The 72,089-nt window shown below is 36.2% G+C and overlaps 3 protein-coding genes across 4 annotated transcripts in view; 1 reads left to right on the forward strand and 2 right to left on the reverse strand.

Annotated features, from left to right (window-relative positions):
- LOC127837987 (collagen alpha-1(I) chain-like) overlaps positions 1 to 6,164 on the forward strand; it is a 55,633-nt gene extending 49,469 nt beyond the window's left edge. The window contains exons 54-57 of the mRNA XM_052365453.1: positions 812 to 924; positions 2,496 to 2,564; positions 3,251 to 3,457; positions 4,198 to 6,164. Of these exons, the coding sequence (XP_052221413.1) occupies positions 812 to 924; positions 2,496 to 2,564; positions 3,251 to 3,457; positions 4,198 to 4,335 (527 nt within the window). The 3' untranslated portion in view covers positions 4,336 to 6,164. The remainder of the gene's footprint in view (positions 1 to 811; positions 925 to 2,495; positions 2,565 to 3,250; positions 3,458 to 4,197) is intronic.
- Positions 6,165 to 12,954: 6,790 nt separating this feature from the next.
- On the reverse strand, positions 12,955 to 16,947 carry LOC127838973 (uncharacterized). The gene is made up of 2 exons (XM_052367110.1): positions 16,705 to 16,947; positions 12,955 to 14,684 (listed from the first exon to the last, which is right to left on the reverse strand). Exons 1-2 carry the CDS (start codon positions 16,820 to 16,822, stop codon positions 13,504 to 13,506), a joined length of 1,299 nt encoding a protein of 432 aa, XP_052223070.1. The 5' UTR covers positions 16,823 to 16,947; the 3' UTR covers positions 12,955 to 13,503.
- A 5,629-nt stretch (positions 16,948 to 22,576) lies between these two features.
- LOC127838067 (putative protein-lysine deacylase ABHD14B) lies at positions 22,577 to 40,939 on the reverse strand. Of its 2 annotated transcripts, none has more exons than XM_052365631.1 (7): positions 40,804 to 40,939; positions 30,525 to 30,630; positions 29,550 to 29,713; positions 26,665 to 26,830; positions 24,407 to 24,550; positions 23,217 to 23,308; positions 22,577 to 22,924 (listed from the first exon to the last, which is right to left on the reverse strand). In XM_052365631.1, exons 2-7 carry the CDS (start codon positions 30,574 to 30,576, stop codon positions 22,739 to 22,741), a joined length of 804 nt encoding a protein of 267 aa, XP_052221591.1. In that variant the 5' UTR covers positions 30,577 to 30,630; positions 40,804 to 40,939; the 3' UTR covers positions 22,577 to 22,738. The 2 variants fall into 2 exon arrangements, with proteins under 2 accessions (XP_052221591.1, XP_052221590.1); XM_052365630.1 differs by having other exon boundaries at positions 24,407 to 24,553.
- Between the last annotated feature and the right edge of the window lie 31,150 nt (positions 40,940 to 72,089).

The following is a 72,089-nucleotide window of genomic DNA, read 5'->3' on the forward strand; positions in this document are numbered from 1 at the left end:
TCACACACTGACCGTAATTTTTTTACTTATATTTCCTTGTACAGAATTCTAGTTCTTCATTGACTAAGCCTGGTCATATTATGACCGTTTATTCTTCTTTATCTTACCTCGCACATAATACATTTTGTTCATTGACTAAGCTATTTCCCCTTGCATAATGCTCGTTTTTCTTGAGCTAAGCCAGGTCACATGATGAACTTGTATCTGTCCTTATATTACTCTCTTTTTGTTCCGTTAGGTTGACAAAAACTTACCTCGTTATTTTATAACATTAACCCTTTGCATGCTGGGAAATTTGTCGTCTGCTAAAATGTCGTCTGTTGAATTTCTAAAATTAGCATTTTCTTCGAATTTTTTTCAAAGAATACTATCAGAATAGCAAACAGTTTGGATCCAGATGAGACGCCACGTTCTGTGGCGTCTCATCTGGACCCAAACTGTTTGCAAAGGCCTTTAAAATTCAGCTCCAGCGCTTTAAAGGTTAAATGTATTCCTAATAGTAGATCAAACGAAGGCATAATTCAAAAAGCAATACAATGTATATTGAAATGTCGTGTTTCATTTGAATATAAAACTCTGCATTGAACAAACAATAACCCATTTCTACCATAGTTATTGTTCAATTTGGTAATGTCGTAAAGATAGCTTAAATATGTTGCACACAAAGCTGAATGACTAGAACATATATGCTTAGTGGACAAAAACTGCTAATGCAGCAACACATTTTTATTGAACTCATACTTTTTGTTTTACACCTTAACGTAGACAAGTACATGCTCTTGTCCAATTTATTTGCGTTCTTTGTCCACAGGCATGTACTGGGTTGACCCGAACCTCGGCGGAGTCGGCGACGCCTTTGAGGTGTTCTGTAACATGACCGGTGGCGGCCAGACGTGCCTGGAACCCATGTCCAACACACATGAGGTAACTACGTGATAATAGGATAATATATTTACGCCCAATTGGTGAAAAAGGCTTCCAGGTACCGTTGAAATAAGAAGGCATATGGTAGCTTTGTGCATGAACGGGGCGATAAACACAGCCAGAAATAAAATGAACCTCGCTCCGGGAAAACGGGACTTAAGTAAGGGCGTAAATTGTCGTGCCATATCAGCCTGGGCGGTCCGCACAGGCTAATCAGGGACGACACTTTTTGCTTTTATTAAGCTCCCCCAATTTTTTTTTTTTTGGGGGGGGGAGCTTATAGTCTCCGCTTCGTCTGTCCGTCCGTGTGTCCGTGTGTCCGTCCGTGCACAATTTTTGTCCGAGATATTTCTCAGCAACTAATGACTGGAATTCGATGAAACTTAATGGGAAACTTTACTACCAAGAGGAGATGTGCATATTATCAGCGGGTTCTGGTCGGATGATTTTTCACAGAGTTATGGCCCTTTGAAATTTTCCATTAACTGTACATATAGTGCAATTCTTGTCCGGGCTATTTCTCACCAACTAATGACCGAAATTCAATGAAACGTTATGGGAAGCTTCACTACCAAGAGGAGATGTGATCAGCGGGTTCCGGTCGGATGATTTTTCACAGAGTTATGGCCCTTTGAAATTTTCCAATAACTGTACATATAGTGCAATTCTTGCCCGGGCTATTTCTCAGCAACTTATGACCGGAATTCAATGAAACCTTATTGGGAAGCTTCACTACCAAGAGGAGATGTGCATATTATTAGCGGGTTCTGGCCGGATGATTTTTCACAGAGTAATGGCCCTTTGAAATTTTCGATAAAAATTATTGTCCTCCCAACTACTGTGCCCTCAAGACGTTTCCTTTTATCTGAATATGTAGTGCAATATTGTGACAAAAAACCTTTGGGGAGCATCATCCGTCTCCGACGGTTTCTGGTTTTTCGCTGAAAGGAAGTTTTTTTCTATAACGAAAATACAGTTTAGGCGGATAGTGTCGTATCTGATTAGAATGTGCGGACTGCACCGGCTAATATGGGATGACACTTTACGCACAGTCCCTTAGCCTTGTTTTCCGACAACGTGGTTCAAATGGATTTTAATTGCTGGTTCGCTTGTCCATATCCAGTGCAACTGTCGTAACAATATGCTTCACATGCACCAATAGACAATGAAAATGCTAAAAGGTCATAGTTTTTAATAGGTTTATGTAATGGAAGAAAAACCACCTGTATTTGAAAGACAATGAAATATATAATTTACTATAAATGACACATGGTACCGTTTTGCACCAATGATATGATAAGGAAATGTTCAGGATTTTGTTTGGAAAAATGCATTTTAAGATTGAGCATGAACACATGGTTGTAGATAGTAAAATGTAATACAGAATTCGTAGCAGTTTCATAGAATAAACATGCATTTATTGCACATTATCACACAGGAAACATGTTTTAACATATAATTTAAGATATAACTTAATGTAGTGAATTGTTAAGCAATTGATGCTTATACCATGCGTATTATTTGTAAATGATTATTTCAACTGTTTCTGCAAACGTATGTTTATTTTATAGAAACCTCTGCAATACTGGCCAAAGAATGGCGACGATGAATGGTTTAGTGATATGCAAGGCGGCTTTGAGGTATGAAACATTATCCTATTAATAATTGGATTTACGCAAATGAAAGGAGTTCGTTTCTGAAAATTGTAGTCCCTGTGACTGATACCTTTTGTTGCGTTGTATTTGAAAGTTAAGATGTATGAAATAGTTTGCTTTTATTTTTCTAATTCAATTTATTTCGCTTAAGGGAATACTTATCGAGTTTACATTTCAATATATTTAGATCTGATACAATTAGCAGATAATCTCTCTTGTTCCTCTAAATAAAATACCGTCATTAACGATTTGATTACCTCCCATGTTTCTCTTTGGTACTAGCATATACAGTGCTTGCAGATCCAGCACACCAACACTATTGCCGAGTGCCGGATTAACAATGTAGACCCATATGCATTGAAACTTATGCCACGCCACAGGCCCTAGACGGCCTCGTGCAAAATAGAATGCTAGTACCCAGTCGATTACACTCGTTTTAATTAGCTTACCAGTGCCAATGATGACAGCAATAATAAATTTGATATAAAATTATTGGCTTTGTCAAGGCCAAGTCTTATGATTTCGCTTAGTAAGTAAGTACATTTTTTTATTTCGTCACGGTCTCGTGTGTCCCTTATAGTCGTGGGACCCGTTGGCATTTTCATTCTCTGCCTTATGGATAATCCGGGACTGCTATTGCCGCAATCTACATGTTCACATCATTTTTTTAGATCCGCTACAATGAGCAGATTACCTCCCTCTCGATGAAGTCGGACACCGCTTCTCAGACCTTCGTGTTCGTCTGCGAAGGTGTGAGCGGCTGGTTCGACCAATCAACTCAAAGCATGGACAGCGCCATCTCTCTTCTCGGCCTCAACGAGCACCTGTTTGAGACCGACAATCTTGACGGGATCAGCGTTCTCCAAGATGGCTGCCAGGTGGGTTCCTCAGTTTTTTATCGTTATTTTAGCTAAAATAATTTGCATTCAGTGCAAACGTCTTCGAATAGAGAAATCGTGAAAATACTCTAAGGCGGTAATGCTAAATGACAACGCTGCTATTACATTGTGTAATTTACATTTTGGGGTTGTTAATATCTTATTTGTTTGTGCACGTATTTTTTCAATAAAAAATGTTTAAATATTCAAGCCACATTCATTCGTTTGCCAATGAAAATATCGATGAAGACGAACCTTCATCCTATCTATTATTACCATACATAAACTCGATTTTTCAAACGAACTGCCGAATCATCAACTGTTAAGTTTTTTTTGTCATATTAGGTTAAAAAAATACTTGCCTATGCTTTCGCGTTTAGGCGTAAATCTACTTGCACGTAAACTTTAGAAGGTACCGATATTTTCCGCTCAGTCAATCCTCTTAAAATGTGTATTCGTTACCACAGTCTATTTGAATATCATTATTATTAGATGATTTCATGTGAATAACGACGTAAAAGTCATCGTTTTTTATTGGATAAGGATGTAAATAACGTAGTTTTTCATTTGTTGTTTTAGTTACATGTTCTCGATTGCTTTAGTTATCGCAACCACGTTCCTGTTGTAAAATGGCTATTTTAGAAATTCGTGATTTCATATGTTTAAAAAATATATATAATAAATACAACATTTGTTGTAGCCTACATTGCTGCATACTTAATCTGTGTTTCGTGTTGCAGGACAAGACATCAGGCCATACAGTATTCCAGATCCGAACCAAGTCCTCACGCCTTCCCATTGTCGATTTCTTGCCCAAGGATTACGGCAAACCATCACAGAAATTCGGCTTCCGACTTGGCGCTGTTTGTTTCCTGTAAACTCTATAGCTTGCTTGTATTTTGCTCATGTGTTTCTATGGGTTTTTTTGTTTACAAAAAGGTTTTCTATTATTTGAAACATGTAGTCGTTCTTCAAGTCAATGTTCTATATATTTTTTTTAATTTGCAATTGAATTTTATTTAATATGAATATTATGCATTGACATTTTTTAATTTTAAATAAAAAAGCGCTTTAGTGGCCGATTTAAAAGTCCTTATAAGAAAATGTATATCCAGATCAAACTGTAGAACTATCCATATAATGTTTCGACATGCAATGTGAAGAAGAAAATCATAACGTTAAACTTTTCAATGTAAAAATAACTAAATGTCTTTCACAAACATACAATCAATCCGTCCACAGTTTCAAGTCTGTGTTAGATATGTGTTTGTATTCATACATACTTAAAACGTGTAACCACTAGTTCTGTCTTACATGTAATCCTTTAAACATTACAGTTACTGACAAGATTTATATGTTTGAGTTTATATGAGCCTCGTTCTGAGAAAACAGGGCTTAATTTTATGTGCTTTAAGTGTCGTCTCAGATCAGCCTGTGCTGTTCGCACAAGCATAATAAGAGATGAAACTTTACGCCTAAACTAGATTTAAAACGAAAAAATCCATATAAGCGAAAAATGTTGTCCCCAATAAGCCTGTGCGAACTGCATAGGCTAATCCCTGATGACGCTTAATGCACATGCAATAAGCCCAGTTTTCCCAGAACAAGGCTTATATGAATTGTTCATTGTTCTGTGCATTATTTACCGTGTATTGAAACAGCCACACAATGTGGTTGCAACAAATATAATCAATAAGTCTAATATGTTATGATATTTAAATCTAAACGATCCATTTATCATCTTCAAATCTGAATTAAGCAATAATGTACAAATCATAACTGAGCGCACACTTAAGTTATGCGACGTTTCACTCAGGGCTATTTGAATAAAATGTTGTAAACCAGGTGTCCGAATGATGTATGCAATTGAAATTCATCAGCATCCGTCTATATTAAATGAATTATAAACTTTTCATTTACCCATATACATGTTTTCAGGTGTCTAGCTTAGTCGTCTTGAATTTTTTTAAAGACGATTATATGTAAATACAGTACCTTATAAGATCGGTTTAAACAACAGAAAAATTAATATTTCCATATAATGCGTGTTTAAACTGGAGCCATCTGTTCGTAAATAATGTGTGTTATGTTTTTTTTGCATTCATTAGTTCAACTAACTCAAAGAGTAAAAAATCTGAGTTAGTTTGGCCGGGTTGTATGCAATCATGTACGAAAACTGGCTGCATAAGGTATAAACGTGATATATGGTACAACGTTGCACAATTGATGTCGGTTACAAATATTAAAGCAACGAAAAAAGTCTGTTACTGAAGATACCAAATTCGTTTTCAACTGATTGTGTTGTTGTCATTCTCCACTGAGAATATATTAGCCTCTTTCTCAGAAAACTAGGTTTAATGTACGTGCGTTAAGTGTCGCATATAAGCCTGTGTAGTCTGCACAGGCTACTGATGGACGACAAATTGTGCATGAACTGGATTTTCATTTTGAAGAGACTTCCTTTAAACGAAAACGGCCCTTAACGCGGACCGCACAGGCTAATATGGGACTGCACTTCACGCACATGCATTAGACGTCCTTTTCACAGAGCGAGGCTCATATTAACTATATCATGGATGTTTTGTTACTATAGCAACTGACTTCCCGGGGGTCTATCTATTTGCATGCAAATGTACTCTTATAGCTTTCTGTGTAGCACAACCGCTTTTGCCACGCTTGACGCATATGCAATAAAATATAAAATGATCTTCGTATTGTTTTATATTAGCCGTTTAAAAAATGAAAATCCGGACTCAATGCATGTAATTGTTTGGACAGAAATATGGCGGGGGGGGGGGGGGGTATTTAGGTTAAAATTACATCATTCGTGGTGAATATTTACATTATGACTGATTAGTATTATAAGTTGGTTTATGACAATTCCAATATGCTTGTTGACTATTCGTTTATACTTGATGATTGCTGCAACATTACATCATTCATGATATATATTTACATTATGCGTGATGTTTATTCTAAACATGCTTCATGACAGTTCCAACATGCTTGTTCTCTATCGGTAATACTTGATGATTGTTGCAACATGCTTGGTGACTATCCAATGTTTGTGTGTTCATTATTCCTGAAACCAGTCATAATCGGTTTTGCCACTAAGCGTCATTAACAACGGCAGTTAGCAACAGACAGTAAGCAGAAGGCAACTAAGCAGAATGCAAGTTACTAAATTATGACAACAGGTGGCGCGCGTTTATTTTCCGTATGTTGAATAAATAACTTTTCGGAAAAAAGCGAAAACATCCGAATCATTTTGACTAGTAAACTGAATAAGCTAAATTAGTTCCCTTTGTTATATAATCTCCATTAAACTAAATACGTTTATTATTGCCATGAAGACCAGTAGGTTTACACAATGAATTGACTGCCGTGAATGTTTTTGATATTTGTAAGATGCAATTGGCACTCAATAAATTATACATGAATTTTATTCAGGACATAACGGGGCTAATGTGTTGGAAGTGTGGTCCATCCCTAGTCCAAATAATTACAGTAGACGTAATCTACCGATGTGGATTGTATATCGACCTCATATTTATAAAGAAGCCCAAACCCCAATTGTCACAGACCTGTGCGTGAAATTTTCAGATTTCTCTAGTCTGTTTACCAGGCTATAATTACAATGTCTATAAACACATATTTATCATTTTATGACTATATAATGTCTGTGGTATAAAGTGAAACCTGAAAGTTACAAGTACTCGTGTCTAGTACTGTACAACTATTGTACTCCTCGTTGAGAAAACAACTATTTCTACTACATGTATTAAAATATCATAAACATAATTTTCAATCAAGTTGGAAAAAACAAATAAAAAAATGTCATATAAACAGGTCTGTCATGAACGTTGACGCCGCTCTTGGTTACCAGAAAAATACCCACGCACGGATTTCAACCGTCATTGTTTACAATCAATTAAGTGCATAAGTACTTGAATTTGTATATATATATATATATATAACAAGGTATCCAACTCGAAATCATACGAAAACGGCGTGCATCGTTTTAAACAGCCATTACTTCATCAATTTTGCAGCGATTTTCGCGATCTTGGTCTTATTCAACGCAGAAATAAATTTACTTTCTGGAAATGTTTATGTCTTGCAATATTTTTACAAATACTAGGTCAACTTTTAAGAAATAACATGATACACAACTCGCGTGACCCAGTTGTGATCGATCAGACCGTATTCATGACTGAAATCTTCACGGAGTAAAGGGCATTTTCCCTGCAAAGTTAACGAACCTCGATAACATAATTAAACACGATAAGTATTGATGCAAAGCATCAAAGGGCGTCAGGAATTTCAGTGTAAAAGGCACTCAATGAAGTTACATGGAACGATTTTTTTCTACTGTAAATATTAATATATTGTCCGATTATTTTAAACAAAATAGAAAAAGATACTGGTATAACCCCCAAATAACCATTATCTATGATTTTGTGTTGTAACTCTCAAATATTTCATAGTTCATTTTATTTACATTGGTTTCCTTTTTTTACTGGTATCCGTGTGCGGTTTTCATTAATGGAACAGAAATGTGTAGGTTTTTTAAAAATCTGCTTCATCTTGTAAGCGTAATTTCATATTTTTTCTCAACTTCAAGGGGAGATGATTCTGAACTTATTCTTACGTTGTTCATTTACGATAGGGGTTGAGTACTCATTGATATGAAAACACTGTAAAAGTTTGAAAGGAAAATGAATGAAAACTGTAAATTGTATAAAGAAGCTGCATTTCACAATACTTTGAAATTCAGTAAAAGATCATAATCGATTTATTGCTCCGATATTCATCATTTTCAATAGGGTTCGAGTAATACTGATATAAAAACACTTAACAAGTTTGGAAAGATTCAGACGAAAGATGTGAAATCTTTTAAACAAGTGAAAATTGTTTATTTTGTCAAATTTAATAGAAAAAAATCTGGACTTATTGTCCCGATGTTTCTCATTTTAAATGAGGTAAAAATGCTCATTGATATGAAGACACTGTAAGTTTGGAAAGAATCTGATGAAAAATGTTGACATAATCACCTAACCTAGCAGTTTTTCACTTTTATTTTTAAATTCAAAGAGACATAATTCTGGACTTATGGTCCGATATTGCTCAAGTAGAGTTTGGGTTGGGTCCTCTTTGAATAAAAAAACCTGTGAAAGTTTGGGAACAATCGGATAAAAATTTTGGACTTCGAACAACGATTTCAAAATTTCTCAAATTCTAAGGAAGACAACTATGGACGTAATGGTCGGATAATGCTTAAGGGCCCATACCACCTGGATAGTAATGCGTGTCGCGCTTCGCGCTCTATATGTGGTTCTGAAAAAAAACACTCCGAGGAGTGCTTGACTCTAGGGAAACGGGTTGCTGGGACACAGCTCCTCCTTGATAAGCGGCTGCCTCCCTTATCGCAACTCATTGTTACAAGCAATAATACGTGTCGCGCTTCGCGCTCTATATGTGGTAAGGATAGGCCTATGATAGACAACCATAAAAAATACATGGATAATAGAGGTGTTGTTTGCATTTATTTGTTAATATAAAAACACGTGTATTTTTATAAGCTATTTAAGTGATGTAAGAAATTTTAATTAACGTTGTCACCACATTGCATCCATTAATTTTAATAAAAATGTCCAATTGTAGTAAAATGGATTTTAAAATGTCTAAATAAAATAAAGCTTTATTATATCTATTAACCTGACTGAAAATATTATCAGCCGCCGAACTGAACCCGGATTTAGATGACTGTTGCGTAAACAACTTCAGTATAACGCTCTCCCAACTGAGCTATTCCGGCTGACATTCACTTATGTACTGCAATTTGGTGAAGTTGTGTAAATATAGCGATCGTTATTACATGCATACATGTATTAATAAACTAATACATTGTACGTTTTCGTACCACTACGCCTTCCAATAAACTTGCTTGCGCGATAGGTCGTCAAATATCGTACTACATTGATTCTCCACTAAATAAGCAAATTAGAAAAACCACCAAATAAATATATTTTGATTATGTTTTGTTTTTATACAAAACATCATTTGTTTTTATACAAAACCAGAAAGTTTCGCGTATTTGCCCAGTCCCTGTGATCTTTCCCCTGTGTTCAGTTGTGGATCAGTTATTAATTACAACAATTAGCTTTGCATTATTGGCAATAAATGTGATAATAAATGTAATAGGCACAAATGCAGTACTTATTTACATTAATTTACACAGAAAAATCACCACTATGGAAGATATTCTTAAAACAAAAATATATACACTGATCCGTAAAATAACTGCTGCTCCCAAAAGCGAAAAAAATGCATTACATACTAGTCGCCGCCCTCCAGGGCGATGCCAATAAAACGTATGAAAAAACATTCTTACCGTGCTTGTCGTTGCTTTATGCATCAACATTAACTGTCTGGCGCATTTTGACACCTTTGTTTACATACATTTCAACTAACTGACATTTTAAACACACGAGTGATTTCATTGATCCAATGCGGAGGTGTGTCTTTACAACTGGAGATTTCATTCATAAATACGGTCTGATCGATCACAACTGGGTCAAGCGAATTGTGTATAGCGTTATTTCTTAAAATTTGACCCAGCATGTGTAGAAATATAACAAAATATATACATTTCCTGAAAGGAAATTAATTTCTGCGTTGAATAAAACCGGGTTCATGAAAATCGCTGCAAAATTGATTTAGGAATGGCTGTTCAAAACGATGCACCCCGTTTTCGGATGATTTCGAGTTGGATACCTTGTTATTAATAAAACGATAGTGATTTTTTATATAGAAAAGTTGATTTTTCGTTATGATATGATTATATATTATTCAAAAAGATGTTTTCACTAATTATGATCATAGCCACACGTTAACCACATGTGTGTCCAGCGCGTGTGCCGGGAGAACAGGGCTTTATGTATTTTTTGTTAAGCTCTATAATATTAATATCCAATCTGTATAAAAAATGTCGGTGAACATTAATGCGGTGTTAATTTTTGAAAATATTGAGGAATTCATTAGTTATGGATCCAAAACGGAGCATTAATCCGCATTAAAAAACATTGGGCATATTGCATATTAGATCGGACACATAAAATTATTTCGAAAGAAAGCAATAAGAGTTGCAATTCTACATGAGTAAGTCACGCTGCGCACGATTACGCTCTTACTGCTCGTATATATTTGACTCTTATGAATCTTGGCAAATACCTAGTGTTTTATTTTGCTTAATCTAAATTGTCTCATGCATATATATGTACTTAAAGCAGCATGACCAACAGCTCTTTCATATGTGAAAGAGATTGACACGAAATACCTACCATCTGTAATAAAGTGTATTGATGTATGTGCACTTTAAAATTATAATTTTACAGAATTTTATGTGGTGCAATATAAAAGTACTCTAGTAAATTTGAAATTATGTAATGGATTTCCTCTCAACATACATGCAGAGTTCCAGATAACTTTTTCAGCAAAGTCTTGGTTTACACTCTATAAAAAATCCAGCCTTAAAGTCTAATATTAATTCCTTTTTTCAGGTAGTATAATTTTTGGCACATTTAGGTTTATAGTCTAAGAAGAGCTCATGACAATTGCCGGGTTAAAGCAGACTTTTTGCGATAAAAGGACATGATAATGGAAAACGTTTGGCTTTTCGACTGTTTAAAGATGGTCTGTTATTCATAATAACGTTAAAGTGCTGTTGATTTCATAATTGTAATGAGGGCCTAGACGAGTGGGAGCTCATTGATAAGATGTTTACATTATATGCATTGATATTGAGTTTTACGCATAATCACAAATTTTGAATTCTTATTTTATTTTTCCAATGTGTAACCGTATGCACAGAATTTTTTTACTAAATTTAATTCATTTTTTACGGCTTTAAGCGCCTCATCTGGAGCTCTGCATGCATGCATTAGTAGCATATATTGAAATATATCCATAGAATTTCTTTGGTTATTGAAGGTAAATAACTGTAAAAAAATTATGGTTAGTCAATTCATTTAACAAAAAAAAGTTACGTCTACAAACACGCGGTTAATTTCAGTTCAGTAGCAAATATCTTACAAAGGGGCGCAACTTCTCCTATAACATAAAATTTCCGTTATACGCCGTAAATTTCCCTAGTCGTCCGTAGCATTTCGGAACGACTGTAAAATGACATCATTGTATCATGCATGAATGATGATTGTATGTTGCTTTGTGCTTGGGTGAAACTCACATCTTGCCATCGCGTTAATTTATTCAACGCATCAATATATTTGATTCCATTATGTACTGCGCCTATTGCACAAGTCTCTCTGCACAAACCAACATACACATATGCAGCATGCAATTAACGAACAAGAATGTTGCATCTGTACACATGCATGATACCATTAATCAGAATGTAAATATGCATTGGACATCAGGCAAGATGAAAGTGTCATCAAGCATGAAAAGGTGTCTACATACAAATTGAAAGTACCGTCAAGAATCATGACACAGTCACAAAGAAGGATGTAATTTTTACCTAAATACCCTTCCATACAGAAACATGTACGTTCACAACATTCATGATATGGCTAAGCGACAACTAAGCGTTTACTGAGACCTTGACCTTGAAGTGACGGCCATGTTTTTTTCATATATTATTGACAGTATGGTTATATCCTTCCCTTAAAACAATCTTATTAAACATTAAAATAGTATTGACCGGACAAGAATGTGTATTGAATATAGCCATATTCGGAATATGCACAACCTATTAGTATAGACCGTGATGTTGACCAATATAGGAGCTACATGGTTGATGCACGCGTCACATGTCTTTGCTGATCATGGTAGACTGCAAATTCTAGACAGTGACGATACTTCGCGCCCATGTATTAACCCATTTATGCCTAGTGGACTCTCCCATCCTTCTAAATTGGATCAATTTATTTCCAAAATTAGGGATGTCTTGTATATTTATTTCTATATTTGGAATATTTCTTACAGAAATTACTTTAAGCAAACAGCGCAGACCCTGACGAGACGCCGCATCATTTCTTTTTTCTAGACGCTAGGCATAAATGGGTTAATAAAGCCAATAATCCCAGAACGATGCTGAAATATGCTAAACAGAGACACTCTAAAGGCATGAAACGCATTCAATTGAAAAAATACACGACGAAAATCAATTATTTCTTAGTTTCCATATAAAAGTAATGTATTAATGTATAATACATATATATTGTATTATAATTTATACAAAAAAATCTGCGATTTCACTATAATAATGTGTAACTTGGAGGGCCATGATCAATAAAGTTTGTTTAGCCCCTTACATTAGTTACACAACGTGAAACTGCAGCGTGTTTTCACCATTTTGGAAAGGGGGAGTGTCCTTACCGTCGTTTTGATTACAAATTGGAAAATATTTTATAGTATTTTTTATTTTGCCAACATATACTACAAAATTGAATAAAAATATAAAAAGGACATACGACTACTGTTCATCACAATGTTTATTTCAATAAAGTAGAGCACTGGAAAATTAAAACAGACAAAATTAGGAACAATGCTTACATAGAAGCTTATATTTTCTTAATTAATCCATCGTCGTTATTCTGTATTAGTTATCCTGGGTGAGAGCAATAAAGCAAGATCTCAATGTTCTAAAGTCAGCGTTGAACATACACGGTTAGGTCTGAGGTTGCATTCGTCGAGATACACAGGGTCGAACATTTCAAATCAAACAAATATGAAGCCCGTTAAAGAAGACATCCTTCATAGACGTCAGCGATGGAAAGCCACACCATTCGCAAGCCAGCTCCCAATACGACGAGGGAATTTTTCATCCGGAACACCCAATTAAAGGGGAAGAGATAGCGGTCTAGTACCACCTGGTGCCGAGAATTCGATGAAGATGCATTGCAGATAGGCAAACGTACAGAGAGCTAAAGAGACTCGCGCAGAACCGAGACGACTGGAGGAAGCTGGTCCGCGGTCTATCTCCCAGATTGGAATACAGACGATGATGATGGTGAGATGACCTTTCATCTCGGCGGTTCTGTGCTGTAACCAAACATCTCAAAATCCAGCTGAAACAATGTCCGAATCCTCTCCAGTACCGATTTTCGTACACTTCTGTAAGCATGCACGAGGTATTTGCGACGTTGGTTCATCCGTTCGTCCGCGGACAAGACGCGAACGGCGTTGCTCTCCAAATTGAAATTCCTGATGATCCTTTCGGGGGACTGCAAAATGGTTCCCCGCCCATGAAACAACTCGGGCATGAACTTCAGTTTCTCGTCTATGGTTCCCAGGTATTTCATACCTTCCCACAAGCGCCCCCAGACGGAGGCGTAGGTCGCCGAATTCACCTTGCACTGGTTTTGGATAAGCCGCGCTTTCCAAGCTTGCTGGTACGTCTGAACTAAATTTTCGATTCCGTTTCCCCCCACATAGTCTCTTAAACTAAGCTGAACATCGGTTTGGTTATCGACAGTTGTCTTTACATAGTTGTACAAAAATTTTACATCGTTTTTCAAGTTCTCCTGCTGGAAGATGTAATTCACCGGTTGCTTGCAAGGGTTACACATTAGAGACACCGGCGCTATGTGCGGATCCAGCGACTTCGTTTTCGTCACGTACATTAAGAAATGTTCAAATGACGCATGTCCGACATCGCAGAAATAGCCGTTCATCCGCGCATGCGCAACGAGCGAAGGTGCCGTACCGTTAATTTGAATGCTGCTTTTTGTAATATTTCTCACGAATAATGTGTCCAGCATGATGGCGAGAGAATCGAATTTCTCGAGGAAGACCTTGTCCACGTAAGCGGACCACAATCTCTGATACGGATCTCGAGAAATCAAGAACGAAAACGAGGTTTCATCGGAACACGTTAATCCTTCATCAAAGTTCGCCGCATGGATCATATTTCCGGGCATTGTTCGGAATTGTTTGGATTTTTTTGGATATTCAACGGAAAGCAATAATCGTTTTATGTTTGTGCTGGCCGCCTTCGGCACGATACAGGTGCAAATGCGGGTTACATTAAAATACATTCTCTTCACAATAGTGAATGGGGCCGTCTTGATGAAAGTCTGTACGTCCGTTCGAGCACAAACATCAGAAACACGACGCAACCTTGTGTCCATTGACTCGTTCTTGATTGCTGGAAGATGGTACGAAACCTCTGCCTCTATTGGGTCGAATTCCACACCAACTGTATCTGAAGTGATCAATATATTAGCGACGCTCTCGGAAAGCGGATCTTAATGTTTGTGCTTAAAGTGAATTAATGCATGTGCGTTAAGTGTCGTCACAGATAAGCCCGTGAAGTTAGCAGAAGCTTATCAGGGACGACACATTCTGAGTTTATGATATTTTTCGTTTGAAAAATGTCCCTTCCTAACAAAAATCCTGTTTTGACGGAAAGTGTCATCCCTGGTTAGCCTATGCGGAATCCAAAGGCTAATTGTGCACGAAAATTTTCGCTCATTATTTTTAAACCCCAGTTGGCAAGAGCGAGGCTTAATTAAAGTCTTTAAATTGAGTTCAAAAGAAACATAACTATACAACGTGAAAATAATGCTTCAGCATACCTTGGCAAATTTTCTTCTACCTCCCCCCCCCCCCCTCCTCGCTCCAACCGTGGTTGCATATCAAACACACGCTTATTGCTTATTTGTGGTAAACAAACTACAAGTCATTGCCAATATGCATTAATGGCGTTGTTATTAAGCTAATACAAAACATATTTGCAATAGAGTGAACAGCAACATTTTTTTTCCTATGTAATGGAAAAAAAAAAATTTGAATCTGTATACATTAATCTTTTAATCATAAATAATCGAAAATTAAACGTAATGCTTTACGGGAATGCATCCATATGTACATAAGATGTGAGGACAGAGATTGAGTCATCAACAAATTTAAAATTGTCACCAACACATGTTTAACAATGACCGTTGTTGTATCGAATATCGAGTCTGACAATAATGTCTTTATGATTACCAATAGGGCGTTCGTTTTCAATAAATGAATGACAGTCAATGACAGTACTAACGATTATGTTTGACGACTATGTCATCTTATTTTCGCGCTTGATGGGGTAATTGTGTCTTCATATGTAGTCACGTAAGCCCAAATGATTCTTATTTTAAATGTCCATTTATATGATTACGATTGTAAAAGACATAACAAAACAAATGAGGGCGTTGTGTTAGGAGATTTGTATTACACAAAATTTTTCCTGATAATTGCACTACAGTAACCATTTGCAAAACAATAACATATGCGTTTATTTTGCATTCAACTTGAACACAATGTGTCTTATTCAATAATCATTTGAAGTCATATTTGTTTGTTTATAATTAAAATTAACTTCCTTGTTAGAATGTTCTTTTTGTATGTGTAAAGTGCTTATTTAATGCAAATACTCATTTGTTTTGGCATGTCTTTTACAATCGTAATCATATAAATGGTAATTTAAAATAAGATTCATTTGGGCTTTAGTGACTATATATGAAGACACACATTTTTAAATGACATTACAAAAACCGAACATCCAACATTATTTTTTATCATGGATGATACGAATGTGCGAACTGTTCATGCTAATCTGGCACGACAATTTACGCTCATGCATTAAGCCCCATTTTCCCGATGTGTTGCCAGGTCGAAGCCCATACATTAACGCAACGCACATACCTTGAATATAGGCAGTAAATTTAGCGTACAACATACAGGAGGCCAGAGCGGCGCACATGCCTTGAATATAGGAAGTTAATGTCGCGTTCAACATACAGGAGGCCAGAGCCACGCACATACCTTGAATATAGGCAGTAAATGTCGCGTACAACATACAGGAGGCCAGAGCCGCGCACATACCTTGAATATAGGCAGTAAATGTCGCGTACAACATAAGGAGGCCAGAGCGGCGCACATACCTTGAATAGAGGCAGTTTATGTCGCGTACAACATACAGGAGACCAGAGCCGCGCACATACCTTGAATGTAGGCAGTAAATGTCGCGCACAACATACAGGAGGCCAGAGCCGCGCACATACCTTGAATATAGGCAGTAAATGTCGCGTACAACATACAGGAGGTCAGAGCCGCGCACATACCTTGAATATAGGCAGTAAATGTCGCGTACAACATACAGGAGGTTAGAGCGGCGCACATACCTTGAATATAGGCAGTAAATGTCGCGTACAACATACAGGAGGCCAGAGCGGCGCACATACCTTGAATATAGGCAGTAAATGTCGCGTACAACATACAGGAGGCCAAAGCGGCGCACATGCACAGGTGCCGGCACTGTACTTTGCAGACACGCCTGGCCCGGAAGAAGCGGGAACCCATCGTGTCACTTGGTTACATCAGGCATCCGGTTAAGCGCTGGTAGTATTGCTGCCATTCCTAAAATGTTATTTCGCGATGTTCGACGGAGTGACTGAGAAGTTTTAAACAGTGTTGTATTTCTTGAAATATTCCGCATTCCCTATCAAAACGTAAAGGTTAATAAACACAAGCTTATTATTGACTGTTTATGCCCTCTTAATACTAATTAAAGATAAATATTCCGCGTTTGAAAAACACAGTCTTTGTCCATGTTATGCAACAAGCCTCACGCAACCACACACACGGTTAATTGTATATCCGATATGTGAAAAACAAAAACTCGAAATTACCGATCCATACAATAAAGACAAGTCCGGTAAGTTAAGTTCATGTCATTTAAAAACCGGAAAGCTGCCAATGTTTGTTTTGATATTATACATGTGTAATTACGGTACGTTTTCTGACGTTAAAAACAAGGTGATACTATATATAATACTCAACTATTTTTCTTTTTAATAATTCAAGGTAAAATATTGAACTTTCCGTATTAGATCTAAAGAACACAACACATTTCTCAACTACTGATCTTATATCTAACTTACAGTAAGACGACAATCATTGAATCACAAAACAGCTGTATCCAATTACTCACCAATGTCACAGATACAATCGAGTCGCGTAGATTTGTGGCCGACCGAAAATTTCCCAATAGCCGAACAAAATATACTGTAATGCTAAATGATTGATTTTTTCTTCTTGTTGCGCTCTTACTTTAAAACAGAATTATGCATATTGACAACCAGTCATCAGAGCGTAACACAGAATTCACGCGCAATAAAATTATTCGTCAACAGTTCACTGTATCCGCAATTGCTTGAAATACTGATTCAAGAATTCACTCGTAGACCTTGATTTGCAGCTGTCTCGCTAGCGTACTGGACAACAATGCGGCAGTCATACAAAATATCAACAACTGAGTCGTGCTCTGACAAAACTGGGCATAATGCATGTGCGTTAAGTGTCGTCCCAGATTAGCCTGTGCAGTCCGCACAGGCTAATCAGGGACGACACTTTCCGCCTAAATTGGATTTTTGCTAAGATGATACTTCATTTAAACGCAAAATGTTATAAAAGCGGAAAGTGTAGTCCCTGAGTAGCCTGTGCGGACTGCAAGGTCAAATCTGGGACGACACTTTACGCACATGAATTATGCCAAGTTTTCCCAGAACACGACTCAATTGATCAACTATAATACATAAGGATTATCAGTCTAGGATTAATAAACGTAATTTGTTTATCAGCAATGCTCGTATAGCACGAAAATTGCGTTAAAATTATATGTAAGGTCAGTCTCCATTTACGGTGCATTTATGTATGAATTTTCTGCGGTTGTCTATATATAGTTTTGAATAATCCGAATATGCATTTATTTTGCTGTTCTGTATTTGAACGCAATTGACAGTTTTCAAAACGAATATATATTTTTATTAGTGTGTTTATGTGATATAAGTAACATATTATTAAAAATTGTGCATTGTTAATTGATTCAATAATAGTTGGTGTTCAATTTTTAACATATTAAATCTGATATATGTCACAAAATGTATGGTCCACGATAGAATTATATGTAAATATTGACATCGTGTTAAAGTATCAATAAAAACTTGTATTTAACTAATTCTTATTCCTTCTATACTAGTAACATGATTCTGGTTTAGAACATGCCCCTAGTTAAAATAGTGATGGTGGTGTAAATCCATGAAAATGCAGGGTCCATCATTCTGACATTGTGAAGTATTATAAAAACATCGCAAATATTCCAGAAAGAAGTGTACTTGGTGTTCCTTTGGGTATGGATTAGTTTCTTTGTAAATCGCTGTGTATTATGTGTACAAATACCGCTATATAGTGTGTGTGTGTGCTCCAGCTTCCTAGTTGAGGACAAACTCAAATTTAGCCCATTTATGCCCAGTGGGCTCTCCCATCCTTCTAAATTGGATCAATTTATTTCGAAAATTAGGGATGTCTAGTATACTTATTTCTATATTTAGAATAGTTTTTACTGAAAATCCTTTTAGCAAACAGCGCAGACCCAGATGAGACGCCGCATTATGCGGCGTCTCATCTGGGTCTACGCTGTTTGCAATGTCCTTTTTTTCAGGACGCTAGGCATAAATGGGTTAATTTACGCAACTCGTTGCTTATAATATGGATTTTCAAAAAAAAGTCATACAAAAATATCACAATAAACTATATGCTAACGCAACATAGCAAGTTCAAATTAATGTTTGTTATAAATAAACGTTATTTGCAAGCGCTAAAAAGAAAGCAAATTCCAACAAGAACAACAACAACATTATTTTGTATAAGACGACTGTTTCAATTAATATAAATCAAAGTACCGTGCACACTGTCTTACAACACCGTCCCATCACGAAAAATTATCAAATCGATTCGACAATCGATAATCATCGTCATGATAGCGTGAACACGTAAGGTTGAAAGACGTAAACTCGTGCTCGTGCACGCGTTCGGACAAATTATGACTCATTTTTTTCAGCGGCAATCACCAGAACAGTCGATTATATATTATAACATATAAAGGAAACGGCAAAGTGTTGCATATTTTAGCACAGTCAAAGGTTATCATGTTTAAATGCATTTATCTTTCCCCTAAGTGAATGATCAAGTAAGAAATTATTCAAATTAAGACATTCGACTTACAATAAGTACCATGATATTTGCTCGTGTCGCTATTGGAGCAATAAGCGCCTGTTATTTTCCATAGCATTTATCAAACCGTACATTAGAGACACATTACAGGCGTGATAATGACTGACTGAATGAATAATGTCCATGAAGGTGAATTGGTTCACGAGAATTATGTACTTGTTTGCTCCCTCCAACCCCTCATCATCCCGTTGACAGATTAAACAAGACTTACTAAACTCAGCAAAATGCTTTAACAATATTTCTTAACTTTTCTTTTCTTTCATTTTAATACAAATCCGACGATAATCGCACGGTTATCGCCCGACATCGGATTCGTTGTACGGTTATCATGACGAGCTCCTTCCGGCGGCCGTCAGTAATCATGCGGAGGCCCTCCGGCAATCAGACGTTCGCAGGCCGATGTATGTGTCCCTGGAAAATACCTTGATTTTTGCCGATACACGTTCAATGAATCCGATGTCAGGCGATCGACGGGCAAAAACCGGGCGTTGATCGACCGATATTTTGTTCGATCTCAAATCGATTCCTTACCAGTCCCGACGTTGGGTAACATTTGAAGTGCGAGTAAAAATTTTCATAACACATTAAGTATTAAGTTGAAACTGACAACCGCGATGAAATCTTAAAGTAAGAGCATGTTTTGGGTAAGCATGTCACATAAAACAAACAAGTTAAACGCATGAAAAGTGCGCGCTCACCTCAGAAGTGCACATCAACGGAGGTAGAATATTTTTGCTTCATTTTCTACGTAGATGTAACTAGTGCGGGCTGTTACTATGGACAAATATTCGTAGAATTGAAATGAACACTCAGATCGAATAAACTTAAACGCACAATTAAAATTTATTATTATTAAAAATCAAATGATGTTCTTCGTATAGGTAATGTAAGTGACCATTTATGTTTTCAATCGAGTAACTAGCATAACGAAGCCATTTTATTGGTATTTCCATGTTTTTAAAGAGTAATTTCAAATAAATGAGTAACATTACAAATACCAGCGTTTAATATATGCGCCGCGCACTTGGAAATACGTGCATGATTCATGCGAGTAGTGTCGTCCCAGATACGGCTAATCACTTAATCAGGGACGACACTTTCCGACTAGACTGGATTTTCATTATTAAGAAAAATTCATTTACACTAAGATTTTAAATAAAAACGGACAATGGCGTACCTGATTAGCCTGTGCGGACTGTACAGACTAATCTAGGACGACACTAGAGAGAACGCACATACATGTTTTTAAGCTGGAATATCCCAGAAGGACTCATACACATGTTTTTAGCAATCACGTACTGGTAACTCAGGACTAGTAAAGGCATTTGCCATGCACACTTCACAGTTCTGGCCTTCTATGAGACTTTGGACATTGTTATTGCATTTACTATATTATTAAAGCAATCCTTTTTGCAAAACACTGGCTTCCGTGGCTAGATAAAACGTATATATGTACAGGAATTCATAAAAGGCGCTGGAAATTGTTTATGCAAATAAATGGAGTCTTAAAATTCGTAGTCTGCGGCTTATGTTAGTTGTTTTGTATTAAAATGGTTAAACAAAATTTGGTTCTGGAAATTGTATTCACTGATTACTAGTAACTGCTACTTTAAGCTTTTAATAGAAAGATTTCAGAAACAAGTATGTTGCTTTTCCGGATGGAGAGAACCAGTAGGGGACTAAAAAATGTCTTCGTGGTGTAAAACAAACATTTCTATGTTATTTGAGTTTTATTCATACATAAAGATATATAGAACTATCACAAATAAATAACTGCCCAATTATAACACACAGCATAAGTTACAGACTCGTGCATTGAAGCTTTAAACAGCAGAACCCGGTAGGCGTATAATACATATCAATTTGCATACACAGAAGGTTGCCCAACTAAAGCTAAACAAGAGCACCGCATAACGGGTGCCACGCTCGGCTGCGGGTGCAGTTTTGAATAAATGAAAGATTGTCAGATTATTTTTTTAAGAGGTCACAGTGACCTTGACCTTTGACCCCAAAATGGGTGTGGGGTGTAGAACTCATCAAGATGCATCTACATGTGAAGTTTCAAAGTTGTAAGTGGAAGCACTCTGATTTTAGAGCCAATGTTAAGGTTTTAGCACGACGACGGCGGAAGACGAGCTGGCTATGACAATACCTCGGATTTTCTCCGAAAACAGCCGAACTAAAGAGGGTGCTCAGAATAAATCGTGTATTTGATGCGCAACAACTCTGGCGGACTGCACAGGCTAATCTGGGACGACACTTTATGCACATGCATTAAACTCCCTTTTCACACAGCAATTAACATTCATATTCGTTAGTTGATAAGTTCGTGATAAAAAAGACTTAAGTGGCCACTTAAATTTGGATTTCTTAATTTGAAAAAAAAAGATTTTTTGTGTGTGTTTATTTTTGGATCGGTCAACCAACGTTATTAAACAAAACATAAATCTCACACAAATACAAATGATTTTTACAATATCATTTGCTATTGATTCACTGAGAAGTGAGGAATAAGTTTGAAGAAAAAACTCTCGCTATGAAAAATTCTAATAGTATTTACGCTGAATCCTCCTTAGCAAAAAACATCATAAAACCTAATGACCTTTATATATGGACTTAAACCACATATGTTTTGGGTCCACATGTAACATGAATGTCCTTCTTGTTATTAAAGGCTGTCTCTTTTACAGTCTTTCGTTAAAAAAAAAGCGTCTGAAGGCCAATTCGTAAGTACCAAGTTATGAGACGGTTATATTTATACATGTATACAGAGTTGTCCAAATTTTCAAAACTAAAAACCAGGTAAAATAAAATATATTTTTTTAACTTTATACATGCACAAGCATCTATCAAAACTTCCTGAAAACGTTGCGTAAAAAAAAACGGAAAACGGAATGCTGGAAAGACTGACAGTGCGACTACTACATGCCACCCTAGAGGGGGCATCAAATCATAAGTATAAAAGTACAGAGTAAATATCAGTTATAGAACGGTGAACCTATCCCGTTAAGAAACAAATACACTATCCCATAAAGAAGCAAATACAACATATGCCTTTTTATTTATAAAAAAAACTAGTATATAACACATACTTTCGCTTTAATAAACCAGTACAGCACATATATTTCATTATGTACATTGAGTGATGGCCATCTAACCATATAATACAAATTGATGATCACAAATAAGAACATAAACATGACTTTATTTCAGACTTTGCAAAAAATCCACCAGTTTCTTATTAAACTCCAGGGAACTGTTCATGTAGCAAGCGTGGCCTGCCCCTTTCAATTCTTCTATGACCGTCACGTTGGGCAGATTCTTAAGGTTCTTGAGGCTTTCTTTTCCGAGTGTGGCGTCTGTCTCACCATAGATGATCATGGTAGGAATCTAAGGGCATACGAGTAAGCGAGATCACGATTTGATGTGGGCTCAGGTACAATTAAAAATTACCTCTGGTACTCTTAAGTATTCTACTAATTACCTCAGGTACAGAAGATACACTTAAAAGTACTTCAGAGTATGGTCAGAAGCCTTTAAGCGTATTTTCCGAACCCTGGGTATATTGTACTATACTTACCGGTAAGAGTCAATTTGAATAAATAACATACTTCTAGTACCTATAAATAAGTCACATACTTCTCATCAATAGGAATAAAAAGCATTAAGTGCATCTACTTACATGAGCACTTTTATATTGGTCCAAATACTTCTCTGTGTTTACAGGAGCTACAGGAACAAACCCCCTGGATTTCTCTTGCACTTTGGAAGGATCTCAAAATAGATAATAGATACACCAATGTGAAAATCCTGACATCACCCTGGTGAACAAATGCTTCCAAAAATCATTCTTTAAGCTCAGTATTCACCAGATTTTCTTCACAGCACTATTGAATTCTTTACCAAAATCATCAGCTCGGTCTTTTTCATTACCCAAATGAGTAGCAATAAAAGCACATTGAAAATGCTATGAACTTAATGGAGTGATGTTGTTTAAAGGGAGATTATACGATTTTTATGTGTTAAATTGTAATATATTGTTACAAATATGTTACAATAACACAAAATAGGCAAGAACATTTATACATTTAAGACGAATTTCATAAAATGCAGCAAAGACAAATGAGCCCCCCGAGCCGATTGTGACGAAGATATTTCAGACATATTACTACATATTCCTACAATATCCGAGGCATTCTTATTTTTATTAGGATCAGAGTTAGTGTTCGTGTGTCGTATGAATAGATATAGTTGCAGGAAATTAAAATGATCCGTAAAACTAAATTTAGATTCACATCCTACATGCATTATATACATGCTGGCGAATTTGGCTGTACAAACATTTTGGTTTTCAGAATTTTTTATCTGGCTTATTTCCTATTTTCCGACACATGTTCTTCTTAACTTTTATTTTAATTTATATTGAAATACATGTGTATATGTATAATAAGTTTTTTACACATTTTATATAAATTCATAAATATTAGACAAAATCTATATAATCTCCCTCTAACCACTTAGTAGGTATCAATTTACTTAGTGTTTATGTAGATGTAGTATCTCTATTTTGTTAAATTCTACCACAAATAACAAAAGGTGCACTATTGTTGCTATTTTTACATTTTATATAGCCAAGTCTGGCATGCAAATACAGATCTCAACTAGCCCCATATACAAAGAACAAGTCCAACGCGTCCAAATAATGGATTAGAGGGCAGACTGCATGTATAAGAATGTATTTTTAATGCATTAAAACTAATAATACTTTACGCACTCTAAATCAAACCTAAACAATAAAGCCACTTAAAAATTCTGGCACTTTCAATTTCCATTATGCTTCCTTTGAAAGCACACAATAAGAACGTTACAAACCTTTAAACAGGAAAGGCAGGGAAAAGCCTCCACTCATCGATGGACTCACGATGACAGGTTTTGTAAGTCCCAAGGACGTGATTGCCTTGGCAAGGAACACATCATTTTCCATTTTTTCCGGCTTTTTGCTTTTCCATTTATCACCTGAAATTAAAGCAAAAACAACATAACAGTAGGGTACATCTGTGACATATTAAGAAACAGTCATTTTCTCTTAAAATTATATTCATTTGAAATATTAGTTTAACCTTATTAATGATGCTTTCATTATATCCCTTATCTCCTAAAGAATTCTTAAGAATACCCTTAACCATAAAAAATCATGCTTATAACTTGCTGTCTTGACCTAAACATATTCATGCTTATATTTTCTGTTATGTGTGGCTTACACAAACCCTTACATTCAAAGATTTTATCTTTGATATCATCAACAAATTGATAAATGTTTTAGTTCTATCTAATCCCACTTTTCATGTTATCTTTCAAGAACAAAAAGGCCTTTGTAACAAAGACCTGCTTGTATATAATTAATTTTATAGGTGAAGATTGAGCAATTATGAACAGTTTTTAACATATCAAGGATGACTTTTGACCCACACTTTTATTCTGCTTTTTTAAGTGCAGAAATTGCACACACCAAGGCCAGTTACTGACAAGTGCACACACCAAAGCCAGTAACTGACAAGTGCACACACCATGGCCAGTTACTGACAAGTGCACACACCAAGGCCAGTTACTGACAAGTGCACACACCAAGGCCAGTAACTGACAAGTGCACACACAAAGGCTAGTTACTGACAAGTGCAAAAACCAAGGCCAGTAACTGACAAGTACACATACCAAGGCCAGTTACTGACAAGTGCACACACAAAGACCAGTAACTGACACATACATACACCAAGGCCAGTTACTGACAAGTGCACACACCAAGGCCAGTTACTGACAAGTACACACACCAAGGCCAGTTACTGACAAGTACACATACCAAGGCCAGTTACTGACAAGCACACACACCAAGGCCAGTTACTGACAAGTACACACATCAAGGCCAGTTACTGACAAGTGCACACACAAATGCCAGTTACTGACAAGTACACATACCAATGCCAGTAACTGACAAGTGCACACACCAAGGCTAGTTACTGACAAGTGCACACACCAAGGCCAGTTACTGACAAGTACTCACACCAATGCCAGTTACTGACAAGTGCACACACCAAGGCCAGTTACTGAAATGTGCACACTCCTAGGCCAGTTACTGACAAGTGCACACACCAAAGCCAGTAACTGACAAGTGCACACACCAAGGCCAGTTACTGACAAGTGCACACACCTAGGCCAGTTACTGACAAGTGCACACACCAAAGCCAGTAACTGACAAGTGCACACACCAAGGCCAGTTACTGACAAGCACACACACCAAGGCCAGTTTCTGACAAGTACACACACCAAGGTCAGTTACTGACAAGTGCACACACAAATGCCAGTTACTGACAAGTACACACACCAATGCCAGTTACTGACAAGTGCACACACCAAAGCTAGTTACTGACAAGTGCACACATCAAGGACAGTTACTGACAAGTGCACACACCAAGGCTAGTTACTGACAAGTGCACACACTAAGGCCAGTTACTGACAAGTATATACACCAAGGCCAGTTACTGACAAGTGCACACACTAAGGCCAGTTACTGACATGCACACTCACCAAGGCCAGTTACTGACAAGTGCACTAACCAAGGCCAGTTACTGACAAGTGCACACACCAAGGCCAGTTACTGACAAGTGCACACACCAAAGCCAGTTACTGACAAGTGCACACACACCAAGGCCAGTTACTGACAAGTGCACACACCAAGGCCAGTTACTGAAAAGTGCACACACAAAGGCCAGTTACTGACAAATACACACACCAAGGTCAGTTACTGACAAGTGCACACACCAAGGCCAGTGACTGACAAGTACACACACACCAAGGCCAGTTACTGACAAGTACACATACCAAGGCCGGTTACTGACAAGTGCACACACAAAGGCCAGTCACTGACAAGCACACATACCAAGGCCAGTTACTGCCAAGTACACACATCAAGGCCAGTTACTGACAAGTGCACACACAAATGCCAGTTACTGACAAGTACACACCAATGCCAGTAACTGACAAGTGCACACACCAAGGCTAGTTACTGACAAGTGCACACACCAAGGCCAGTTACTGACAAGTGCACACACAAAGAGGAAAATCACACCCCTGACCTGGTAAGTCCAAAGCCACGGCTCTGTATCCAACCTTGTTCAACAGCTGCAGCGTGAATACTGGCTCAGACACCCAGGTCTTGGCCTCAAATGCCTGCCCATGCAGGAACAGGACATCCAGCTTGGATCCCTCTGGCTTTACCTCTCTGTATACCAGAGATATGCCCTGAAAACAGAGTCTCAAGCTAGAGGCTTCATATCTTTGTACATGTACATCAGTACCCTAAAAACACTGGTCTTGTACCATGAGAATATTGAGTTCATATGAATTCTGACTCAACTTTGATTGTTTTCTCACTTTTTAGATGAGCGTGATTATCATGAATAACATGATGTTCAGCGATGTTTTGAGTAAGTCTCAGCTCTGAGCCTAACCCTTTACCACTTAGATACATATTTTGACAGATCTGAAGTCCCTTCAATAGTTAAATTTAATTAAAGACCTTTCTTACTAGATTTTAGTTTTTAAGGCTTCATTTTCAACCCTTAGATACTGATGAGCAGCAAACAGCATAAAACCTGAACAGACTGCGAGTTACTCACAGGCTGTTCTGGTTTTATGCTGTTAGCCCAGTGTTCTCCGGAAGCACCGGCAGCCGGCGATTTCACCGGTTACATTCTATCAAGATGCTTGCTACTTTCCCAAAAATATCATTTAAAATGGTGCAAATACACCAGTTTTATTGCTTAGTCGCCGGCTACTTTAAAAATATAACTGGCTTCTGAAATTTTTCTGGAGAACACTGAATTAGCTCTTTTCAATTTGCTTCTGAGTGGAAAAGGGTTAAACATGAATATAAAAGTCTGCCAATTGCTGAGATTTGAGACTGTTCATGATCTGACAACCATTCTCAGCTCTCAGCTGTATGGACACTCAATCTCATCTTCTGAGATGAGCTGAAAAGTTGAGAATATTCAAGATACTTGGCAATGGTCTGTAGCTTGTAAAAATTCAGTGTGTTGATAAATTGACAAGCAAGAAGAGTATTGACATGAAACCTTGAGATTTCTGGCTTGTCTACTCTTTACACTGAGAGTATGCCCTTAAAACATGTCTCTAGGTTGAACAATTAAGTATGTTTTGTACATGGAAATGCAAAGCCTCTTTTGGACTTAAACTTTATGATTTCTGTTTTTTATATATACTTATTTACACTACTACACACAAGCTCTTGATAGTAAAATGCAATCTATTAATAAACTCATTAGCTAGAACAGTTTTGGAATGAAGCTCTTTGACTTAAGGTTTCACGTCCTTGTTTATGAGTCATATGTCTTGAAAACGAGACTCTAATTTGACGAATTTAGACCAGCAAAAATAACTCTGAAATGAAACCATACAAAGTATTGTTTTGCTTCTTTGTGTTCAATAATTGCCCTGAAAACAAGTAACAAGGTGGAAAACTTCAGCCTGTTGCAGAACAGAAACGCAAAACAGGTTTTGGAATGAAATTTTCATGATTTCTGGTTTTGATTACTTGTTCATGACTGATAAGCCTTGAAAAAAAATTGTGAGTTTTTTTAGTTTAGTTAAAACCCATTTATTTTAGATTAATTGCATAGAAAGCCAATAGCTTATTTGAAATGCTCTTTAAGTCCGATTCCTGGGACTAGAACCAGTACTTTGTGTCTCTGGGGGAGATCTAAAGAATGATCTCACAGTGGGGATCAAACCATAGACCTCCCGGTTGCTAGGGGCACACCATATCCATTACACCAAGGCCACCCAAATTGTGAGTGTTTATTCCAATTATAAACTGACCAGGAAAAACAGTATTGAAATAAAGTCTCGTGATTTTTGGCTTTCCTTCTTTATACACTTCGGATTGCCCTGAAATCTGGTTAATGCACAACCTAGCAAGAACAGTTTGGAAATGGAACTTTTTTTTATTCCCATGAGAGGGCCAGATAAGATGCGTATCTGCGTAAAATACGCATGAAAAAAAGAAAAGAAAATACGCATGTAAAGTTTTGTTGAGTAAAAAAACTCCTGGCTAAATTCGGATTACGCATCATGTGCAATTTCAATGCGTATTAGCCGTTTATACATGCATATAAATACATGTAAACATGACTGGTTCCCGCCATTGTGCCCATATTGATAAAAACTTACAGGTAGTGACATACATAATATAGAATGTGGTTCCCGACCTAATTTACTACTCAGTCAGAGCGGTATCATTTCATTTTTGCCCACGATAAAGGCCATTGTTGACACAACAGGCTCCAGGCTGCATTGTTGAGAATCGATATACGCTTATGATGAAAACATTTGACATCACATTCGTTAAACCCAAATGAACAGTGGCTTGCCAAATCAAGACCGAAAAAGAGATTAATGGCTGCTTATAAGCCAAGGGCAAAAAAACAACAACAGAAAAACTGTTAAATAAAACAAAAGTGATTGCTTTATTGTGTACAAGACTGCTTGTTATAGCGAGTTAACACTACATGTACAATTAATTATTAATTCTGATCCTTTGAACATAAATACTCCTTAAAATTATCGGATTTTGATTTTTACTCATCAAATAAAAATGTCATGAGACAGAGTGAAATACCCCTTGGCTGAAAAAATTATCTGGAGCTCTGATTCCCATAACTGCTGCTTTCTACTGGCAATATTCATTAAAAAAGAGTCTTTTCTTCGTATAATTAAGTTTGTAAAGGAACAGATTTGAAATCGATCCTTCTTTATATATCTTACATCTGGTTTTGCTTTTGTGTAAAACAACTCTATAGCCTGTTATGTTAGGCCTCCTATGGATAAGCTTGGACAGACTAGGTAACATACCCACTTATAAATGCATGAACACTCTGCCATTGTGACAGCTATATCTAGTTCTACACAAGCAGGTTTAACAAACAATTAAGGCACAGCTTACTTCTCCTGCATCTTTTGTTTGTTCCTTTGGTACTGGCTCGTCCTTCATAATCTTCATCATTGCTTCTGTGACCGCCATGTTGCCTGACTCAGAAACTGTCTCTACTTGTTCTGTCGTAGACTTGCTTGTATAAGAGTACCAGAAGATCACTGTACTTATCAAGCCTGTGAAGAATAGAAGCAGTTTTTTTTTCCTTCTTTAGCAAGGGCCTTACCCAGGGCCCCTTCCCCCAAGAGAAAGGCCCTTTCCCCCGAGAAAATTTCTTTAAAATAATGCTATTTTCCCCAAATTTAAAACTTACTTTGTGGAAATTTCTTCCCCTTTTTTCAGTTTAGTTGATACTTTTTTCCCCCAAATGGAAAGCCAGGCCCTTTCCCCAAATCAAGAAAAAAAGCCCTATTTGAAGAAAATATCCCCTCAATATTAAACTGATGTGTGTGAACTCTTAGTCTTCGAGCATAAATAACAATCTTCAACTGCATCCCATATCTATTTATGGAGGATATAGGAATTTTTCTTTAAAAGTTTTAAGAGGCCAAAACGTGTGTGGGCTTTTGTCTTTTTATTGCCCCAGAGAGGTGCTTTTAAAAATGTTACTACACAAGTGAACAAAAAGAAGTAACTCCTTCCTTGTATTGCAAAAATTTATTTATTGCATTATTGAATAATATGACCAAACAGGCATAAGTAATCTAACAAGAGTTCCCTAAGTTACCTTTACAACAAATCACACTTTGTAAAAAGAATAGACCAAATTATGATTCATTGATATCATTATTTGAAAACACCAGCTAATCAAAATGACAGAAGTGAGTGAAAAGCTGTCTAAATGGCGTGAACAAAAAATCAAATGGGACATTTTAGGGTATTAACAAAAATTATATACATAGCAAATATTTAAATTGCATGTCAAATGTTCAAACTGTAATCACTCACTCTGGATTTCAGTGGTTTTATGAAAAATAGGCTACTAACCTATTATAATAATTACTGCAGGTTTATTTATATGAAGCCCAGATGGACTCATTCTTCCCACACAAGGTGCAAGTGATCTGCAACTTAGGCTACCATTCTCTGTTCACTGAAACATAAAGAAATCACAGAACACAGGTATAATCACTCAGCACTAAGCAGCAAAGAAATCGCTCATACATAATTAGTTTGTAACAGTAAACACTGTTATAAATATATGTACATGTTAAAAAATAGTTGTTTACTTTCAATATGCATGTCTTTAGAGCTGCAAATTCCTTGTATTGTTAATTCTAAATTTATATTGTTGAACATTATATATGTTTGTCATTGACCACTGATGACTACATTGTGTGTTAAATGTATGTGTACTCATGGGCTTCAAGCCTAATTATTTATTCTGAAATAAAACCAAAACCATGATCTACAGTGTTTTTTTTCACCATTTTGGGAATGGGGCTGGGTCCCTTTGGATTGGGAAAATTTGCAGCCTTTTGACTAAAATCTGGAAATAAGTGTTGCTGTTGTTTTGATTTTGAATGAAAAAACAACAACACATATCTATATATTCAAACAAAAGGCAGGGAATTGTTATACCACTGTAAATAATTTATGTTTAAGTGGGGATTAAATATACAATTGTAAACAACTAAATATAAATGTAGGGGATAACTTTACCATTTTAAATAAATAAATGAAAAAAGTAAGTGACAAATACTTTACCATCATTAATACATAAATGTTAAAATAGGAGATAGCAGTACCATTTTAAACTAGAAATGGTGCTGCAGCGGCCAACACGTATCCCTCGCCGCAACTTTTGACCCTGGGGTCAGATCAAAATTCCAAATAGTGCACTGTTGCACATATGCTCATAGCTACCATGTATTTAAGTTTCATGGTTCTAGTGCTAATAGTGTAGGAGGAGATAGTGGCCAAGACGAACGGACGGGGGAGATAACCACATAATACCCCTCTTTGGAGCGTGGGGATAATAAACAAATTTGTGAAAATAATAATTATGTATAATTAAGCAGAATTATGTATTATTAAGTGAACATATTTAGAAAAAAGTCATTATAAGTTCTCATCAAATTTTACTACTATTGTAAATGTGGGTTTTTTATAACTGATGTTTGTGAATTTCATGAATATAAGTTTACATAAAGTGGGTATTACAAAAACTAAATATGGATTAGTTTTGGTGCGTTTACATCAACTCTTAAGAGCCCTTACTTTTTCTAATCAACATTGACTGTTTCATCTGATAGATAACTTATCAATAAATCAGAAATTTTTCATATAATAATTTAAAGTATCCTCGAGTATCCTAACATCGTGGTAATAACGAAAGTCGGCCTATAATAAAAAAGTATAATTAGTATAAGGGCTCTGGGTGGAGTGGGGGCTCTGCCCTTTATTCTCATGTGTATGTTACTGTAGCTGATATCTGGTTTGACACCCACAACCTTGATTGTATTCTTTATTGTAAAACCATGATAATATTTTATAAGAAAATGACACACTGATATTATGCTTGTTTATATTTATATATATATATATATATATATATATATATATATATATATATATATATATATATATATATATATATATTATAACTTGAATTCAATAGATATACATTTAATAAAACATAGATAAAAGATAAATAGATTTTTTTTTGTTTTTGCCGATACCGATTACCGGTACCGATTTGCTGAAAAGTCTGTGTCTGTTTTGGCTATTATTTTTTTAAGGAAAAAAATTATGGCTATTATTTTCTGAAGGCCAGTGTGAGCACTGAAGAGATCTTGGCGGTTCAACACTTAAATATTACATCGGATATTGGTCAATGTTACTACGGTACATAAAACAAAAAACATGCAGCAAAATATTACATATTTTACTTTTTCATTGCATACCCATTGCTCAGCGTCTCGGTCCCTGTGTATCCTAAGTTCGTGGTAAACCTTCCAGGTTAAAATCGATTAATTTCCGGTTTCAAAATGTTATTTTTTTGCATAAGGCCAATCAAAACAATTGTTTACTGTAACTTATCAACTTAAATTTAGCTGAGAATTTTTTTTGTATATGGGATTAACAAGTTCTAACTTTTGAACACTGAAAATAACAAAAACACTATCTATATATGTCTCATTAAAACGTATAGAACTTATTCCTAGGAACCAGGGGAGCAATGGATGCAGTAAAAGGGATCCCCAATCCTTACATAATATTATTATTTGCGGTTACTTAAAGAAAGATTACTACTCAAAATCAACGAAATTTGCATACAATATTTCGTAAAATAAAGCTAAACAATTAAAATTCATTGTTCCTTATCGAGGAATCGAATTATCGATAATTATCCATTATCGAAATTTCAACGCCAGATATGGTCTGGTAGACTAGATGTTTGTGGATTCAAAATGCTCGTTTTTATTAAGGTTTTAACATGGTACCATTTAAGTGTTCATGTGTCGTATCAATAGATATAATCGCAGGAAATTAACATGGAATTTATTATGGTCACGAATAAATAAAAACGAGCATTTTTTTTCTACAAAAATCAATGTAATCATACCACATCTAGCGTTGAAATTGTGGCTATTGCTATAAGGAACACTGATTGTTTAGGTGTTAACTTTATTGTACGAAATACTTAACGAAGTTTTCGTTGATTTTGAGCGTTATAGAGACTTTATTCCATTTAAATCAGTGCTATTTTATTGCAGACCATTGATAAAATGTAGAAAACAGCTAAAATATCAAGTCACTTTAACAGAAAAATAAAAATTGCTTGGTTCAAAATTTGAATACTCATTTCAAAGACCTATCAATATACAAAGATAAGCGTTATCGGGTTATCGCGGATTTTCTCCCGGAGAGAACGAGATTTAGTCACGTGGCCAAAGGCTAGGTACAACGAATAGTTCGTCTGTAACGAGATCGTCAGTAACGTGTCGATTGATTCGCAAAATATGAACGGTTATCAAATCAAATGAACGCATATGCATGCATTATGTGACACGCCTCGTTGTTTGAAATGAATAGGACACGAGCTATCGAATAAGGGGAGAAAAGTCAAAAATAGTGTTTGAAAGTCTATAGAAGATTTATTCGAGTTGACAAACGGACTCGAAATATTGCTCGGTTTTCGACTGACTGTGAGTTAACGGCTGGACAGATATTTTTTAAGTTAACTTTTTTTGAAAGGTTGTCCAATTGCCCATAGGAGGATCAAGGGATGCTTTGGATTAAAGCTATTTTTGACATTTTTGCGGCCCGCGAAGACAGGTCTATAATAAAGTCTAGTTAATGACCTTGTTATGATTCCAATATCAGAGGATGGGGATTTTTTTTCATGGCTCTTTGTCAATTTTTTTTCTCATTAAACATGATTTTATATATTTATTTGAATATATTGGGCTCCTAAAAAAATACTATCCAAGGTACATTACTTCCACCTGTGGATATTTCCGTAGAGATTCATTGATCTATTAATAAACATGTTTATTTAAGATCCGAGATTAAACAAAGAAGACGCCTAGAATATTGTAATAAAACGAAACGAGTAGTTACAAATTCTTGTTATTTCAATCACTTTTCAGACATATTGAAGGAGCATTCACGGTTGTTTAGATTAAAACCGGCGCCAGTTGAACGTCTACTGAAGGAGAATCGCGGGAAGTTAGCAGGCCAGTGTAGCTTCAACAGGTGTCAGATTAGTACACTTGCATATTAGGTTGACAGATTTCGCACCTTTTTTAACATGGTTTTCCAAAATAAGGCCCCGTGACCCCGGGACAGACCCCCGGATTAACCTACACAACATTCCTACAAACGTATTAGTTTTAACATAAGAATATCAAATCATTTTTCATGTACAACATATTCACATGGCAAAATATAACAAAACCGATTTTTTTTCAAAGGATGATGATTTAGACCTCGATGAAATTTTAGGAGAATATACAGCAGACGAAGATGCTATTGATAATTTAAATGGGAAGCAAATTGCAATTTATATTTGTCTAGAGTGCAAAATGGAGTATAAAAGTATTTCCGGGTTCCGGGGTCACGTCTTGAAAAAGCATGACAAAAATCTCAAAGGCACGCTATAACGGGTTTCCATGTATCTCTTTGAAATTCAGAAGTCGAAACAGCGGTAATTAAAATAGTTCTTGTTTTAGGAAATAGACCATTAAAGTAAGAAAAACAGTAAAAAACAAATACCTAGCAATGTACTGATACGTCTTTGGAAAAACGGACAAATTACGTAAATAAGTTGTTAAGCCCCGTTTTCCTATGCTTCTTTCGCATTTTGTAGCCTTACGCACACATTTAAATTCTCTGTAGAAATTCAAATTATTATATACGTTAAAAGCAATAAAGGTGACCATGCTGAATTGCATTGAGCAAAAGTATACCGTAGTACCTAAGCAGAACGTATCCCCCATCGAGGGTAAACATTGCATAGAATTAACGAACGAAAAAACGCATGTAAATTATTTGATAGTTTAATAGCATATTTAACAACATACAACATTACACAAAAGTTAATAATAAATTAACGAAATACTTTTTTATTGAAGAAATGTTGTTTCATTACACGAGTCGCGTTTCGAGAAAACTGGACATAATGCTTGTGCGTAGTTTCATCCCAGATTTAGCCTGTGCAGTCCACCAAGGCTAATCAAGGAGGACCCTTTACGCCTAAATTGGTTTCTTACTAAGAGACTTTATTTAAAAGAAAAATGTCATATAAGCGGAAAGCGTCGTCCCTGGTTAGCCTGTATGAACTGCACAGGCTAATCTGGAATAACAATTTACGCAAAAACATTATGTCCAATTTTCTCAGAACGAGATTCATAAAATGAAAGAACAACATTTCTGTAACATTTTTGTGTTAAACAAGTTACCAATGTGGATAATTTGCAAGATCTGTACAGATTAAAACAAAATAAATACGGTCAAGTCTAATACAAATTATACATATAGTTTATTCATATTAATTACTTCTTGCAGCTGCAGACTACAGAAAGAGTTCACAGCCGTCTAGCGGCAAACAAGAGTTTGATGATGCGGAAAACCGGCGGATTCAGCAAGTGTTTCCTATTGCGTATAAAAGCACACTAAAAAATCTTCAAACAGATCCAATGTACAATATATTGGGTACCTGTCCCATTCATTTAGTGTCGTTCTCCCATTTGCATTCTGTTCAAAGTCTTCCAAAAATTCACGATTCAAAATGTCCGTCTCATCTTCCATGTTCATTATGTCTGGACCATTATCAATGAATCCTGTATTCAGCAACCCTGAATCATCATCTAAACGAACAAGGTAGTCATGGTCATTCCCCTCATCACAGGTTTGGACATAAACATTACTACACGTTTGACTGTTGCCAGAACATGAATCATTTGACAATCCCGATAGAGCAGGTATTGTTTCATCCAATAGAGCAGGTTTTATTTCATCCGATAGAGCAGGTATTGTTTCATCCGATAGAGCAGGTATTGTTTCATCCGATAGAGCAGGTATTGTTTCATCCGTGCTGGTTGTGACCTTAGGTGACCTTAGGTTTTTTCCATAGGTACTTCTGTGTACAAAAGCCCTTACTGCGTTTCTTTCGCGGCATCCTGCAAAAAATAAATGTTCATATAAATGTTCATATTATATGTGCAGATATGGTTTCATCAACATAAAGTATGCGTGAGAGAAATTGAAGTATGAACACGTAATAATAATCGTCCACATACTAATCGTAATCATAACATTAGTATCCTCTTAGACAAAAATAAGAACAGAACTTATTAATTTATTCACAATAAACAGTTTTTTTTTCATGTTTAGCAGAAGCATAAGAAGAAATATTTATTAATTGTAGAAGAAGTAGTAGTTGTAGCAGCAAAGCAGCAGTAGCAGAAGAAACATATAAGCAGTAATAATTGTAGAAGAAATTCTGACGATTCATGATTTTTAGTTAAGGTTACTTATTAAATACGTAATGGTTTGGCCTGCGCTTGTAAATTATTGATGAATAAGCAATTGACGCAACTTACTATTGACCAAGGTTAAAACAATATAACACAGATTTCAATAAACCATAACGGTGTTTCGCAAAGACCTATCTCTCTGATTCGCTCGTACCATATAACAAAGCGTTGCTTTTAATATAGAGTAAATTGTATTATAAAATGCAATCTACGAGGATCAACCACTACATATAATTTAAAATCAACATTGTTATAAAGTGTAAAAATTTCAAAGGCCGATCTTTTATCCTGGTCCGAAACTTATGTTTTATAGTTCATTTACATGTAATATCTGTTTGATCGGAAATTATACCCACTCGATGAACCGTCTGCTGAATCGACATTTAAAATTACGCATGCATTGTTATTCACTTAGCACCATAAAACTTTAGTATTGGTATTGTTAACAATACTTTTAAAGAGACATTTTATTTTCTCATTCGTCTGAATTCGTTTTAATCGCTGATTGCCAATGTAAGAAACCTTCAATAGGCGTATTTGATTGGAAAGGTTTTATTATAATCTTTGTGAAGATCAGAGTTCACTGAACCAGCGAGACCATCTTTCTTATTGTGTCCTGTTAAATCCACTTTTTACCTCCATATCGAATGTTGTTACATGCATATGCTGACGTTAGTTTTATTTATCCAATTATGCATTAGTGTTTTTTTCCGGTTCAATGATCAAAGCCAAATGATTTTTTTTTTAATTTAGTTATTTGTTTACTTTAAAAAGAGTGTAAAAGTGCACATTTATTCAAAATATACTCGCAAAATTCTCAAGACGATTTTATTAAAATAAGTCCTTCAGTCCTTAATAAGCAAAACATATTGAAGTAAAACAAACATTTTACAAGCTCAAAACAATCTTATTATGACAATATCAGACACACCTCTGGGAAAAATTAGATTAATGCATGTGCTTTAAGTGTCGTCCCAGATCGATGTTCCTTTATTATCGAAATATTACTTTAAAGCGAAAATGGTCACCCCTCATTGGCCTGTACGGACTGAACATTCTTATCTGGGATGACACTACACGCATGCATGTCCGAAACATTTAAGTATATGTAATACAAGAAGAGATATCCAAGTGTTCACTAAATTAAGTGCTATGAGTTAAGTCTACCAATGTAGCAATATGAAAATGAAACAAAAAAAGGCTACAATTAACCAAATCTATCCTGAAATAGCAAAGTTATTCAAAAAGGTGTCCAAGCTATTTTTGAAGTCTTCCCTTCTCAATGTGTAAATGTATGAAACATGTAAGTGTATGTCTTACACGAAGAGATATTCAAGTGTGTACTAAATATAGTGCTATGAGTTTAGTCTTCCACTGTAGCAATATGAAAATGAAACAAAATAAGTCTACAATTAACCAAATCTATCCACAAATAGCAGAGTTATACAAAAAGGCGTCCATGCTTTTTTGAAATCTTCCCTTCTCAATGTTTCAATGTCCTAAACATTTAAGTATATGTCTTACAAGAAGAGATATTCAAGTGTGTGCTAAATATAGTGCTATGAGTTTAGTCTACCAATGTAGCAATATGAAAATGAAACAAAATAAGTCTACAATTAACCAAATCTATCCACAAACAGAAAAGCTATACAAAAAGGCGTCCAAGCTAATTTTGAAGTCTTCCCTTCTCAGTGTGTACATGTCCGAAACATTTAAGTATATGTCTTTCAAGAAGAGATATTCAAGTGTGTACTAAATATAGTGCTAAGAGTTTTGTCTACCAATGTAGCAATATGAAAATCAAACAAAATAAGTCCAAAATGAAACAAATCTATCCACAAATAGCAGAGTTATACAAAAAGGCGTCCATGCTTTTTTTGAAATCTTCCCTTCTCAATGTTTCAATGTCCGAAACATTTAAGCATATGTCTTTCAAGAAGAGATATTCAAGTGTGTACTAAATATAGTGCTAAGAGTTTTGTCTACCAATGTAGCAATATGAAAATGAAACAAAATAAGTCCAAAATGAAACAAATCTATCCACAAATAGCAGAGTTATACAAAAAGGCGTCCATGCTTTTTTTGAAATCTTCCCTTCTCAATGTTTCAATGTCCGAAACATTTAAGTATATGTCTTTCAAGAAGAGATATTCAAGTGTGTACTAAATATAGTGCTATGAGTTTAGTCTACCAATGTAGCAATATGAAAATGAAAAAAAATAAGTGTACAATTTACCAAATCTATCCACAAATAGCAAAGTTATACAAAAAGGCGTCCAAGCTAATTTTGAAGTCTTCCCTTCTCAATGTGTACATGTCCGAAACATTTAAGTATATGTCTTTCAAGAAGAGATATTCAAGTGTGTACTAAATATAGTGCTAAGAGTTAAGTCTACCAATGTAGCAATATGAAAATAAAACAAAATAAGTCCAAAATGAAACAAATCTATCCACAAATAGCAGAGTTATACAAAAAGGCGTCCATGCTATTTTTGAAGTCTTCCCTTCTCAATGTTTCAATGTCCGAAACATTTAAGTATATGTCTTACAAGAAAGAAAGTATATGTCTTACAAAAAGGCGTCCAAGCTAATTTTGAAGTCTTCCCTTCTCAGTGTGTACATGTCCGAAACATTTAAGTATATGTCTTTCAAGAAAGATATTCAAGCGTGTACTAAATATAGTGCTTTGAGTTAAGTCTACCAATGTAGTTATATGAAAATGAAACAGAATAAGTCCAAAATGAACCAAATCTATCCACAAATAGCAAAGTTATACAAAAAGGCGTCCAAGCTATTTTTGAAGTCTTCCCGTCTCAATGTTTCAATATCCGAAACATTTAAGTATATGTCTTACAAGAAGAGATATTCAAGTGTGTACTAAATGTAGTGCTATGAGTTTAGTCTACCAATGTAGCAATATGAACATGAAACGAAATAAGTCCAAAATGAACCAAATCTATCCATAAACAGCAAAGTTATACAAAAAGGCGGCAAATCTATTTCTGAGGTATTCGCATGCAAAACTGCAACCACAAAAAAACTTTCAGAACATTAACTTAAATTTCAAGTATATGTTTCACGACAAAAAATAAATCATTCTCAATATAAATAAATCTATGCTTGAAATTACAGTCTGTTATCCAAAAAATAACTGAATATTGCAATTTGTTTAATTTTTATTTACACTCAACAGATATGTTCTGTGTGTGTGTGTGTGTGTGTGTGTGTGTGTGTTTTATATTAAATACTCTCACAAAAAGTTGAAAAACGAACATTATATAAATTTATCACAAAAGGTTTTTTATGGTGAAGACATTAAGCTAAATACATTCAAGACATTCTTTAGTTTTCAGTTGTTTTAAGCTTACTTCGTAAATGACTATGGAAAATAGTCGAAAGAAGCTGATTTGCGAAACCATCCCCCACCCGCTTGCCACTACGTTGTATTTCAATATAGCGATATAATAACCAAATTATCTGCACAGTTACATCGTAATTAGATTAATTATTGACGTTTACACTTATTGATACAATACAGCGATGGGTGGTTAATTGATATTCGATAATACTAACCTTAAAGTCAATAAAGACAGGTGTGAAAACGATAACGATGATGGCAATTGTTTACCCGACTCGGCTTAAAAATGGCGTCGTCTGCTCGATTGATGTCACGTGATCTAGATCTCGGTTCCGCCGCTCGAATTTCCGATAATTTCTAATGGTCTGAATGGATGTAACTAATCTTTGTATATTGATAGGTCTTTGCTCATTTGCATTACCGGCTCTGAAAAGGTCACGTCATCTGCTTTGTAAAAAAAAAAAAAATGGGGGCAACACATTGTGGCGTTATATCGGTCATTTTTCACGTGCTATGAACATGGAATAGTAAAATATCATTTTTTAGAAAGGTGGTTATTTATTTATTCTTATTTACCTGTTTGAATCGCATTTTCGTAGAATTTTTCTCGGACGCTGTGTAAACAAACCGCTTTCACCTTTGACATAAGTCTCAGGCGGAAAAATAACGCACGCGACGAGAGGTCACGAGAATAATGGATACCACGATGTTAGAACTCCCACGATGTTGGGATACTCGACGATATATTATTCACATGATCTGAAAGTTTCTTCTATCCGAATTTATATCAAGTTCAGAAACCTATATTGTCATAATTTATTATCGCATTATCGGAATGATACTAACTTTTAAATAAAAGTTAGAATACAGTTTCGATCAGTATGCATAAATCATATGAAAAGCCTATTTAAATGAAACTAGATACCAATTTTATGAAGTTTGGGCTAATAGATGACCATCCGGAAGCAGTCAGAGTGCGGTGTGTTGAAATACCGAATTTATCAGACTTCAGACGAACGAAATGGTAGTGACTCGAAACTATTCTCCTAGCAGAGTTATCGTTCGTGCCTCAACATGTAATGAACCGCAGTGTAAGAGAGTGACTCGAAACGACCGACACCAAAAAAAACGAATTACCTCCCCCTCCCACCCCTGCCCGAAATCTTCGTAGATGTTATTTATTTATTAGAAGGCCGATACTACGCATGGCAATGGTAACTTTATTGACAAAATCACTCAAAGTTTCCAAAACGGATCAAATTTTCCCATTTCATCTACTTCATTTCGACAACTCTTATTTTCTTTGTAAAAACATCTTTTTACTGCAAATAGTCATTTACTTTCTTTCAAAATAGTATAAATTAGCTATAAAAACTGTAAAACTTATATAAATGCTAAAAAAATATTTAAGTCACTTTTTAGAGGGAATTGGGAGATGAAGCAACGGGAAGTAGTCAAAGTGGGAATAAACCAACTGTATGCGAATGTCACGAAACAGTTCGTCTACTCAAAATTCGTCTAATTTGTACTATTCAATTTGTTATAAATTTCCAGTACGTTTCCAATGGGGTGCAAAGCTGAAATCAAGGTTCCCTCCCTCGGCAATGCTTACAATGTAAAGGAAGATGGTATCCCAGTGTTGAAGGCCTCCAGGGTGTATCGGATTCCTAAGACCACGTTAAGAGACAGGGATCTACTGAAAATTGACCCAGATACATGTGTTATGGGGAAAGCTCCTATGTTTGACCAGTTCCAGGAGGCTAAAATTGTTGAACATTTCAAGAATATGGCAGCTCTGGGGTATGGATACACGCAACAGGAGTGTGTAGATGCTGCAAGTATGTATGTTGTCCATAACATTTATACATCTACTTCTCTTCAACTCAATTTGGATGATGGCGGGCAACTGAAAATATTAATTGGAAACACCCAGGTAAAATATTCTAGAGAAAAGCAACATTTTATTTTAATAAACTGGTAGATCTATGAAGTTTGAGCGAGTAATCGTAATAGTAGTAGCATGTCCATATATTTAAAAATACAGCACCGTCTAACACGCGCATCAACATGTGACGTCATTTTACTATGGTATGTTTCTATACAGTAAGGTAAAATAGCCATCGATATCGTGAAATACTTTCTAAATTCATAACAAACATTATGCAGCTGTAAACAATTTTTTGACTGACATCGTATATTGTTATAAAGAAGAACATACTTCTCCGTAGATTGGTCATTTACTGGATATGTTTGTTTATAAGAAATGGGAAAAAAACTTGTAAACATTCGGCACCGGAGCTAAGAAGTTTTGGGGGATATATTCGGCATGTTTTGGATTACATCGATACGTCGTACCCAACGATACGCAGTACTCTCAGTAATAATAAAACCACAAAAATTAAACGCAACGCTTAAATTAAATCGATTAGTTTCTATCTACAAATATTTTAAACAACCAAGTGAATAATAATAATACATGCCTTAAAACTTCGAAGCGTTGACCTAAGCAATTTCAAAATTCTTAAGACAATTCATTTACCCCTATCCAATCCGGAATATTCGATTCATAAGCGACAAATACTATAGTATATGTGCAACGTGTGTTGGTGTTATTATGAATCAACGATAAACTTCTAGGTCTGTACACGTTTGATAACAGAGCATATCACATATATATATATATATATATATATATATATATATATATATATATATATATATATATATATATATATATATATATATATATATATATATATATATATATAATAAAAGTAAAAATACGTGTCTGGGATTTTAAATATATATTGATTTAGCCAACGCGTTTCGCATAGCTCATCAGGGCATATATTACAACGTCAAAATGTCATGGAGATAACGTCATATCAATTATGACGTCATAACGTCAATAAATATTAAATGAAATTTAATTTGGGTTTAAATACATGTATAAAATGTTATTCTTTTGCTAACCTAGCTGAAATATTGTTCGAAAATAGCTTATAAAATGGAAATATTTTAAATTTTGGTTCATTATGTGAACATTCATCTAAATGTTTACTTAAAGGCATCTGTCTTGTTGAGGGGTCTCGCATTTGTTGTTCATGGACAGATCGCCTATTTCTAAGTTTATCGCCAGTTTGGCCTATATAATATTGTTTGCATCCATTGCATACTAATACATAAATCACATTTTGTATATCACATGACATATTAGTTTTTATTTTGAACATTTTGCCATTAAAATCAAAAGAATTCCCTTCAATAATATAACCACACAGGGCGCATCTAGGGTCATTACATTTGGATACTCTTGGTTCTTGGCATGTAAAAGTTCAGCAGTACATGTCCATATTTGATAACATCGCATGTTTTTACTGTTTAGTATGATATTTGTAATTAAGTGTTGGAAAATAACTTACTGTGAAATCATTTATTTTCGCCAGCACGAAATTTCGCGATTTTTATAAAAATGACGTTTTCGTCAGCACTTAAATTCGCCAATTCCTGACTTTGAAAAAAAAATGCTTCAGTCAATATTCGATTTGTTTGTCCGAAATATATCGCGGTTGCGCAAAATCGTTGTGGGGAAAGAGGGAGGATACTTGAGAGTCACTTGCAGGAGGTGGGGCCTGTTTGTCACATGTCAATATACTAGTCTTTTGTTATCAGATGATCAGTAATTTGCCCCCATTAGTGTATCATTATTATGATAAGCGGATTAGTGGGATCGAATAACCGTTAACGAGTGTTTGAAACCCGGGTTTGAAACAGTGAAGCCAGTTGCCAATTGGACCTATTCATTTATTATCATGGCCAAACTAATAACAATCTCACCTTTATCGGCGCAAATTAGAGAAGATGCGAAGATTATTGGTTAAAATTAGTGCTAGCAAACTGTTTGCTCAGTTTTCAATAAAGTTTCAAGAGTTTTGCATCGTCAATAGTTAATCACATTAAGTACAATACTTTTCGGAAGTGTAAAATTAACAGTGCATTATGGGACAGCGGTTTCATAGGGCAAAGTTCAGATTTAATTGTAACAACCAATGGACGAGTGAGTTTAAATTAGATTGAATGCAATAGGATACAAAGCAATGTTTTATTGCTTCATACTCAGTCATTCGAAACACGTGCTTTCCGGGGATTTTCTAGAAATCGCGCAAAAATAAAAGTGAATTTTTGAAAACAATTTCCCTACGTTTGGATGGAAATTATCGTAATGATTGCTAATATCTCTTTACCTGTTACGTTTTTAATTGCTACAAGTAACAATTATTTGAAACATGTATCGTAAAACTTGTAAAAGATGTCAATGATTAAAAAGATCGATAGCCCATAAAACGAAGCACAAGCTATTTTTACACCTATATTGTAGTTAAACGCAAACAACCAAACACAAATCAAAATGTTCTGTATTTATTTGTAATCAATAGGGAGAATGTATACGGTAAGTATATACATCACCATATTTTAATTGTGTTTATTGTCTTTGATCCGTACTAATCCGATGCGTGGAGGCGGTATAATCTTTTGCAACGACACTGAACAACACAATACACACAATGAGTAATAAAGTTGTTAACAATTAGCGCTTATCATTACAATTCTACCTAAACGAAGTCAACGCAGTCGATACAGCTGTACTGCTTTCGCGTTTTAGAGCAATGTCACGTGTCAGTTAAGTACACTGTGTAATATACACCTGTTTGTGTCAAAACCGGATTTATTTTGATTACGTAACAGACAGAGGATGTATGCGTGGATTACGTTGGATTTTAGTGCCTCATGCCTTTGGAAATTCAGTCTTAATTTGTTCAAATATGGGACATAATTGTTCGTTAGGATCTTGAATTCGTCAATCGGTCGACTGACGAAATATACGAAAATTAATGCCTGACGATATATAATGGTTTCACAGTAACATGTATATACAAGTACATATTGAGATGAGTATACATACTCAAAACGAATATACGGTAATTGACATTGTGTTGTTGATATTTTATCAAATCTTAACTTGTCTACTTTTAACAACATATCGCCCCTTATTTAATAATGACTCGCACTTTATTTAATAACAGCCCCCATTCAATTTAGTGTGCAAGTATGGAAACAAAAGTCATTCAACATATATGTATTGATATTGTTATACTAGTATATATCGGACACAATTAAGTATTAAATAAAATACACACATTAGTATATACACAGTTTACAAAATGATACATAGCTATACAAGAGGATAGAACAACACATTGAAACACATTGAAATTATGAAATTATTTACAAATCGCCATTTTTGTCGGAACAAAAATTTCACATGTAATTATGTACTTATTTTACAAACATATATATACCGAGTCAGCTTCACATTTATTCTTTTTGTTAACATAGTCAAACCGGTCATTAACGCTTCTCACACTAGCCCCGAAACAGACTGGAATTTATACTTCGGGCACTGCATCGACCCGAAAGATGCCTCTTCAGTCAGAATTACTATGATCAGGTAGAACGGTATGTTCCCTTTCTTGGCCTGTCTATTGTGCAAGCCTTCACAGTGTTTGTTCTAATTGAGATCGTTCTGTAACCAGGTTTGGTAAAAATATTCAAAAGCATCGACCGGTTTCTTCCGTAATTGATTTCGTATTCAGTATGCCAAAAGCTGTTCAGATGTCGTCTGCGGAAAAAATGGCTGGCACATACGTGACGCGCAGGAGAGCGTTCACGTGAGTGGATTGAATATCATATTTAAGTTTCATCACTCGCTCAAAAGTTTGACGATTAAAATATCCTGCAGTACGAATATATGGATGTTTTCGTTTTTGTATTCGATAATCTGAAATAACGAAATTATAATTGTACTGATGAAATATGTTTTATATAAATACTAAGCAAATTATTACACCTATTATAAGCATGGTATTATGCTATCTCTAGTAAATGTTATGAACAATATATATTTCGGGTAAAGTAAATGACAGACTATGCATATCTGCACGGTGAAAAATATTTTTCAAAACCAGGCGGTAGTTTCTTAGTTAGACCTCTATGCTAGCGAAACTGAAATGTTGCGTGTACTATTGGGTTGAGACGGGTACACTTATGTTCACCAATAACCTTTAGTGTATAAATAAAGACTTGTGTACATTCATCCGACTATAGTACACTTCTGGAAGTTTTGTAGATATATTATGGTCCTTTTAATGATGACAAAGCCACTTGTGCGAATGCAGCCGTTATTATAAACAGTTGTAGATATATGTTTTTTCATTATTCTGTAAACTAACTAATACGAATGTTTATTCAATGAAAACTAAAATAGTGTCATTAAGAAATGTTGGGACAGCTCGTGATTGAGGATTGGAATTTTAACAGAAATGTTATTAATACAACATCAGTTTATTAATTAAGGGGCATGCTATTTACCCCTCCCCCCTCAAAAAAAAATAAATTAAAAAAATAAATATATATATATATATCAAGTTTTACAAGTTTCATTTGGATCTTTTTGACGATTCAACTTCAACGATAGCGTCAATACTTACAATCAGAGCACAAATCTGGGTCTTTTCCCATAGCAATATTATTGAGCGATCTTAGGTATTGGAGACGTATTTTTCAAATGATTGATTACAGCCCACAAGAAACGGTTTAAAATTTTACCGATTTCGTTTGATGAATGCATGTGAATAAACCGATATTTGAAAGTTTGTTTTTCACAGACGTAATAATTTAGCTTTTTTGAATATAATGTATTGATGCCTTTTTAACTCGCATGCGTATACATGTATTTGTGATCAGCTGTGAATCAGCCCTTTAATTTAAAAGCATTTACTATTTAAACCTAAAGGATCATTGTGAAAAGAAAAGATGAATAAACATAGAATGTTTACGCACTTAATTTGATCAGCATGTACATTTTCTGTAAAATTAATGCTTTACACGAAACTGTTACAACGTCATGAATTAAGAAAATGCAAAATACAACAATTGAAATTAAAAAAAACAGCTGGTGAATTAAGTTTTTCAACATTCGATTTAATGTACTTAATAATATTTTTGACATATTTTCTTTTTGTCTGGTTAAATGAAGTAACTTCAATATCAATTAAAGCCACACACCTTGAAATGAAATACATGGCATAGTAATTTTAAGTATAAATTAGAAACATATTTTATCTATGCCAATTAAAATATATCTGGTGGTTACAAGGTAGAAATCCGTCTTTTGTGCGCTTTAAAACTTAAAAATAATCGCGTTTGTCGAAATGGGCGTATACGTCTAGAAATCCTAATTTCGGTTTAAAAAGCGGTACCGTTTGAAAAATAATAAATAACTTGCCAACTAGGCTATAGATTTAATTTTGTCTATGCAAATCATATATATTTGGTAGTTACAATGTAGAAATCCGTCTTTTTGCACTTAAAAACTTTTAAATAATCGCGTTTGTCGGAATGGATGTATACGTATAGAAATCCTACTTTTAGTTTTAAAATAAAAAAAAAATAAAATTGCTTGCTTACAAGGCTATAGATTTAATGACAATTTTGCACACTTTCAAACTGCATCTATATGTATTGATTCACACGTATTTCATTTCAATGTGTGTGGCTTTAAAAGCTCCTTAAAATATCTTTTAACATCGTTGATTAATTTTGGTATTTATCAGTCGTTTATAACGCTATACATACCGTTCGATAATTCAAATTCAAGAAAGAAAAATATTCACGATTTTATAATTTATTACAAAATGTGTTTATTGTTTTCGTATAGTTGTAGAATTGAACCCAACTACAACAACCGGTGCGCCGGTAGCACCAACGACAGCAGCGCAATTAACAACGACTCCATTACAAGCAACATCAGCAGCAACTTCAACAGCACTTAAAACAACAGCAGTGAAAACAACCACTTCACGCACATTCCAAGCTCCGGTGATATTCCAGACACAATGCTCAGCAAAAGCCGACTGCAAATCGACGGGGAAGTCGGCAAACATGCTTTGAATCGACTCTATATGCCAGTGTAAGGACCCCTTAAGTACAACACAACGTCCACTTTTTATTGTGACTGGTGTAAGTATATATAAAAAGAAGTAATGCCAAGGTAATGAATTATATGTATATGCTAAATTCATAATAATATTATGTTGTGCGCCTCCAAAAAAGCACACTGCGTTACGTGGGTAATTTGTTGCGAGAAAGTAAAAAAGGCAACATTAATAATGAAACTTTGGGTAAAGATCCATCTGTAAAATTATATGCAGGTCGTTTTTCAAATGTTGTCATAATTCGATAATGCAACAATGTGTTAATGTTTTATACCCCACACATTAAATCTATAACTGGTCAACTCATCCTTAGACACGTTGCTACTACTGAATGTATTATGATGTATTTTCATTGTACATAGTGTTATTCTGGCTCTTATGACAATTGTATAACAAAAGATCACAATCACATAAAATGTAACGTCATTTTAACGACTTTTATAAAACACAAGTTTTGCTTAATTTTTACACAAATGTATAATGTGTCCTTTTTTTCGTAACAATTGATTTATGCTCTTGTGCGTTGTTTGTATTGTCCTGTAGTGTAAGACAATTGCCACTTGCCTTCGATTAATCAGACTTTCTCCTCCGATGATATTTCTTGAGCTTCATTTTTAGCTCAACTGAGCGCTATGTGCTCATGGTGAGCATTGTGATTGCCTTTTGTCCGTGATGCGTCGTGCGTTGTGCGGCTTCAACATGTGTCATGTTAACACTCTTGATGGGGAGGCGGAAAACTACAACGGGCGAGGCATGGTATGGTATTGCGCAAGGGGGGGGGGGGGTTAGAGGGTTAGGGTTAGGGTTTGGGTTAGTGTTAGGGGTCGGGTTAGGGTTTGGGTTAGCCTAAACCAAACCCTAACCCTAACCCGACCACTAACCCTAACCCTTACCCTAACCTTTTTTTGGGGTTATCACCCCTGACCATGCCTCGCCCGTTGTAGTTTTCCGCCTCCCCTCTTGATGCCACATTTACTGTCAGATCTTCATGAAATTTGGTCAGAAGATTTGTACCAATGATATCATGGACGAGTTCGAAAATGGTTTCGGTTTGTTTATTAACACATTGCCGCCAGGGGGCGACGCATTTTTCCTTATATGGCTGTAGTCAAACCTTTTCAACAATCTAGAGGCCACATATATTGTCCGTTTATCATGGAACTTGGTCCGAAGATTTGTCCCAATGATATCTTGAACGAGTTTGAAAATGGTTCCGTTTGGTTGAAAAGCATGGTCACCAGGGTGCGGGGCATTTTTCCTTATATGGATATTTATGGCTATAGTAAAACCTTGTTAACATCCTAGAAGCCACATCTTTTGTCCGATCGTCATGAAACCTAGTCAGATGATTTGTCCCAATGATATCTTGGGAAAATATTGTGCCAGTTGGTTGAAAAACATGGCCTACAAGGGGCGGGGCAGTTTTCATTATATGTATATAGTAAAAACGTGTTAACACTCTTAAAGTCACATGTATAATCCACTCTTCATAAAACTCGGTCAGAGCATTTGTTTTAATATCTTGGATGATTTCGATGGTTCCGGTCTCTTGAAAAACATGGTCGCCAGGAGGCGGGGAAGTTAACCTTATAGGGCTATGGTCAAACCTAATTAGCACTCTTAAAGTTACATGTAAAGTTTGTATACACTCTGCATGAAACTTGATCAGAACATTTGTTTTAATGATATCTTGGGTTGCACAAAACAGGTCAGTCATTGCTTTGTATCTCAGGTGATCGACTTTGGGCCTTTCATGACTTCTTGTTTTCTGTATTCCTATTTTTTCAGCCTGTGGGTCGTTCGGGACCACGTTTACACGCCATCAAAACACAGTGTTTTATGGCACCATGATAGAGACAGATTACACCGTCGCATCTGTGTCGGAGTGCGCAGGCTTGTGCTCTGTCCGCCCTCTGTTTGCGGGCTTTCAGTTCTGGTCAGGGATGTGAGTATAGTATGAGCCTCGTTCTGGTGCACGCAGGCTAATCAGGGACGTCACTTTTCGCCTGAAATAAATTTTTGCTTAGAGTAGACTACCTTTAAACGACACATTCCATAAAAGCGGAAAGTGTCGTCCCTGATTAGCATGTGCGGTCTGCACAGGCTGATCTTAAACGGCACTTTGCGCACATGCATGCAGGCCCCAGTTTTCCCAGACCGAGGCTTTTATGTTCGAATCCGTACACGTGATTTCACTTTGCGTGATCAAATGTTGACTCTGTATATAGTTTGAGCTATAATGTCTTTATGGTGTTTATCGTCTGATTTGCCTTTTAAGCTTAATCTGTATAAGTGCTAAATATTAACATGTTTCATATCAAGTTTTGACCGTAGTCAGTTTCGTTTAATATACTGTGTGCAGCAGAAATTCCACATTTGATATAATTCCGATAATATTCTTATGACTGCATATAATTCGCCAGCAATGTCGGCTATGACTGGCACCTGAAGAATTGTGTGTAACAGAATAAGTTCAAGATTGGTGATGGAGAAGATTAGTTACACGAGAAAAAGTTGAATCACGTGATGCTTATCCAAAAATTAAGGGTTGCTAAAAGAAAATTATTCTGTTCATTCATAGATTTTCCGGCTGCATTCGATTTTATCCGGAGAACATGTCTGTGGCATAAAATACTTTCACTGGGCATACAAGGTAAAATATCCATCGTTATCAAAAATATGTATTCCAATATTAAACAGTGTGTTCCTCTCAATGGTGAACTATCACGAACGTTTTCTAATACTTTTGGAGTGAGACAAGGGGGAAATCTATACTCTATACTTTTTTAATACTCATGAATGATCTTTATGCCTTCTTACTACAAACGGGAGATTAAATAAGTCTAGAGGTTACTATAAATAATGCAAGTCACTTCCTTGAATTACTTGTCTTGCCCTATGCAGATTACACAATAATCCTGAGTGAAAATGAAGAGGAATTCCAAAATAAACTGAATTTCTTCTATAATTACTGGAAGACTTGGAAATTAAATATCAATTATTCCAAAACTAAATTAATGGTCTTTGGTACAATACAAATGTCTAAATATGGTTTCTATATAAATAACCAATTGCTCGAAACAGTCAAAGAATACAAATATCTAGGCGTTCATTTCTCCTCATCTGGACATGTTTTAAATTGTAGAAAATATCTCGTGGAACAAGCTAACAAGGCATTGTTCCACTTAATCACTAAAATAAATAATCTTAATTTACCAATTGACCTGCAAATAAAACTATTTGACCAAACTATAGTCCCTATACTTACATATGGTTGTGAGGTCTGTTGATATGAGAGCTTAGGCATTATCGAAAATGTCCACTGTTCTTTCTAACGAAGAATTACTAAAGTTAAGAAATCAACGTCAAGATATTGCTTATATGCAGAACTTGGAAGATGCCCACTCGATATAATTATAAAAACAAGAATGATACAGTTTTAGAACAAGATATTAACAAGTAAACACAACAAAAATGTCATTTTTGATGGTTAAATATACAATCAACTCATAGACAATAAATGGACTAACTTTATTTCCAGCATCTAACATTCTACTGGCCTTGCATTCTTATGGTTACCGCAGGAAAACATTTCGACTAATAACATACATAATCAAGTCAAGACAACTTTAACTGATCAGTTTATCCAGTGTTGGATGCAATGCTCCGCAAAAGGCGAAATGTACGAAGTATTTAAAAATAATACCAACTTTGAACATTATTTAACAGCCTTACTACAATCACTCCCACCAAGTATGCTTCATTTCCGTTCAGGCAACCATCTATTCCCAGTTGAAACTGGTCGCTTTTCACAAAACTTAATATCTCATGAGAATCGGAAATGTAACCTCTGTAATAAAAATGGTATTGGGGACGAAATGCATTACCTTTTAATATGCGCTCACTTCAGAGAAAAGATAACAAAATAAATCCTTTCTTATTATATACACCGCCGAAACGTCATTAAATGCCATGCTTTAATGTGCACTTACAGTCTTGTCACACTTAAAAACACAGCTTTGTTTATGAAACATCAATGCCTTACGGCGCTCGTAGATTAAATAGTTGCATACCGTAAGACACATTATTTCCTTTGAGGAGTATACCTTTAACACTTAACTTCTGAACTTCAAAAGTATTTTGTGCGTCATAGCGAGGTACGTTTTATATTATAATGTTGGTCATTAGTGCTTAAGTCTAAGACTTAAGCACTAACGACCCACATTATAATATAAAACTTAAACGTGTACGAGTGAACATTTTAACAATTGCAATGGAATAATTTCGTGCGTAATAGCGAGATAAGTTTTATATTATAATGTGGATCATTACTGCTTAAGTCTTAGACAAGTCTTAGAATACAAACATTCTAACTTAATCATCAATGATCTTAAACAATACACTGCTTCATCATGTTTATATAACATGTTTGTGAATGAATTGTCTGTTCTCTCTTCTAATGACCATACCCACAGAGCAGGGGCAACATAAAGGGTTAAACACATGCTAACGATGACATTTTATGACCTGAAATCCCTGAGAAATTTGTAACCGAACTATTAAATCGCTGAAAAGTTCCACTACGGTTACCCTCCCAAACTTTACTTTCGATGGGAGAGTACTCTATTTATACGAAGGGGAATTTCCTACGCTCAATCATAGTTAAATTTTGAAATGGATAGTGCAATTGTTAATCTCACTACACAAATGCATGTACCGTACGTGTATGTATTATACATTATAGTAAATGCAAAATAAACTGTTGTTGTTGTTAATCATTTATCCTACTTTTGTCATTGTTTCGTATTCACATAAGTACCTATTAACTACTTAACACCTACTGGTTCAAAAGCTATTTTTTAGCTCGTCTGTTTTCGGAGAAAACCCGAGGTATTGTCATAGCCAGCTGGTCGTGTCGTCCGCCGTCCGACGTCCGCCGTGGGCGTCGTGCTAAAGCCTTGACATTTTGATCTAAAATCAAAGTACTTCCACCTACAACTTTGAAACTTCATATGTAGATGCACCTTGATGAGTTCAACCCGCCACACACGTGTTGGGGTCTCTAGGTCAAAGGTCAAGGTCAATGTGACCTCTAAAAAATATTCTGACAAGCTTTCATTTATTCAAAACTGCACACACAGCCGAGCGTGGCACCCGTTATGCAGTGCTCTTGTTTCTTCCTTTATAGACAGTATATCTTTAAAATAACCATTTCGTTACTGACCCTCTACTTGAGATTCTTCACCTAACGACCACTTTCCCACATGACGTTCTATGAGTTATCGTTTATATTACTGTTTGTTTGATATTTGTGTAATTCTCTGATAAATAAGCTCACCTGTTATTACAAAATGTCACTTTTTTGTAATGTGTGTAAACGAATAAAGTACTATTCTGTTCTGTTATGTTCTGTTTTGACTGAATCTGTACACGTCCCTTTACTGTGGTAATATCTTCTATACATTGTATTAATAAATTCTATTCATATATGACTACTATGGTAACTAATGGATATTAACATTTGACCAAAGGAATTTTAAATGTACATGTATTCTAAGCATGTTTTATATCACTCTTATTGTGACCAGTTATATACTCAAGAATTTGTTCTGTATTAAATATTTTTACACACAGTTCGAATGTTGACAGATTGAAGTTAAATGTGAAATATTTCCAAATTAAGGATTTATTACTACAAATAACACCTAGAAAATAAGCCACAATTAAACTCGTCATATTGTGGTTAAATTTCTATGATTACTATGATTTGATCTTCTTCATCTTTTAATGTATTCTTATAATGAAATAATGTATTTAAATGTAAAGCTCTGAAATTAAAAAAAACCCTCTCCAATAAAACTAAATATTAGTGACAATACACGCTAATTGGAATAATATGAGCCGTGCTCTGTGAACAAAGGTTTAATGCATGTGCGTCAAGTGTCGTCTCAGATTAGCCTGTGCAGTCCGCACAGGCTAACCAAGGACGACGCTTTCCGCTTTTATGATATTGTAACGGTTTCGTGCCGTAGGTAAATACTGTTTCCTTTCTATCAACCAGGTAGTTATAAGTTTATTAAAATATTATTAGTCTGTGAATAGATGTCTTCAAGAATAAAGAAATGAAAACAGTGAGACTTAATTTATTTATACTTCTCAAAAATATACCAACATGAAACAGCAAATGTATAAGAATCTAATATAGTTACATTTTATCCGACATCCCAGTCCTTTCTTGATTGTATTATTTATATTAAAGTTTAAATAATTTTAGATATTGTGTGGCCGAAAAGTTGAATGTGTCCTAAGTCGTCTGCGGCGCGTCTTTTATATGGATGCCCCTTGATACAATTCCTCAGACTCCGTAAACGGTTATGCGACAGCTCCGACCAATCAGAATGCTTGAATCGCCGATTTGAACCACTGTCATCTAATTAAATATGCGCGCCAAATGAACTCTTCAAAGCGCTTCCGCACATCAGGAAATAGTTCCAAATGTTATACCTATGCTTATCAATCAAATGACAATAACTTGATTTAAAACAGTAGCAAATCGTTAACATTAATACAATAAGAAATAGTTTACTGTAACCATTAACTATATGGCGAAGTCTTTTGCTAAAATCACAAAGATAAAAATATGACGTCACAAGCATGGTCAACACTGTTTATGAGTGACAAGGAAGTGTTATTCTTTATGGAATTACAATCATAGGAACGAGGATTAATAACTAAAGTTGTGAGTAACATTTAAGGATTATAAGGATTAAGATGTAGATAGAATGATATATGCATGAAACCTCAGTAAACTGTTCAACATGCACATGTCATGTAATTCAACGAACTGTCAGAATCTGTCAACATTCGGTGAGTAGGTCTTTGCCCATATCTTAGATAATGTTACATGTTATGAAACCTTATTATTAGTTTTGCTTAGGATTACTTGTAGTCCATTATATTACACTTCCCCCACTTTATTAAAATAATCCTCCTGGAGTATGTCCAATAAAATAACAAATGAGCACTTTTAACATTTATGCAACGAGATCATACAGATTCCAAAGCAACATGAACAATTGAAAAACAATGTAACTATTCTCAGTCTGCAAATAACACACATCAGACAAGTCTTATGCACCCACACGTATTTTAATGTTTGTTTCATCCAGTTTTTCAGTTATAATATCTGTGTCCTTCCACCTATCTGCAAGTTCAAGTCCCCGAACAATACCCTCTGCCACGCAACTCTCCTCCACTTCCCCATTTACGATGGCCTTGAGGTAATTAAAGTTATAATACCTTATTTTTGAGTCCATCTTCTCTGCCTCTTCTTCTTCCACTGTCGGCTTACCCTCAGCTTCGAGAGACATGAAGTTGTACTTGTCCAAGAGGGCTCTCCTGGACAAGGTTGGGAAGTTGGTGCTCTCCACACGCTCAAGAAAGATGGCCACATACTCATGGGCCATGAGTATCTGATCAGGGGTCATCTTCCTCCAATTTGCTGGCGGCCATACAATCTGTTGGTTGTTCGCTTCCATGGAGAATTCATTGACCAATGACCAGTCCCTTTTCGCAGGCGGACACATGGGCATACAGCCCTTCTTCAGAATCCGGAAGGCTCTGTCCTTTAAGCTGCTGCTTGAACCCAGCACGGCTAAGCTACAGGACGACGCTGAAGAGGAAGATGAGGAGAAGGAGGAGGAGGAAGATATCTCACCACTTGGAGAAACAACCCTGTCTCGATCTGGGCCCATATGTCTCTCCGAAACCGCTTCTTCACCCAACTCTATGTTGTCCCTGTGATCAAAGTCTTGATCCCCTTCCGACTCTTGCCTCCTACGTTTTAGTCCCTTTTCAGTTTCTTTTGGCCTTTCTTCTTCAGCTGATACTTTCGAGCTTGTGCCTTGTTCCAACTGAGCAACCAAACTGCTATCTTCCCGTTCCACTTGTCTTTCAGTTCTAGCGGATTTCTCAACCACAGTCCTCTTGTCTCGCGACACGCTCCGCTCCCTGGATTCCCTCTTCTTCGCCATACCTCTTAAAATCTCCAATCCTTTCCTCCAACCGGCCGTCCATTGATCTCCCCTAGCTTGCTTTTCCGAAACTGTATCGCTCCAACTTCTCATGGCTTTCCTCGCTTCATAGGCCGCCTTGGAGTCGTAAGGGTTGATGTTGTCAACTACTTTAGCGTAGTCCTCAGGATGCTTTGCAAAGTAAAACCCATTCGCCCTGGTGAACTGGTCCTTGCTTATTGTTACATCTCGGTGGACTTTCTTCACATGGAATTCCAGATCCGCTATACGGGTGTTAACGTTCTCTTTCCCCTCACACCAAGCGCACATCACTGAAAGTCGTCGATGGGCTGAAGAGATCAGGGTGACATTTAGTGACTTCCTGTCGGGGAAGTAGGCTTCACACAACCAGCATTTTTCCCTGAAATACCGACTTGAACAATAGACACATGGTAACCAACAATCCAATGTAACAATATTTAAAATGTTAAATTTGTCTTTGACAATCCATGCACAGACTCTTTTTTTTTGGAATACAACATATTTATTTGTAAATAGTTTGATAGACAGACACATATCGAAACCAGACGCACAGGGTCTCCACCATAGTCAAAAGTTTAACACATTTTTTTTTAAAAGCTTATTCATACATTTACAGTATAAACAGTTCAGGTCAGTTGTGTTAACAATGTTAATTATCTTCGGCTAGTTTGGTGCTTATACCAACTTTTCTTGATGGATCATGCAACCACACAACCCGTCCTGGGAAAAACTTCTTCTTCTTTACATTGCTGTCATAGTGCTTCTTTTGATATAGAGCTGCAACCTTCAGGTGACTTCTTGCAATTTCATGACAACCTTTAATTTTCTTTTTCAGCAGACTAACATAGCCATCTACACTTGTTTCCGGTGTGTCCTCTTCTGGTACACCAACTACTGCTTGCAACGGAAGACGAATATCCTTGCCAAATACCATCTTGTTTGGGGTGACGGATGTGCTACTTTGAGGTGAAGAGCGATTTGCCATACATATTTGTTGCAGATAGACGTCCCAACAGGCTGGTTCGTCTTGACAATATGACCGCAGCATAGCAAAAAGTGTTCTGTTAAATCTTTCAACCAGTCCATTTGCCTGAGGTCGTCTAGACGTGGAGTGCGTCTTTTGAATCCCAAGGAAATCACAAAGATCTCCAAGAAGTTTAGATTCAAAACTACGGCCTTGATCTGTGTACACCTGTAGGGGAGTTCCAAATCGACATACAAAATTATCCAAAAACGCTTTTGCAACAGTTCTCGACTCTAAATCAGTTATAGCGACACATTCTGTCCATTTGGTTAACCAATCGATGATAACAAGTATGTAGCGATTGCCATTATCTGTAACTGGAAGTGGTCCGAGTATGTCCATTTGCACACGCTCCATTGGTTCGCCAACTAAATAACAACCAAGTGGTGCTTTGTTTGACTGTCGTGAAAGCTTGTTAACTGCACACACATCACATGTTGAACAATAATCTTTCACATTATCTGCCATACCAGGCCAATAGAATGCTTGTCTGATTTAGTACAGAGTCTTTTCCACCCCAAGATGACCGCCACTGGCAACATCATGATGAAATTTCAAAACAACATCACGTTGCTCAGCCAGCGTTACCGGCTGGTGTAAAATGTCACCATTGTTTTCATCGTACTTCCGAAACAGCAACCCTCCAACAATTACTAGGCGATCCCACTGTCTCCACAAAGTTTTTATTTCAGCTTTTGAATCTGAAATGCCTTTCCATTCCGGTTTGGTTTCATTTCCATCTTTTGCAAGCTTAATTACACCTATTGCACCGTCACTCAGTTGACTGTACGCGATGTCTGCATGTGTCCAACCATAAATGAAATATGCTGCTCTCTTAAGTTATGTTGACTGTGCAGCCACGTTACTTCTTGTAACGGCCCTAATTATTTCATCAGTCGATTCAGCTTTATCTTTCATCGCTTCTTGATTATCTTGTTGGTGCTTGCATGACTTGCATGGTCTTCTGGACACAGCATCGGCATTCTTGTGGCTTGTTCCGGCTCTTTGTTTTACTGTTAAGTCATATGTATTGAGTTCTTGAAGCCCTCGTGTGACTTGTCCAGTTGGTGCTTTTAACGATCTAAACCAGCTCACGGCAGCGTTGTCAGTCCTGACAAGTACTTTCTGTCCATATAAGTAGCTGTGGAAATGTTTCAGAGCGGTTACAACTGCCAGAAGTTCCTTCCTTGTTACGCAATAAGACCGCTCATGCAAATTCATTGTTTTGCTCATGTAAGCAATAACTCATGCTCGTCTTAAACTTGAGACAAAACGGCTCCAACATCTACATCTGAAGCATCTGTGTCTAGAATGAATTGAGAACCCAGTTGAGAGTATGCTAGCACCGGTGCTGATGTAAGCATTTCGTTGAGGAAATCAAAAGCTTCTTGGCACATCTGATTCCAAATAAATTTTGCATTTGTCTCACACAATTTGTGAAGTGGTTTGGCAATGTCAGCAAATCCCTTTACGAATCTTCTTTAATACGATGCTAGGCCAAGAAAGCTCTGAACCTCCTTACTTGACTCTGGAACTGGCCATTCTTTAATTGTTCTGACCTTTTCTGGGTCTGTTTCAACACCTGCGGATACAATATGACCCAGAAAAGACACTGATTTTCGAAAGAATTTGCATTTGGAAGGATTCAGTTTGAGATGAGCCTTTCTTAACCGTTCGAAAACGTGTTCAAGCTGTGTCAAGCTTTCATCGACTGTTTTACCAGGGGTTATGATGTCATCCATATACAGCAATGACTCTATCCACTGTAGACCCCGCAAAACATCCTCCATAACACGTTCAAAAGTAGAGGGAGCATTTACAAGTCCAAACGGCATAACTTTGAAGTGGTACAGGCCATAACTCGTTGAAAAAGCTGTCTTAAGTTTGTCCTTCTCATCAATCTCCACTTGCCAAAACCCTGAACAAAGATCCATTGAGCTAAACCATTTTGATCCAGAGAGTGCATCAAAGCAGTCATCTACCCTGGGAATAGGGTAGGCGTCCTTGACTGTCACATCGTTAAGTTTTCGATAATCTACGCAAAATCTTATGGAGCCATCCTTTTTGGACACCAGTTCTATTGGCGAAGACCATGGACTGTTTGACGGTTCTATAATACCCTTTTGAAGCATCTTCTCAACGTCAGCCCGTTCCACTTCTCTTTTTCCATATGGCTGTCGTCTAGGTTGCTGCCTGATGGGGTTAGCACTTCCAGTGTTTATCTCCTGTTTCACGACGTTTGTGCACCCGAGATCGTCGGACGACTTTGCAAACACATCTTGGTACTTATACAACAATTTTTCAAACTTGTTTTTCTGTTCGGGATCCAAATATTCATCACCGTCGTCAAACATCTTTTTCACATGTTCTGGCAAAATGACCTCTTCAGACTGCACACCCATGTCACTTTTGACTGTCGCGCACGTATTTGTTTGAAATTCTTTAGAAATTATGGGGTCCTCAACTGGGAAACACTCGCCAACAAGATATCCTGCTTCCAAACTAACTGTTTCATCAAAATCGTTCACAACACACACGGACACATCTTCTCCCTGAGTTTCAACAATGCCTGCCACAACTCGTCCTGCAAGCCTTGAATCCCATCAACAAACACTACCTCTGGCACAAAGCCTTTTACTTCTACAGGTAACATCTGAAAGCTCCTAGGTGGTATTTCAACCTTCTCTTTCACGAGCACCCTGCATACACTCAGCCCAGTCCCTTCTGTAACACAATCAATTGTATAACCATCCAGTGTGTGAAGTTTATGATTTTGAATGTCCCAGGATTTAATGTGGTTTGCCATAAAATCTTGTCCCAGAATTCATTGAATATTTGGTAAATCGCAAACGGTGGCGTCAATTGCAGTCTTGAACGTTTAAAGGTGTGCTCACGCAAATCATCTGTCTTCTTTCCTATAGCCTCAAGGGTGTCTTTAGATATTAAAGTGGTTGTTGCTCCACTATCTAATAGCAAGGTTACCGCAGTTCCGTCTATTAATCCTTCAATATAGACACCATTGTCTTTCGTTTTCATCAGATCGCTGCAGTGACCAACCCGCAATGCCTTTTCATCTGGTCTGCATGGCACCTCTATTTGTTTAGGTCGATTTTTCACTTGAACCGTCGCATCACGACCTATTGACGTGACGGTCTGAAGTTTTCCAGCTGCAGTCCTCGTCTGTTGTCTTTTATAGGACATTCTCTGATAAAATGGTTTGTAGAACCACATCTGTAGCACGATCTTCCAGAGATGCTGCCTCCCATGGTAGATTCAAGTTTGTCAAATCGTTGCTCAATACGCTTAATGGCACTGGTAAACTGATCATAAGTTCCCTCATGTACCGGGTTGGTTTCAAAAGATCTCTCTCTGCTGCTTGTATTTGTAACACCCCTAATCTGCGCTCCTACACCTTGTCCCGGAGGTCCCAACACCTCTTCATAACGCTCAACCACCTCCACAGCTTCACTAATTGTCTGGCAATTTTTATCCATTAAACGGCATCTCATCTCGGCTGAAACATTCTTATAAAAATGTTGTAATGCAAGCATTTCTTGGGCCTCTTTATCTAGTGTTGAATAGGCTTTCTGAGACAGTAGTCGTATTTCATCCCCAAAAGCAGCAATTGTTTCTGTTTTTCCCCTCATTCTGTTTTGCATCTTTGAAAGCCATCTGTTCTGTTGTCTTTTGCTTCCAAACCTCTGTTCTAATCTGTTTGTCAGGAGTTTGTAAGACCGTTTCTCTGCAACAGGTAACGAACTGTAATAGTTACTTATCCTTTTCGTTCCATTGTGCAAGCTCTGCACAATCTTCGAAGTATGCGATGTACTGGTCCCAATCTTCATCTCCGGAATAAGGGTCTGGTTTAATGTTTGGACGCGGTCCACGTCTGTAAAAGCCACCATATGCCTCGTCAAATTGGCCCTCTTGGTACTCTTGACTTTCCCCTCTTCCGTTCTCGTTCACATTGAAGTCAACCTCGGAGTCGGACTGGTCATTGTTGTACGCCATTGTACGACTAATGTGAAGGTAATGGCAAAAAGATAAGAACTTGAAAATTTGCACTTTATTATTCACAATAAAACATAAATCATATAAATTTACACAACAAGCAGTTAGGAAACGATCATCTACTTCTGTTTCTGTCTTTTAACGTCCCTGCCGTTCCGTTCTGGTGCAGACGTTCCGTTCTAGTGCAGCCGTTCCCGTTCTATTGCAGCCGTTCCCGTTCAATTGCAGCCGTGCCCGTTCTTGTGCAGCCGTTCCGTTCTGGTGCAGCCGTAACCGTTCTATTGCAGCCGTTCCCGCTCTATTGCAGCATTTTCCGTTCTGGTAAAGCAGTTCCCGTTTTTGTTAGGCCGTTTCCGTTCCCGTCAGGCCGTTCCCGTTTTCGTCAGGCCGTTCCCGTTCTCGTCAGGCCGTTCCCGTTTTCGTCAGGCCGTTCCCGTTTTCGTCAGGCCGTTCCCGTTTTCGTCAGGCCGTTCCCGTTTTCGTCAGGTCGTTCCTGTTCTCTACAGGCCGTTCCCGTTTTCGTCAGGCCGTTGCCGTTTCTGTCCCTTGCTGTTTTCCCCGTGGTGACGAAAAACAAAAGTTCTGAGATGCTAAAAGTATATTAGCATCCCCAATTCTGACACCAATGTAACGGTTTCGTGCCGTCGGTAAATACTGTTTCCTTTCTATCAACCAGGTAGTTATTAGTTTATTAAAATATTATTAGTCTGTAAATAGATGTCTTCAAGAATAAAGAAATGAAAACAGTGAGACTTAATTTATTTATACTTCTCAAAATCTACCAACATGAAACAACAAATGTATAGGAATATAATATAGTTAAATTTTATCCGACATCCCAGTCCTTTCTTGATTGTATTATTCATATTAATGTTTAAATAATTTTGTGTGGCCGAAAAGTTGAATGTGTCCTAAGTCGTCTGCGGCGCGTCTTTTATATGGATGCCCCTTGATACAATTCCTCAGACTCCGTAAACGGTTATGCGACAGCTCCGACCAATCAGAATGCTTGAATCGCCGATTTGAACCACTGTCATCCAATCAAATATGCGCGCCAAATGAACTCTTCAAAGCGCTTCCGCACATCAGGAAATAGTTCCAAATGTTATATCTATGCTTATCAATCAAATGACAATAACTTGATATAAAACAATAGCAAATCGTTAACATTAATACAATAAGACATAGTTTACTGTAACCATTAACTATATGGCGCAGTCTTTTGCTAAAATCACAAAGATAAAGTTATGACGTCACAAGCATGGTCGACACTGTTTATGAGTGACAAGGAAGTGTTATTCTTTATGGAATTACAATCATAGGAACGATGATTAATAACTAAAGTTGTGAGTAACATTTAAGGATAATAAGGATTAAGATGTAGATAGAATGATATATGCATGGAACTTCAGTAAACTGTTCAACATGCATATGTCATGTAATTCAACGAACTGTCAGAATCTGTCAACATTCGGTGAGTAGGTCTTTGCCCATATCTTAGATAATGTTACATGTTATGAAACCTTATTATTAGTTTTGCTTAGGATTACTTGTAGTCCATTATATTACAATATTTTCCGTTTCAAGGAAGCCTATTCTAAGCCAAAATCAAGTTTAGGCGGAAAGTGTCGTCACTGATTAGTCATGCATTAAACCCCCTTTTCACAGAGCTCGGCTCATATGTATGTAAATAAGACAAATTGATGAAAAAAAACAATACAAATCTAAAAATACACAATAGAAGACAAAGATTAGTAGCCCCTTTTTCATTGGCACATTTTAGTTTGTTATATTTTGCGAGTCCAATATTCAATTATTGTCTCAACACGCAGACAAAAATGATTCATACGCATTGTTGATACGAGCAACATGAACGCTCGAATTAAAAACAATATGTTAAGCTTTGTTCGTTTCGTTTCTTTACTTTGTTCACATTTTGGCAAGAGTATTTCAGTTGCATCACAGCAGTTAATTAACCTTTTCATTTTCATCTTCTGTGTAAGCTGGTTTATTTGTAAAAGCACATACTTCTGCCTGTTACTGACAACTGTCCTACTAAATGCCGCTGTAGACTCACATACATCACATCATGCCAGCTTATGTCTTTATTAGTTAAACTAAAAAAACTTTCTCTGTTATATGTAGAAAATTTCCATGTAACTGGTATATGGGTGGAAATACTGCGTATGACTTATAATCTTTCGAGCAAAACAGATAATGACATACTATTGACATACTATTGAAATTATGTATGCATGTGTATCAGCTTATGAACACAATTTAATAAGTCGTAAAATTTTATATGCTAGATGATTTGTTTGCAACTGCAAATATATATTTGTGTGCAAAATACTGTTAATTGTATTTTTTTGGACCTGCGGCCTTTATATACCTAACAAACTGAGTTGGGTTCAGTTAATCGATGCAACTGTTCAATTAAATTAACCCATTTTTGCCTAGCGTCCTGAAAAAATTCTAAATATAGAAATAAATATACTAGACATCCCTAATTTTGGAAATAAATTGATCCAATTTAGAAGGATGGGAGAGTCCACTGGGCATAAATGGGTTAAATTATGCCTTGTATCGCAATTTTATCATACAACTGCATTGATATCTGCCTGATATAACGTTGCCTGATATAGTTTTTATATCATGGTCAACAGGAAGTTCTTATATCAGTCATGTGGGGAGGATGGTCATATTACTCGGAATTAACTATAAAGTAATCATTTTAAGTAAAATCGAATCAGATTTAACAAGACAAACAAGTTGATACCAAGATGCAATATATTTTAAACACATATGCAACACAAACAGCAAAAAACATGTTTTACAAATATTAAGCTCGCGTGCTCATGACGTCAATATTATCATGTCAAACGACAAAAGTCATATTCTTTCCCGCTAAAACTGCAGCTTTTTAGCGTTTTTTAATATTTTTTTTACACTCGGGGACGTAGAGGTATGATAAACAGAAAAACAGGTTACTGCCTGATCTTTTTGAAATATATAAGACTAGGCACGAATAAAATAACGGCTCGACAAGCCTCGCCGTTATATTATTCTAAGCCTTGCCTGATATATTACAAAAAGATCAAGCAGTAACCTGTTATTCTCTATATAACACCATTAAGTCCAATATATCGTTTACATTAGATGAAATGCTGTGTCACCTTTGGTGCAACCAGCCGACATCACCTGATAAACAATATTTGCAATGATGAACATTTAAAAAAATGTTGCGCACTTCCAGGGGCGTACCTAGGCATACGGCAGTACGCCCGTGCGTATAATTCAGTTTCAAACTTAAAAAATAAAAACTCTTTAAATTCGAAAAATGCAATAAAACGTGAGGGCTAATTGGGGTCAGGGGTATAATTATGTAAACAAGCAAACACGCTGTCCACTTTTAGAAAATAACAGTGGGAACAAAACACAGCACAACTCCAAACATACGAAGTGAAGTCTTTTTTCACTGATGAGGGGTAGAAATCACTGTGTCGCCCTTAAATTTTTTGGGAACCAATTTTCGGACACGGATACCAGATTATGTTTTCATTGTGCAAATTTTCAAAATGTCGGCGAACGCTTCATTTTATACAGATGCTTTTAGAGATAGCGTCAGCGAAACATGTTCATTAGATGATACTCGGAAGCTAGCACTTTTGAAAAATAAGTGAGGAAATGTTCACAGCTTTACATTTCCAAATATTTACCAAATACCCACAAATAAAATTAGTTTCAGCAGAAAGTAATGACGGGCTTAGTTTTTGGCGCCACGTCGCACCAGGTTTGACAACTCGTCAAAACAAATACACACGCCGTGGGCGTGGCACTACATTTTTACATAGTCGCAACAAATACACGGACGCGAGAAAGATTTCCATGGAAAACATGCTAAATCTTTTACTTTTTTTGAGGAAGAAATTGAGGAATAAAATTGCAAAATGTCGCTGAAAGATAACAAATATGAAATCCAAAATTTTCTGGGAGAGGAAGCAAGAGTAAAACATTTCCTCACATTTACATACCCATTCCCTCGCAGTCATATGCTTCTTGATTTAAAGCCGCGTCACTCAAACTTAAAAATGCATATTTGAAGTTGGCAATGTTTATTGAAAATATTTATTTTTCTTAATTTGTCAAGCTTAAATTCGAGGATAAGCACTGCCAAAATGTGCCTGAAATGCAAAACCAAATTACAACTTTTGCAAAGAAATTTCCAAAATTTTCTAGGGGAGGACCTCATACTCTCGCCAGAAATAGAGTTGAACACCCTCGCACACCTATGCAACTACGGATCCATTCTCCCTCGCTATAAGGATTTTTGATTTTAAAGCATTGACCCTTAAACTTAGCAAATAAATTATGGTCGAAAGTATATTTGCTGTTTACAATGTTGAATGAAATATTTCCTTTTATAAGTCTTTCTCAAGCAAGAAATTGATGAATACAATTGCCAAAACGTGACTGAAAGATAACACCAAAATGCACCATGTGTAATAAATTTTCCAAAATTTTCTAGGGGGAAACCACCAACCCACCCACCCCACTCGCTGCTCGATCGTGCGTATAGCAGATATAGCCTCAGGAACGCCCCTGACTTCATAAAAGTAATGTGATATAGTTTATTACACCTCCTTACCACTAACACACGTAAACAGTATGCAGGCATCGGGGAATGAACTTCGAATATAATGGCATTGATAACTACATGTTTTTGCTTTCAAAGGGAATGCTTCCTATATATATCGATTTTAAATGAAGATATTGCGACAAAGACATGCCATGATTGAGAACTTTTTCTTCAAATAGATATTTACTGTTCAGACGTGTAGACGATCACATGTCGTTTCTGTAACAAAATGGATAGAAACACATTTTACAGCGGTAATATGACGATTTGGGTTGGTCTTGTTTATATTTCCTCAATGTGCTGTGTTGGGACACGGAAGTACAGCGTTCATGCTAAACGCGCAGCTCAATGATAAGCTTTGCCCCAAAAATACGTTTAATGGACGCATGAGTAGCGCAGTGGACGGTGGGAGGATATGCGCGTCGAATGCCACGTGCAAAGAATTCTGTTTTGACATCGCATCCAGCAATTGCTACGTCATCGATACTGCAGTTGCTGTCACAAATGAGTGTTTTTTCAAACCTAGTCATTTGTACTAAGGAGAGATTCAATCTTATTTATTCTCGACACAAAAAGATAAGACATTTCTAGAAGATTGGCTTTTAAATTAATATTGTGATGGTTTATCTTATATTGAGTTCAGAATAATATATGCAGGGTAAAAAGTATCATGGATATTAAAAGGACGAACATGGGAAATCAAAATATTCTAAAAGTCGTGCAGAAAAGTTTGTCTCCAAGATGTTGTACAAATCGTTGCAATAAAGGTTGGGGTGGACGCCAATGCTCTAAAGTAAATGACGATGCAAGGCATGAAATATTCAGCACATTTTGGAACAACATGTCATGGAGTGAAAATAAGGTGTATGTGCTAAGTCTAGTTTCAAAGAAAACAGTATCTAGACGTACAACGGAATCGCCAGGCAGTAGGAGAAAATTCTCATACTCTTACGCATTAAGAGTTAATGAACCGAGATTTGTTGTTTGTAAGTCCTTGCTCTTAGCTACACTGTCCCTAAAGGAGGATACCACGTACAACTGGCTTGCTGAAGAAGAATCTGAACATGGTATTCCGACACCAAAAACCAAGTAAACCTCGTGCTAATAATGAAAACACACAGGCACGAGAATCAGCTGTGAAGTATCTCAACGAGGTGCCCAGAATGCCGTCTCATTATTGTAGAGCTTGAACCTCAAAACTTCATTTAGAAACTGAGTTCTCAAGTTTGTCCGAGTTGTATTAACATTACAAACATAGTACACTTGAAAGATCTGAACCAGTCTATTGCAGGACCCAATATAATAAGCTATTCTATTAAATGAAGTTGGCATTCTATAAAACCAAAACGGAGCAGTGCGACCTATGTACAGGTTTCAAAAATAAAACAGTAGACTATGAACCATACAGTCAGCACATAAGGCGTAAAACTAAAGCCGCACAAGAAAAACAAAATGACAAAGAAAAAGCTTCCACTGAGGGCAAACTTTAAGTAGTAACGATGGATTTACAAAGTCTTCTTCTCTGCTCAAAGTTAGAGGCAAGTTGTTTGTTTTATAAAACAAAACTGTGTTGTCATAACTTTACATTTTTTTGATCTGACTGCAAAAAAGTAGTGTGCTACTACTGGAATGAAACAGCTGCAGAACATTGCGCTAGTACATTTGCATCATGTATCATTGACTACCTGGAAAACTTAGATCTAACAGGGATATATAAAGTGATACTGTTCAGCGATAGCTGCACTTACCAAAATCGCAACGTCACTCTGGCTTGTGCATTACTGCAGTTTGCAGTTACACATCAGATAGAAATTGAACAGAAATTTATAGAGAAAGGACACACATACCTTGAGTGTGATAGCATACGTGCCACAATAGGAAGAAAGATCAAGAAAAAAGATGTGTATAAACCCCAGACGAATGTTGAGCTTATCAGAGATTCAAGAGCAGATAGTAATAATCCATACATGGTCAAGTACGTTGATCACCAGTTCTTCAGGGACTATTCAAACCTAAGCTACTACAACAGCATAAGACCAGGACATGGTGTGGGTACTCCAGTCGCACAGATATTCGTGTGCAGGCAAAGTATCCACATCTGCAGCAAATCAAAGAAGTAATCCCGAAAAATTACCATCCATATTACGATGAGTTGCCGCATGCTGAGTGACGAAGACACGTGCTATACGGTTGCGTTAACATTTAAACTGCATCATATCGGCACTGCCGACTCGGAATGACTGCTCTGAATTCGAAAACTTCGTGAAAGTTTGTGATGGTTTGCCATCAATGTTCCATATTTTTTCAAAGCTATTGGAATTCCAAATCAAACTTTAATGAATTGCTGGCAGCTGCGAGTAACGTTACCATAGTTGTGTAGTAAAGTGATGAAACTTCTTTTATGTAAAAAAAATCACAATTTTTTCACCGGTATAAATACATGTACCAGTATAATATTATAACTATACACAAACAAACAGTTTTGAAAAAGCCACGAACGAATAAAAGTTATAGATAAAACTCCACCAATACATTGTTTTTACATAATATAAATGTTGGTTGCATTTTAAATAGTTCATTGTGTTTTATCTTGTTGGCAAATGTATTTAATTTGTGAAATATTTTCTTAAGGAATTCATTTTCTTTAATACACAACATTGAAGTAAAAACGTAAGTGTTGTGTATTAAAGAAAAGGAATACCTTTAGAACACTGTTCACATGATACAGGTTTAAATACATTAAAAACATTTATCAGACAAGAGTATTATGATAAAGTAATACAAATATCGATTTAAATAGATCATTGTGTTTTATGGGGTTGGCAAATCTATTTACTTTATGAAATGTTTTCTTAAGGAGTTGTTATTCCTTTTCTCTAATACACAATCATAAAAAAGTAAGTTGTGTGTTTTAAAGAAAATGAATACCTTTAGAATAGTTTTCACAAGACAAGAAACATAAATGTTAGTTACATGATAGTCAATAGTTTATTGTGTTTCATTGTTAATAGTTTATTGTGTTTCATCATGTTGGTAAATCTACATGTATTTGACTGTTTTGCCCGTTTAATAATAGTTACCATGTTTTGCTGTAACTATTTGAATAATAAATCTGTTCACATAAGCTCTAGTTTTTATAAAAGTACCTGCTTTAATCATACGATATTAAACCCCCTGCACTGGTTATTTTGCGAACAAACGATTTTTCGTCTGCTTAAAATAAAGTAAAAAAAATTAAAGGTCCATTTTACTCAGGATCAAAGCTTTTTATGTTAATTAGTTTTAACCTGCAGGACTAGGCTTAGTAAGGCTCAATGGTTCATTTTCGACCTGAAATGGCCAACAAGTCGTTCTGGGCTGACTAGAAGCCGTTTCTTGTCACCCTAGGGTGACTTCAAGCCCACGCTAGTCACCCACGGGTGACATGAAGCCGATTGTAGTTACCCGGGGGTGACATAAAGCCACTTCTTGTCACCCAGGTTTGACTTCAAGCTGATTCTAGTCACCCTCGAAATAGGCATTAAGTCACCATCGGCAACAAGTTTACTTTTTCAAAAAAACAACAACACAATTTGGTCGTTCATATGCCAAGGAATTTGTGTAATAATATTACAAAAACGAAAGTAGAGCTAAATGTAAAAAACAACTAACCCATAATAGCCTTTATTAGATACCTGGACGCGGTGCAGTTTGAAAAAAAATACACGGGTGACTAGAAGCCGATTTATGTAATCCTGGCCTGGGGTGACACGAGGCCGATTCTAGTCACCTGGCGGGTGACTAGCGTCGGTTTGAAGTAACTCCATGGTGACATGAATCGGCGTCTAGTCACCCCTGGGTGACTTGTGGGCCATTTCAGGTCGACAATGACCCAGTGAGAGTTACTAAGTTAAACGGTATTAAAGCAATTGACTGTTTATGACAATTAAGCTACCTCTTTGCAGTCAATTTATTGGTTAATCGTTGGAGATTATAACGGGACAGTTCAAAGATCAGGAATATAATCACATGATTATTTCGGCCTTATAATTATACAGGAGGAAGTTCTGGCAAACATCTCTTAAAACGTTTTTCAGTATAAGTTTTCAAATGAAATATACACCAATTTATTTCCTGTTTTGAATGATCGCTTTTGAAAGAATTGATTGTAGTAAAACTGTTCTTCCAACAATGTATGTTTCAATGTCACCTGCTATAAGCAAAGGTGACACTAAGAGATCACTTCTCCTAGCGTCTGCACATATGTATGTATGTCTGTCTTGTTTTATCGGAACAATACTCAAGATGTCATTAAAAAACGCTGTTCCTGCAGAACCACTGTTCATAAAAAACCGACCCTGCATTAGACATGCCGAAGCTATCGGCCCACTATCCATAATGTGCCGAACCTGCATTATTTATGAATAAACTATATGCCATTATAATATTACTTAACTCATAAAAATGTGTTATTTTTTAATGTGTGTTCGTGAAAAAAAGTTTTAAAAATCATGTCTGTATTTTGTTTGAAACGTTTTTTTTCATTCTCCTGAAAAGTTGCTTTTTTGCAGCTCCGGCATTTTTTAATGACGGTATCGATATGTTTTCCAGCACCAAATAATATCCCACGTACACAAAGTGTCATTTGAATGACACATATTGAAGCTACGCAAATAACAAAAACATAATAATAAATTGTACCTATAACGATAAGCCCCCATGTATGTCACGTCATTTTCACGCAGAACGATGTTTTACAAGATGTTGAAAATAAATACAAGTGGCATGTACTCCAGAAACGTACAGAAAGTTGCATTTATAAACAATTCTTGATCAAATTCGTTGTTCGCGTATTGACGCATGTCCATATTTGATGATGATGAAACTATCCATTTATGAGATCCAAGTCGTTTGGAATGTAAACTCTCTCTCTCTCTCTCTCTCTCTCTCTCTCTCTCTCTCTCTCTCTCTCTCTCATCTCTCTCTCCTCGTCATCGTCTCTCATCTCTCTCTCTCTCTCTCAGAGAGCTCTCGGAGAGAGAGAGCTCTCTCTCTCTCTCTCTCTCTCTCTCTCTCCTCTCTCTCTCTCTCTCTCCTCTCTTCTCTCTCGAGATCTCTCTCTCTCTCTCTCTCCTCTCTCTCTCTCTCTCTCTCTCTCTCTCTCTCTCTCTCTCTCTCTCTCTCTCTCTCTCTCTTCTCTCTCTCTCTCTCTCTCTCTCTCTCTCTCTCTCTTTCTCTCTCTCTCTCTCTTCCGCTGGGTTGATGAAATGAGTCTGTGAATAGACGGCCATATGTGATATATGTACGCTATTGTAGGGCTTTTGAAATGGAAAAGTTGTTGTCGCAATGGTTACATAAATAAGTCACAATTAAAATTTGGATCCGGCGATAGTTACAAATGTGCTAAAGATAGTAATAAGAAACTCTTTTCATTGAGTATTTAAAAGACCATAAGGCCATATTTCAGTGTATTTTTTACATACATTGTGTTTGTTATGGTGACAGAAATAATTGAAAGACTTAACTATGGTACCTATACTAATAAAAAAGATTGGTTAGTTAAAGTAGATGTGTTGATAGATAGCCATATCAGATGTCTAAATGTCATGTCATTTTGTCACACCACAAATGTGGTTTCTATGGTTACATAAATAATTGAAAACTGAACTATCATACACATTATACAGTGAAACCATTATTAATCGTCAGGCATTAATTTTCATAAATTTCGTCAGTCGACCGATCGGCGAATTTAAGATCCTAACGAACAATCATGCTCTATGTTTGAACAAAAACAAACACTGAGTTGAACAATATATTAAAACTTTACCGTAGACATGAGGCATTAAATTCCAACATAATCCATGCACACATTCACTGCTGTTTCGTAATCAAGATTAATCCGGTTTTGACACAAAGGGATGTAGATTACACAAGGTACTTAACTGACACGTTACACTTCTTTAAAACGCGTGTGCAGTACAGCTGTATCGAATGCGTTGCCTTCGTTTATGTAGAATGGTAATGAATAAGCGCTAATTGTTTATAACTTTATTACCCATTAGGTGCATTGTGTTTTTCAGGGGTGTTGCATATTAGCCATCACGCAGCGAATGCCGATGAAAGACAATAAACCAAATGAAAAGATGACGATGTGTGATCAACATGCGTATTTATCACAAATTAATCAAGAATATTTTAATTGCTGTTTGTTGTTTGATTGTTTGCGTTTAACCACACTTATTACTATTTTAAATGTATCAATTTATCTATTTTTAAATTATTGACATTATTGATTGATATACCGGTAGTTTACTTTTTAAGAACAAACACACACATAGAGTTTATAATTTTAATGTTGATATCAGAATAAAAAAGCATTTTATTTGAAAAAAAACAACACTTAACAAACTGGAACCTCTTTCGTATAACACAAACAGTTTTAAAACG

This window comes from Dreissena polymorpha, chromosome 7, assembly GCF_020536995.1.
Source record: "Dreissena polymorpha isolate Duluth1 chromosome 7, UMN_Dpol_1.0, whole genome shotgun sequence".
NCBI classification, from domain to species: Eukaryota; Metazoa; Mollusca; class Bivalvia; order Myida; family Dreissenidae; genus Dreissena; species Dreissena polymorpha.

Bases quoted from the DNA above. Each gene is read 5' to 3' on its own strand.
- LOC127838067 (XM_052365630.1), bottom strand. From the start codon at position 30,576: ATGAGTCCATCTGGGCTTCATATAAATAAACCTGCAGTAATTATTATA. The intron at 29,714-30,524 runs GTTAGTAGCCTA...TATTCTTCACAG, and splicing joins TGCAGTAATTATTATAATAG to GCTTGATAAGTACAGTGATC. The intron at 23,309-24,406 runs GTTTGTAACGTT...ATCTATTTTGAG, and splicing joins CCTGCCTTTCCTGTTTAAAG to ATCCTTCCAAAGTGCAAGAG.
- LOC127838973 (XM_052367110.1), bottom strand. From the start codon at position 16,822: ATGGGTTCCCGCTTCTTCCGGGCCAGGCGTGTCTGCAAAGTACAGTGC. The intron at 14,685-16,704 runs GTATGTGCGCCG...TGATCACTTCAG, and splicing joins ATTTACTGCCTATATTCAAG to ATACAGTTGGTGTGGAATTC.